At 41.1% G+C, this 72,089-nt stretch overlaps 1 protein-coding gene across 3 annotated transcripts; it reads right to left on the bottom strand.

Annotated features, from left to right (window-relative positions):
* Window positions 1-31,973: 31,973 nt before the first annotated feature.
* Window positions 31,974-68,649, bottom strand: col6a3 (collagen, type VI, alpha 3). 3 transcript variants are annotated; one of them, XM_042001370.1, is made up of 48 exons: window positions 68,061-68,649; window positions 67,192-67,779; window positions 66,372-66,971; window positions 65,504-66,091; window positions 64,684-65,283; window positions 63,815-64,402; window positions 62,995-63,594; window positions 62,127-62,714; window positions 61,326-61,898; window positions 59,994-60,602; window positions 58,477-59,097; window positions 57,729-58,325; window positions 55,477-56,088; window positions 55,030-55,364; window positions 54,706-54,787; window positions 54,464-54,609; window positions 54,288-54,380; window positions 54,148-54,201; window positions 53,957-54,028; window positions 53,789-53,815; window positions 53,593-53,637; window positions 53,374-53,427; window positions 52,764-52,826; window positions 52,323-52,388; window positions 52,181-52,234; window positions 52,060-52,095; window positions 51,907-51,969; window positions 51,569-51,631; window positions 51,429-51,491; window positions 51,021-51,083; window positions 50,577-50,627; window positions 50,177-50,212; window positions 50,010-50,072; window positions 49,694-49,756; window positions 48,435-48,467; window positions 46,992-47,028; window positions 46,851-46,862; window positions 46,244-46,737; window positions 46,018-46,120; window positions 43,925-44,626; window positions 43,735-43,837; window positions 43,579-43,634; window positions 43,237-43,491; window positions 39,354-39,428; window positions 38,271-38,456; window positions 37,307-37,363; window positions 35,004-35,189; window positions 31,974-32,833 (listed from the first exon to the last, which is right to left on the bottom strand). In XM_042001370.1, the coding sequence occupies exons 1-48, from the start codon at window positions 68,581-68,583 to the stop codon at window positions 32,793-32,795; spliced, it is 11,619 nt and encodes a 3,872-aa protein (XP_041857304.1). In that variant the 5' UTR covers window positions 68,584-68,649; the 3' UTR covers window positions 31,974-32,792. The 3 variants fall into 3 exon arrangements, with proteins under 3 accessions (XP_041857304.1, XP_041857305.1, XP_041857306.1); XM_042001371.1 differs by lacking the exon at window positions 38,271-38,456 and having other exon boundaries at window positions 43,237-43,497; XM_042001372.1 differs by lacking the exons at window positions 67,192-67,779; window positions 68,061-68,649 and having other exon boundaries at window positions 43,237-43,497; window positions 66,372-67,097.
* Between the last annotated feature and the right edge of the window lie 3,440 nt (window positions 68,650-72,089).

Raw genomic sequence — 72,089 nt, 5'->3', positions numbered from 1 at the left:
TAGCATGAGGACAGTTACCCTTGTCTGACCATTTGTAGGGAAATTTCTGAATGGACTCATTGAGAAAGTCAAGAGTGAAATACTTTTTTGAAATCAACATTTTTAGGCACTGTGCCAGCTCAACTGGTAATATGCCTTCAAGGATATCGTGTGCAATGTCTGGGGGATAGCCAGAGCAAACGTTGAAATGTGAAAGATGAGCAGAGAAAACACATGGCCTTTTAACACCATAACAAGGTTTTCCATTGCTCTGTGCTGACCTTACATGCAACTCATGCATTTCTTTGCATCTTAGAGCAAATGCACCTGAACTTACATCCATCTGCTGAATTTCAGACTTCTGAGCCACACAAAACCGGCAAATATATTCACTTGTAAAACTTTCAATAAATCCTGCAATTCCATGCGCTCCCAGATTGTCAGCTATTACACACTGTATTGTGCCCTTGACAAAATCCCCAAGCTGTGCAACAAAAACACCTTGATTTTCCAAAGCCACAAGATCCTTCAACAAGGGCTCTAGGACCTTTTCATATCCATAGCTCTTCACATCTTCAGATCTGCAGAGCAGAGCCAAATAAATAGAAGACAATGTAGAATGGCAACCTGGTGGTAAATTGCAGAGATTCCAGTAAACCGCACAGATTTTGTGCTTTTTACGAGATGTGCCAAGGGGATTGCAAATCTCGAAATCATCAACATACAAATTCAACAACACTCGCAACTCGCTCCCTGACAGAAAACTGTTTTTTTTAAAAAAAGAACCATCTCGGTAAGACTTGTATACTGCCTCTTCTCCACTACCCTCTGATTTAAGATGATTATCTAAAGCTTTGTTAAGAATGTTGTAATTTGTGAAGAGCTGTTGCAGAAACTTTAATATTGGAACATATTGCAGGGTCCTTTTGTTTTTTTCATCCAATATGTATTACACAGGTTCCACAAATTTGAAATTTTCTTTGTAGAATTTCCTGCGCTTGAATGATGTTGCCAAAGAAGAGTCTTTACCAATTAACTTATACACTGGATTAGATGTACATATAGTAGATGCAAGGTCATTAATAATTGACTGGTCTACTTGCAGGTTGTAGCTACTCAGTGTCTCATGTATAACATTTGTTGTACTACACAAAGATGCTGTGCTCAACAAGTACTGAAGGTCTTCTAGAAATTCATTAACTGCAGCACTTGGAACATGAAAAATATTTTCAAGTTTTAATAACACAGCTGCAAGTTTTTTTTCTATTATGTGTGGCTCATCCTGTGAGACATTTAAATCAAGGTGGTCTGTCTGGCTATTATCACAAATTTCCTCACTGTTTGACACACCTAGATCATCAGTTCCAGCAGAAATATTTCCTTGAACAACATCATCCTTAAAATCAACCAAGGAATAACAACTATGCTTCCGACTTTTGTGCGACTTGAAAGTACTGTATATATTGGTTTTGAATTCACAGCCCTTAAACATACAGGTTACCGTCTCATTGTTTTTCAAATGATGGAATATGTGGACAAAATAATCACGTTCCGTACCAAGTTCACCACACCCGCACAGATGACAGATAAAAGTAGCAAATATGTCAGAGTGTTGATCAGTTTCCCTATGATTCCTTGATAGGTGAATTAGAAGTGCATTCCAAGTCTTAACTGTGCATGGACAATCTGGATATATGCACTTGATATGATGGCCATGCCCCCAATGACTATGTTTTAGTCTGTAATGTTTAAGAATTTCTGATCGCCTCAACACTTCAGCACCACAGTCTTTACACTGCCACATGAACTTGACAAACAACAAAGAAAGGAAGAACAAAGAAAGGAAGAAGAAAACATTGGATTTTAGAGGGGATGTTTTTAGAGTTACTTTGGGTACAACATTGTCCATTTTTTCATTTATTCTGCCTTAATGTTATGACAAATGCAATCTGTTAAGTTTTAATTACATTGGTATTTGACAAAACATTTGTACAACAGGTCTACGAATGCATGCTTCATGTTAATAACTATGCCAGAAAAATGACCAGAAAATTATTTAAAATATTGTTACATAAATGTTGCATACTTACCAAATATGTCCCAAGTCTTCATCGTATCAAGTTTAGATTAAAAACTGTTAAAAAGCACAAAAACAAATAACTTACATTTAAATTACATTTTTTATAATTATTTATCATCAACAACATTAACAAGTACAATATTAATAATGAAATCCACACCATCACCAGAGGAAAATGTTTAACAAAAAAAAAAAAACTTAATAAGTAATCTATCAAAGTGGGTATCAGACACTTGCTACTGGTGGCATCACAGCTTACTGCTCAATAAACTGAGTGTGCTTCAGCATCCAATATGTCAAATGTGTCTTCTGCTGCAATGAACTTCTGTGGTTATTTCTGCGTGGAGTTAAGTTAAGAACATGTCTCTGGGGTGGAGTCACGTGACCGTTGCGTGGGATGTAGGACGCTTCCTTCGCAGCTCTGCAGCGTCCCCCCAATTTTAACTTTATTTGCATGCCAAGGATAATTTTTTCATTTTTTTTTTTTAACTTTAACGTGGGCTTCACTGTGTTCACCTCACTTTTTCACAACATAATGGCGACGAGCTCAAGAAAAGCAGCTGGCAAACAACCAGTTACAGTCCCATCTCCCAACAACGAAGAGCTAGCTAATGTGGTTAAGCTAGCGGTAGCTGAGGCTATTAATGAAGCCATCCCTACACTTGTACAAGATGTGGTGGCACAGCTGACGAGCAAAGCGCAGGAGTTGGTGGAAGCCCAAGTCTCTGTACTCCGGGGCGAGATGGCGACCATGCGAACAGATATCTCGGCGTGTAAGGATCATATGGAGAAAGACGGGAACCGTTTGGTGGAGGTGGACAACCGACTTTCGGCGTCTATTAAAAGGTTTACCTCGCAACATGACCGACTGGAAGAGAAAATTGCGGACATGGAGGACAGGTCTCGTAGGGACAACATACGAGTGCATGGGATCCCTGAAACTGCGGAGACATCGCATCTCCTAAACTACATGTGTGATGCTATCTCACAATGGTTTCCAGATTTGGGCTCTGTGGAAATAATGAGAGCACACCGCTTAGGCGCTCCCAAACGAGACGCAAATGGCAGACCCATCCCTCGCGTTGTCATCATGAAGCTTCTGCGTTTCACTGACAGGGATAAGATAATCAAAGCCGCCCGGCGGGCTGCCGTGGATATTGAGGGCAAAACCATCCGCTTCACTCCCGACTATAGCCCGTTTACTTTTAAACGTAGACTGGCCTTCTCCACCGCAATGGACGCGCTGCAGAAACTGAACTTTCGCACCTTCCTGCTCTACCCAGCGAAACTGAAAGCGGTTCGTGGTGAAGCAATCCACCTGTTCGACAACCCACAGGAGGTGAGAGATTTCATGGACACGTTAAAAGAATGATTTGCCATTAATCCTTGTGTTAAGAAGCTGATTTGACTTGCATAATTAATGTGGATCCAGTATAGTTGGACCACTGGCTCATATTATGTTTTTCTGTTCATGTTGAGGTTTATATTTTACGATTGCTCACTGCGGATGTAACGTTGTGGACTGGGACATGGTCTGGTATAATTACACGCAGTTCTGTATTACGGTGTATTCCACAATTAGTTTGGCATCTCATAACTGTATTTGAGGATGGGGGGGGGGGCTGTACGCTGTGAGGGTGGGACATGCTGCTCGGGGAGCACGAGACCTGATGTGTGGAGGGAATTTAGACTTCCCTGGGAGGAGTTTCTCAATGCTTGTTGTTTTATTTTTTCTGTTCATGTGTGGGATTATTTGGTTCTACCCTCTCCCGTTCTTTGGAGAGTGGTGTATGGCGACTGGGGTTCACTGGGTAGGGACGGATCTCTCTCTGTACTCTAATTACTTACTGTTGTCACTCAGCTGCACTAAATTACATATTATGTCTCCTTACCTAAGTCCAGAGGCATACAGATTATCTACTGTCAGCCAGAATGTGTAGTATACGTGTTATTAAAAACTGTTAAAAAGCACAAAAACAAATAACTTACATTTAAATTACATTTTTTATAATTATTTATCATCAACAACATTAACAAGTACAATATTAATAATGAAATCCACACCATCACCAGAGGAAAATGTTTAACAAAAAAAAAAAAACTTAATAAGTAATCTATCTTGGGGGATCTTGGGAAGATGGCGGCGCGCATGGATGCAGCGGCTTACGGCTCCCCATTCCAGTGCTCTTTTCTCTTTCTTTTTCTGTCGTTTTTCTGTCTTTTGTGCACGACTGGCCGTGCGAACATCCCGTACACCCGTCAGATGCTTTTGGATATCGGATACCAACACCAGATATCTATTTCGAGTGACTTCCACCACACGCACAACATCCCAGACGACATAGCGAGACCACCGGACTCTCCGTGGATTGTTATCGGGTCTGGAAGGCGGCGCAGACGGAGGAGGGAGAGGAAGCAGAAGCGGGGCTGCAGGTCCGGCGTTATGCTACGGCTAAGAAAACAACCTCACAAGCCACCTCTTCCGAGCCTGTACCTGTCCAACGCCAGATCCCTGGTACATAAAACGGACGACCTGGAATTACTACTCGCTGGAAACCGCTACGTCCGGGACTGTTGTGTACTGATCATCACTGAAACCTGGCTTCACCCGGACATACCCGATGCTAGCGTGCAGCTCGCAGGCCGAACTCTGCTACGCTGGGACAGGACTGAGGACTCCGGTAAGAGCAGAGGAGGGGGGCTCTGTATCTATGTGCACGATAACTGGTGTAACAACGGGACAATCATAGACCAACACTGTTGTCCGGACATAGAGTACATGTCTGTTAGATGTCGGCCTTTTTTTCTGCCGAGAGAGCTGTCTGTTGTTATCGTCACAGCGGCGTATGTGCCACCCGACGCCAGTGTAAACACGGCGCTCTCTCTCCTGCTGAACGCCATAAACGAACAACAGCGGGCTCATCCCAACGGTGTTCACATTATTGCAGGGGACTTTAATAAGGCCAACTTAAAGACTGTACTCCCGAAGTTCTACCAGCATGTTAAGTGTGCTACAAGGGGGGAGAACACCCTGGATCATGTCTACACTAACATCAAGCATGCATACAGGGCCGTACCCCTCCCCCACCTCGGACAGTCAGACCATCTTTCCCTCCTGCTTCCCCCAGCCTACACCCCCCTCAGACGTAGGAACAGGCCCACCACAAAAACTGTAACAACCTGGCCTGAAGATGCCCTCGCCAAACTCCAAGACTGTTTCCAACAGACAGACTGGGACATCTTTGAACAACAGGAGCTGGAGACACTCACAGGAACGGTACTGGACTATATTCAGTTCTGTATCGGGAATGTGACTGTGGACAAAACCATCAGGGCTTTCCCTAACCAGAAACCCTGGATGACCAGCCAGGTCCGCGCACTCCTCAGAGCCCGGGACGCTGCCTTCAGGTCAGGGGACAGAGCACTGTATAGTGCTGCTCGTGCTGACCTGAAAAGAGGCATAAAAAGAGCCAAGGCGGACCACAGGATGCGCATAGAGTCCCACCTGTCCAGCAACAACACTCGGGAGGTGTGGCGGGGCATACAGGACATCACTAACTTCAGAGGTTGTGATGTGTCGACAGCAGATCAGAGCGCAACACTGGCAGAGGAGCTAAACTGCTTCTTTGCCCGGTTCGACTCTCAGCAGCATGCATCTGCTCCAACCATGCCCCCACCCCCACCCACACCGACACCCCCATCTGGCTCCCGCACCACCCCACTCACCATCCAGGAGCACGATGTCAGACGGGTGCTCCTGGCGGTGAACACCAAGAAGGCTACTGGCCCAGACGGAGTACCTGGCAAGGTGCTCAGAGCGTGCGCCCACCAGCTCGCCCCCACCCTTACCAGGATCTTCAACCTCTCCCTGGCTCAGGCAGTCATCCCACACTGCCTCAAATCCTCCACAATTGTCCCGGTGCCGAAGAAATCTCCCATCACCAGCCTGAACGATTACCGACCGGTGGCCCTCACGCCGGTAATCATGAAGTGCTTTGAGAGACTTGTTCTTCAGCACATCAAGGACCATCTCCCCCCAGACTTCGACTCCCACCAGTTCGCATACCGCGCGAACAGATCCACTGAGGACGCCATAGCTGTAGCTCTTCACTCTGCGCTGAACCACCTGGAGCAGCAGCAGAGCTACGTCCGGATGCTCTTTGTGGATTACAGTTCTGCGTTCAACACAATAATCCCGGACAGATTATGCACAAAACTGGACACTGTTGGCCTCCCCCCTCTCACATGTGCCTGGATAAAGGACTTCCTAACAGACCGACCCCAGACTGTGAGACTAGGTCCCCACCTCTCCTCCACCAGCACGCTGAGCATCGGCTCCCCACAGGGCTGTGTGCTGAGCCCCCTCCTGTACTGCCTCTACACCCATGACTGCAGGCCGGCCCACAATGACAACCTCATCGTCAAGTTCGCTGACGACACTACAGTGGTCGGACTCATCTCCGGGGGTGATGAGGCTGCCTACAGGGAGGAGATCCTGAAGCTGGCTGCTTGGTGTTCTGAGAACAACCTCGCTCTCAACACCAAGAAAACCAGGGAGATCATCATCGACTTCAGGAGGTTCAGCACAGACCCAGCCCCCCTCTACATAAATGGCGAGTGTGTGGAGAGGGTCCACACCATCAGGTTTCTTGGCGTCATCATCTCGGCCGACATCTCCTGGTCAGAGAACATCACGTCAATCACCAAGAAGGCTCAGCAGCGGCTACACTTCCTGAGAGTCCTCAGGAGGCACAAACTGAACTCCAACCTGCTGCTGACCTTCTACCGCTCATCCATTGAGAGCCTGCTGACATACTGCATCACAGTGTGGTACGGCAGCTGCACTGTAGCAGACAAGGAGAGGCTACAGAGAGTGGTAAAGACAGCACAGAAGATCATTGGCTGCCCTCTCCCCTCCCTGACGGACATTTACACCTCCCGCTGCCTCAGCAGAGCCAGAAACATCATAAATGACAGCTCCCACCCTGGCTCTGATCTGTTTGCCCTGCTGCCCTCTGGGAGGCGCTACAGGTGCATCAGGACTAAAACAAACAGACTCAAAAACAGTTTCTTTCCAAAAGCAATAACTGCCCTGAACTCCTGTAGGACTTCAAATCTGAAATACGCTGGACACTAACAACATATGTGCAATACATTCTGTCACATGACATGTACAACATATCATGATCCGTGCAATAATACTTTGAACGTGCAATATATTTTATTTTTTCTGACATAGACATCATACTTATATCTGCAAATAACTAGAGTGTGCACATCTGTTTTATTTCTGTAAATATTTTATACCTTAGATCTTTTATTTATTATTTATTTCTATACTGCTCTCTCTGCACTGACACTGGGGATGGCTTAATCTCGTTGTACATGTGTATAATGACAATAAAAGGCATTCTATTCTATTCTATCAAAGTGGGTATCAGACACTTGCTACTGGTGGCATCACAGCTTACTGCTCAATAAACTGAGTGTGCTTCAGCATCCAATATGTCAAATGTGTCTTCTGCTGCAATGAACTTCTGTGGTTATTTCTGCGTGGAGTTAAGTTAAGAACATGTCTCTGGGGTGGAGTCACGTGACCGTCGCGTGGGATGTAGGACGCTTCCTTCGCAGCTCTGCAGCGTCCCCCCAATTTTAACTTTATTTGCATGCCAAGGATAATTTTTTCATTTTTTTTTTTTAACTTTAACGTGGGCTTCACTGTGTTCACCTCACTTTTTCACAACATAATGGCGACGAGCTCAAGAAAAGCAGCTGGCAAACAACCAGTTACAGTCCCATCTCCCAACAACGAAGAGCTAGCTAATGTGGTTAAGCTAGCGGTAGCTGAGGCTATTAATGAAGCCATCCCTACACTTGTACAAGATGTGGTGGCACAGCTGACGAGCAAAGCGCAGGAGTTGGTGGAAGCCCAAGTCTCTGTACTCCGGGGCGAGATGGCGACCATGCGAACAGATATCTCGGCGTGTAAGGATCATATGGAGAAAGACGGGAACCGTTTGGTGGAGGTGGACAACCGACTTTCGGCGTCTATTAAAAGGTTTACCTCGCAACATGACCGACTGGAAGAGAAAATTGCGGACATGGAGGACAGGTCTCGTAGGGACAACATACGAGTGCATGGGATCCCTGAAACTGCGGAGACATCGCATCTCCTAAACTACATGTCTGATGCTATCTCACAATGGTTTCCAGATTTGGGCTCTGTGGAAATAATGAGAGCACACCGCTTAGGCGCTCCCAAACGAGACGCAAATGGCAGACCCATCCCTCGCGTTGTCATCATGAAGCTTCTGCGTTTCACTGACAGGGATAAGATAATCAAAGCCGCCCGGCGGGCTGCCGTGGATATTGAGGGCAAAACCATCCGCTTCACTCCCGACTATAGCCCGTTTACTTTTAAACGTAGACTGGCCTTCTCCACCGCAATGGACGCGCTGCAGAAACTGAACTTTCGCACCTTCCTGCTCTACCCAGCGAAACTGAAAGCGGTTCGTGGTGAAGCAATCCACCTGTTCGACAACCCACAGGAGGTGAGAGATTTCATGGACACGTTAAAAGAATGATTTGCCATTAATCCTTGTGTTAAGAAGCTGATTTGACTTGCATAATTAATGTGGATCCAGTATAGTTGGACCACTGGCTCATATTATGTTTTTCTGTTCATGTTGAGGTTTATATTTTACGATTGCTCACTGCGGATGTAACGTTGTGGACTGGGACATGGTCTGGTATAATTACACGCAGTTCTGTATTACGGTGTATTCCACAATTAGTTTGGCATCTCATAACTGTATTTGAGGATGGGGGGGGGGCTGTACGCTGTGAGGGTGGGACATGCTGCTCGGGGAGCACGAGACCTGATGTGTGGAGGGAATTTAGACTTCCCTGGGAGGAGTTTCTCAATGCTTGTTGTTTTATTTTTTCTGTTCATGTGTGGGATTATTTGGTTCTACCCTCTCCCGTTCTTTGGAGAGTGGTGTATGGCGACTGGGGTTCACTGGGTAGGGACGGATCTCTCTCTGTACTCTAATTACTTACTGTTGTCACTCAGCTGCACTAAATTACATATTATGTCTCCTTACCTAAGTCCAGAGGCATACAGATTATCTACTGTCAGCCAGAATGTGTAGTATACGTGTTATTAGCTGGAATGTTAATGGGCTGAACGGTCAATTTAAACGCACAGCTTGTTTAGACTTTTTACACAGACAGCGTGTAGATGTCGCTTTCATTCAGGAATCTCACTTAAGACCAGTAGATGTTAACCGCTTTGCAAACAAGCATTACTGTGTGGCTGCATCTGCATCGCTGGACACAAAAACCAGGAGCTCATTAGTGGTCATGAAACGCAACCTCTCCATCACTGTTTTGGAAAAGTTTGGTAGCGTTGATGGCAGGATCTCCTATATTAAGACTAATATTGCTGGGCGCAATTTTGCTTTTATTTCTGTTTATGCACCGTCTCAGTATGAATCAGAGTTTTTTCCCAAACTAACTGCAACACTATTACAACTACAGGATTTTTCTCTGATCCTTGGTGCAGATATGAATTGCTTTGCAAATATGTCCCTGGATAAATCGGTGCAACGTCTTACACACAACCAATCACGTGCATCCACAGATTTCCGGAATTTTTTATCTGCGCTGGGTTTAGTAGACTTATACCGTGCTGTCAATCCCACATCTAAACAGTTTACTTTTTATTCTGCAAGACATCGGAATTACTCTAGAATCGATTATATACTGGCTTCACCTACATCTTTCTCGGAGATACATGATGCTTTAGTCATACCCTGCTCTCTATCTGACCATAGCGTTGTTATAGCACGCTTTACACTTCAGGGCACGCCTTCCAGAGCGCCACGGTGGCGGTTCAATACCTCTCTTTTGAAGAACGAAGTCTTCATGAATTCTCTGAGAGAGAAGCTATACATTTTTATAAACCTTAATGTAGGGTCTGTGGATGTTCCCAGATTTGTGTGGGATGCGATTAAGGGCTGTATCAGAGACTCCTCTATCTCTTATTCTTCTTATTTAAATAAAAGCAGACTTAAAAAAATCACTGAATTGGAGACGGTCCTCGCCCAACTGGAAGCCCAGCAACAAGTGTCACGCTCTGAGGTGCGACAACAAAAAATAGCCACAACGAGGACTGATTTGAATTCCCTTTTAAGACGGAGGGCGGAGTTTTTGGTGCATAGAACCAGAAGAACATATTATTTCAATGGGGCCAGGCCTAGCCACCTTTTATCCTTGCGATTGAAGACTAATGAGAAGTATTCAAATATTGTGGCCATAAAGACTCCAACTGGTACTCTGACCAATGCTCATGAAATTAACTCTGAATTTAAGACTTTCTATTCCACTTTGTATACATCTGAAATTCCACCTGTCCCTGACATGTATACCTGTTTCTTTCAAGGGCTAGATCTACCCACCTTATCTAATGATTTAGCTGAGTCACTCAATTCCCCTATTTCCTTAGAGGAGCTAAGGGTGGCTCTTGTTAATATGAAGAAAGGAAAGTCTCCAGGCCTGGACGGGATCCCCCCAGAACTATATCTCGCCTTCTGGGATGTATTAGGAAAACCACTCCTGGAAATGATAAATACGGCAATTGAGAAGGGTGCATTCAACGCGGATGTCAATACAGCCATAATCTCAGTACTCCCTAAACCTAATAAAGACCTGTCTCTATGTGGTAATTATAGACCCCTCTCTCTCTTGAATAGTGATGTTAAATTATATGCTAAAGTACTTGCAACCCGGCTGGAAGTAAATCTCACTTACTTGATTCATAATGATCAGACTGGGTTTATTAAGACTCGTCAAGCATCAGATAACATGCGCCGTCTATTACATGTCATTCATGCAGCTAGCAGTATTGACCCCCCTTGCTCAGTTCTTTCTTTGGATGCCGAAAAAGCCTTTGACCGGCTGGAATGGGCTTATCTTTGGTCTACTTTGGATAAATTCAATTTAGGTAAACAATTTATTAATATGGTCAAAGTCTTATATGCAGGTCCATCTGCAATGGTCTACACTAGCAATGTCTGCTCAGCCCGATTTCCAATATGCAGAGGCACCCGCCAAGGATGTCCTCTTTCTCCTCTCCTATTTGCACTCTCCCTTGAACCTCTTGCACAAAAAGTCAGACAACATCCCTTGGTGCATCCTATCACGTTCTGTAATACAGAACACCGAATTTCCTTATATGCTGACGATATCCTTCTTTATTTAGCTAACCCTGGCTCCTCAGTACCACACCTGCTGGCCACATTTGATTCATTCGGCTCAATATCTGGATATAAAATTAACTGGTCAAAATCTTCATTAATGCACTTAAACTCAGTTGTCTCGCAAGTTCCTCTGCCCACACACATACCTGTCGTTAAGACTTTTAAGTATCTCGGCGTCGATATTTTTCCTTCTACACCTTCAATTGCTATTAGAAATTTTAAAGGTATTTATGACCGGATAGAGGCAGATTTTGAACGTTGGTCAAAACTGCTTCTCTCCTTCCAAGCCTGTGTATCAATAGTTAAAATGGATGTACTTCCCCGTATCAATTTTTATTCATCAATGATTCCTCTTGCCCCCCCTTTAGGATACTGGGAAAAACTTCACTCATTAACTTCTAGATTCATTTGGCAAGGGAAAAGACCACGTTTGAGACTTGCAACTTTGCAACGTGATAGATCACAGGGAGGCCTGGCCCTACCAAATTATAAGGTGTACTTTTGGTCCTATGTGCTACGTCCCCTTGCTATCTGGTTCAACCCTGACGCTTCAGTCGCTTGGAGGCCGATAGAGGAGAATCTCTCGCAGCCTCATAGATTGCAAGACCTGGTATATTCTAACATTCCCTTAAAGAATGCTAAGTTGCGCCTCGGCCCTCTTATCACACACCTTCTTACAACTTTTCATACGGTGTTGAAATACATGCATGTAGCTCTCAAATGGCACAATCATTCACTGATATTTAACAACTTCTTACTCCTAACTGGCAACCTACCTTTCTCATTCCCAAGTTGGAAGAGTAAAGGAATTAACATTCTGGAAGACTTGTATGATCGTGATGGCCTGCGATCCTTTAATGATTTAAAAATTAATTATGGCTTACCTGGTTCTTCATATTTTTTCTATTTACAATTAAGATCAGCCATGAAGGCCTATGGTGTGCCATGGGGATCTGCACTTCCTATGCATCCGCTTCACAAAGTGCTGGCCCCACCTGGATCCTTACAAGGGATTGTGTCTAAGTTATATAAGATTATTTCCATACCTCAAAATACTTTACCGTTAGAAGCCATATGGCAAAAGGACCTAACGGATGCGAATGCTGAAGTGATTTGCTGGGACACGGTGTGGACAAATCTATTCAATACTTCTAAGAATCCCAACCATCACCTAATACATTATAAATTTGTTCATAGAATGTACCTCACCCCTAGAAAGCGTCACTTGATGAAGATCATTGACTCTCCTAATTGCGATCTTTGCTCTCTCAATGTCCAAGGAACATTTAAACATGTATTTTGGGACTGCCCTGAGGTGGGTAGATTTTGGACTCATTTTTTGAACTCGTATTGATGGAGTGGTCAGTAGCTCGATTACATGGGGCAAGCCTTAAGACACTTAAAATGTGGGAGGAGGCCTATAATTTAGTTAAGGAGATGGTGCAGCGTGTCAAACATTAACCCTTTCTCTACTTTAGGGGTACGAGTATGAGATCCAAGGTGAGGTGGGGTGGGGTGGGGGGGAGGCGTTGTCGCCAATGGGGAGGGGTGGGGGAGTTAGTTTTTTTTCTTTTGTTTTTTTTTTCTCCACTATGTGTGTTATTCTGTTTGTTGGCAGACATTTCAACTTTTGCAAAGTTACGCCTTGTTGTTACACACATATTAAGTATGGGGGAAATTTAAAGTATGACCGTGTTACATGTAAAGTGTTTTCATTTGTGTGTTATACTAATATGCAATAAAAAGTTGATCAAAAAAAAAAAAAAAAAGAACATGTCTCTGGGGTAGCTCTAATGAAGTAAATTTATATTAGATGTTCAGCATGTCACTGCTGGAGCGCCCATGCTAAACGGAAGCCTGATTTATACTTCTCCGTTATTATAATATTAGAAAGCGCCATATGCTGTACGGCGGAAGACGTGGAAACAGTATCGCAAGCCATCTATATCACATTTCGTCAGTACTTGAACGGCGTCCAAAACGGCTTGCGATTAAAAAACAGCGTTTTAGATGGCGCCGTCAGCTTGCGACATGAAGGAGCCTCTGCTGGCGCTCACATGCTGCAGCCGCTGTATAGCAGTTATCCCCGGTCCTGCGCAACGGTTGTACTGACTCAGCAGCAGTTTCACATGACGTGTTTTTGAAGGTACCAGTCAATACTTGCGGCTGATAAGTCTTTTTAACTAGCGTGTACCTATGTCTTGTAGCCATGATGGATTTGAAGTCACCCACCTTTAAATTAAACTAAGCTAGCTAACATCAGAGCACACATCAAATAACCGGAACTCCCCATTACATTGAAACGTGAGCTGCTAAACGTGTTTGGAAGGGTATATATGACAGTGCTGATCGAAAAACATGACAAACAAACGATAAGCAAATATCTTCTTACCAAAATCCAGAGTGCATTCCAAATGCTGCAAGTCCAAGTCCCAGGAGAAAGAAAAAGTACCGCGCACAAATGCAAAATGGCGGCTGTGGTTCTGAGCATGCGCAAACAGGAAGGTTTTGTTGACCATATATTTTTCTTGTTGCTTTTAATTAAGTAAAACTGGCTTGTTTAAATCACGGACAGTATAGTCTGGATTTAATTAAATATTATTAGAAGACTTGATTAACACATTATATTTTAAGAATTTAACTTGATTAAATAATGTAACATATACTAGGAGTTAAAATCTGTTTTTTCAGTGCATCACTATTGTTAATGACAAGTACTAAACACTTCTCTTTAGAAAGTCATTTTTTATAGTGGAATACTTCAAAAACTTAAAGGTACAGTGTGTAGCTTATTTGGCTTTTTATTAGCAAAAATCAAGTGTAAATACGTATTTTACCAAAGATTAATCACAATCACATCCAAATGAAAGCATTCTCGTAGCTTAGAATGAGTTGTTTAAAACATAGCCAAGAAAAGAAAAACAAATAATAAACGGGAGAAAACAATTTAGAAAACAAGAGTGTATATCGGTGGAACATTTACCAGAAAGTGGCAACTTATGATGCAGAGATTGCAGGCTTTCTGATGGATAGGTAAGTTAATTCAGTCTAACAGTAAAGTTTATTTGGTGTTATGTTAAAAATATACATATATGTATATATGTATATACATATATGTATATATGTATATATATATATATATATATATATATATATATATATATATATACACACACACACAATGTAAAAGTTAAAGAACCTAATACAGCTGCCAACATGTGAGGTCACAATTATTAAATTCAATTAGAGATTTTACTGCCATGAAACTCTGGTTCATAGTCAACATTTTCTCTGGCCTTAAAAATTGACTCTGTTTGAAATAATTTTGGACCATAATTTGTGACCATATATGAATAAAAATAAGTTAAACAAATTGGTAGTTGAGTTTATTTAAAGTTGAATAACATAATGAAACAAATTTGTGTGATTTTGTTGTGCTTTTTTTTTTTTTTTTTTTTTTTTTTTTTACCAGTTGGGGTCAAATTTCACCTCAGAGAGTGCTACAGAAAATGTCTTAAATAGCCATAATGCAACTGAGTGATCACCATTTGTCTTTGTACTGAGTCCAGCCAGGAAGTGTCATGTCAGTATCAAAATACCATGAAATTATTTGGAAAAACCACCATATTTTTGACCAACGTTCTTTGGATTCACATTTCACCCCAAGACCACATGAGCTTTAAAACTTCTGTACATTTCTGCACCCTCATTCTTGTCCAGGTGAATCTCTAAAACTTCGAACTGTTCTTCTGTGTTTGCTGACTTGACATCATAACTTGTTCCAGCACATGAGTTGGCAACGTGAATTGTATCCTTAATTTCAACAAGGAGTTGAAGAACTTGCATCTGGAATTTTAGCCAAGAAAGAATTATTTCTATTATGCAGTCTGTATGTTTTACACAGTGGTTAATCTGTTTTCCTTGAGGATACCCTTTGTTGAACTACCAAAAAGCTATGGACCCCATTTGCTGAAACTATGTGCTCAATAAAAATGCACAACAAAAATTAAATCTTACCAAGATTATATGTGTAGCCTGTCTATGACATCTCAGCTCCATACATAGATGGTCTGATATGTCTCTTGCATGTAAGTCTTATGACTGGTCGAGACTTGAACTTAGGAATGTCTTTGTCTAGGTTCTATTTAAGGAAGATGACAGAGTAGTTCCATGGGATTTTCACAACTGGCTTAGGAGTCCTCACAGATTCTGCAGATCTGTTTTTGATGCTTTACTTTTTGTAATAAACCTTTTTATTATTTGTCAAGTTGGTGTCCAAACCATCTTTTCCACACTATCTGCCTCACGTTAATACACATAAGGACACTGGAAGACTCCTGATTAAATCTCAGCACAAAGAGAATAACATTACTTTTTTCAGACATCGGGAAGTCTTCCTTCCTTAACTTGTGTGCATGGTTCGACATCGCCCTGGCTGTATTTGGGGGATCCCTTTCAGCTCCCATTGACTTATCAGGAGTGTGCCTGAGACTTCGGTCAATGGTCAGTCTTGGGGTGTCACTAATGGAAAAAATGGATTAATGACAGTCATGTACAAACATACACACAAGAAGGATAGAAGTATGTTAGATGAGTTCCAGTATTTCTTTCCCATGCTAAAAAGGCATTTTTGGGCCTTTTCTGCAAAAGTGACTTGTGTGTATTTATGTATGTATGTATGCAGTGATGTTGTTAGGTATGCGTCCTGCGTCCCTGGTGCATCAAAATCTAAAAGGACGCTGTAAACTCACTATCGATGTGGCCCAGGGGGCCCCCCCATTTTTCCCATGAAAAAGCAACAAATTATGAACAACTTGGGTTTAAAATCACAGTAACTACGAATAGAAACTTAGTTGTTAGTTATTTAGTTAGTTAGTTAGTTAGTTAGTTATGTATACCTTTTCTTATTCTTTTCTTTGTTTGAGTCTCATTTTTTGTATTTGCAGGATACAGGATGCAGCATTGTTTCATTGTTTTGGTAGTTGCGGAATCTTTACCAGACTGTGCATTTGTCATTTCGAGAACAGTTGGAAGAACAAAATCATCTGTAATAGTCAACAATCATTAAAAACGTACTTTCAAAACTGTAGTAACTAATAGGCACAATACTGACATAGCCACAGTGGTGACTGAAATGCTACAATAATATGTTCATAACGTGCATAACTTTTGTTTTTTATTTTCTTGGCTTATTTTCAGGATATGACTTCTTTGTATTGTGTTGGTAGTTGCGCCGAGTTTGTTATGAGTTTGCAACAAACAAAGGTAGTGCTTTTACTTGTTCCCTTCCCCCTCACTAACTACAACAGTGCCTTTATTTAATTACGAGATCACAAATTTATCACACTCTTTCGTCATGGGCGTAATTGCACGCAGCTTATTCAGTGCTGAGCTGTGCCAAAGACCTGGGCAAATCTTTCATTTTGACCAGTTGAACAGTTCAGCAGAAAAGTTCCATAAACAGCTGAGTCTTAAGCTTGCTCTTAAAGTTACATACGGACGTTGTGGTGGGAGCACTAGGCGTTTTTCGCTGGCAGAGCGAGTGGAGAGGGAGTGTAGCTCTGGATTAAGGAGTGAAGGTAGACAGGAGCCGTTTGGGTTATTGTTTTGTAAGCCAGGAGCAGAGTTTTGCATTTGATGCGTGCTGCAACTGGAAGCCACTGAAGAGCGATTAGAAGCGACGTGACATGAGCTATTTTGGGCTGGTTGAAGACCAGACATGCTGCTGCGTTCTGGATCATCTGCAGAGGTTTAACTGAGCATGCAGGCAGGCCAGCCAGTAAGGAGTTGCAGTAGTCAATGCGTGACATGACCAGAGCTTGAACCAAGAACTGTGCCGTGTGTTCTGTCAGGTAGGGTCTGAACCTCCTGATGTTGTAGAGAGCAAATCGGCAAGACCGGGCAACTGAGACAACATGCTCCTTAAAGGTCAGTTGGTTGTCTACCATCAGATCAGAACAGATCAGAAATACTTTATTAATCCCTTGCAGGGAAATTCATGTAACACCAAGATTCCTGGTAGAAGACATAGCCACAACTGTAGCCACAACTTACTCTAAAAATACAATGCTACAATGATGAAGGCCTTGGAGTCATGAAGACATTGCCTTCAATGTATTGGTTCCTGTAAATTAACACATATCTTCACAAGGAATACATTTTCTAGACTTCTCCGTAGCGTCGTCAACTAAAATTAATAATATGCATTCAGTAAAACAGTCATCTTTCAAACAATTAGGCCTACACATGTTGACCGCCTTAGCTGGAACAAACAAAAAAGGTTAGAACACCCTCTGAGAGGTATAACAATAAATATGAAAAACAAAAGAATGTTATTTATTCCATACCTGTACTCTTTAACAAAACATCTGGAGGATCTTCTTTTTGCCCGTCTTCACTGACAGGTGGTTCATCTGACAAAAATAGAAAAAGTCAACAAATTTTGATGGACAATTGCAAATGTTTCAGTATTTCAATGATCAAAGTTGTAAAAGTTCACTAGATACCCATCTGGTAGTCAGGATAATATTATTTTGGCCTCCTCTCTGTTGGTAACTCCTCTTCTGAGCCACTTAGTTCTGCAGTTCTTGTAAAATCATACTTCTCAGATTCCTTCTTGTCATTTGAAGTATATACAGCAATGGTAAAATGCATACAAATGAGTAAGTCTTAATATACATCAGCAACTGCGTAAAAATGCAAGTTTGGCTATTACTTGTTTCATGTTTTTTAGATAAGAGGACTTCATTTTGCAATCTAACGGTCAACAGTAAACTGAGGCTATTGAATGCAGGTCTGAGTTTTAAAAAATTCTATACTTAAACTTGGAGATCGATTTTTGTATGTTTCCTTTGCTGGTGACGGTAAACCTACTCTCGCACAACTTACCGATGCTCAGTGAGATCTATTGTGAGTGGGCTTTGAGAACAATCATGGCGGGGCAAGACAATACAACGAAACCATTGAAAGTAGCAACTTCAAATTTACAGGCAGATGTGTGGAAGGGCTGGGCGATTAATCAAATTTTAATCTCAATTACGATCTGGGTTTTCAGCGATCATAAAAATGAAATGATACGATTATTTGCTCATTCTCAGTTTACCCGTGCTGTTTTCAGTTGCAAACTGAGCGCCACTACCATTGCAGCGCTCTGCTGCAGACTCCTCCCACAGCTCTGACTGCTTTGGTTTTATTCAACGCGAGTTGCCAACATCTCTCAAGTTATACTACAGAGTTGCTCCCAGAGACACAGAGAGATAAAAAACGTTATAAACAAACATAACTTTTTTTTTTATCTCACCAAAGACCAGTGCTCAGTTAACACATTGAGCAAACTGGCATTAAGAAACTCATCAACACTTTGGACAAACAGTATCACTGCCATCTCATCACCAGGGTCTCTCCCTGCCCTGTATAATGAATGTTGTGAGGGTGTTGTAAAGGACGTGGCTACAGTCCAATGTGTCGCCACCACTACGGACCTGTGGTTAAGCTGCACCATGAAGGTAAACTATTGTGGAAATACCACCAACCTCAGAAATCATTTAACAAAGCATCACCCCTTGGTACAGCCAAAAGCAAGTGTCCAAAAGCAAACCCAACTGGAAAAGGAGTTTGCAAGCAAAATGCCTTCAAACCCATGCTCGTGCTGTGGAGTTAATATATTGCACTTAAGGTGTAGAGTTTTCTCACCTAACTTTTATATAACCATTTTTGTTAACTGAAATATTTGTGTAACACTGTATTGTATTAAACATGTAATGTATTGGTTATTTTCACAAATAAAAGTTACAGTTATGTGTCACTGCTTCTGGACATTTTTCAATATAAACTTGAATATTTTTAAAATGTATATACACAACTGAAAGTTTGTGTCACGGTGTATAGCTGGCGGTGAAATTTTCCAGCCGTCCCTGAAGGCATTCTCCCTCCAGCACAGCCTTGATTGCTGATGCGCTCCACCTGCGCTATGCACCTTAAATACCAGCCTGTGGCAACTCTTCCCTGCCAGATCGTCTCGGTTTATCCCTGCACGCTTCCAGCCCTGATCTCCTGTCTGCCAACCTGTTCTCTGATCTTCGACCCGTTCTTGGACCTGGATATCCTGACTCTGCCTGCCCCCTGTCTGGTAACTCTGTCTGTCGTTTGATTCTGCTGATACTCTGACCCTTGGCTTGTCTCCTGGATTTGAATTTGGATTACGGAACCTGTCTCTCCCCCGTCAGGAAAATCTGGAGGATTACCCGGATCTTTCTGGAGGATTTATTCAGTCTGGATATTCAGCTCTTGTAACTATCAGAACCAACTAACTGTTTTTGGTCTAGCAGTTTCCACAGCCCCGGCGGAGCCCCATTGCTGCCATCACGGTTCCTGAAAACCACCCAGCCGGCTTCCATCCCCTGTGCTGGTACGTGAGCAAACTATCTTGCACATTCCAGTCTGATCACGATGGATTCTCATCTTGGTTCTCCTACCCTCACAGGCTAGCTGACTATGAGACCAGACTCGACTCCCCTGGAGATATTCTCTTCATTACAATAAAAACCGTTTTACCCAATCCTCGGTTCCGACTCTTATTGTGATCCAGTTTGCTGATCCGTGACAGTTTGACTTATTGTTTTATTAAAAAAAGGTATATGAGAATGTCTTTGATATATAAAAAAAGTTTTGTTACACAAATATCTGTAATTAAATGAAGATAGAATAGAATTTAGTTGAATCAGGAAATGTATGTGTTGATAGTTTAAAATTTGCCTTACGATCATATATGACAAGTCTTTACCTTTCATAATACATACCTGATTGAATTTTTATTTTTATTTAAGAGAATTTGGTCCATGAGTCTTCCAGTTCTTTGAAGGCTTCAAATGCTTCCGCAGCTCCTTGTGGAGGCCACAGCACACCACCATTCCTAACACAACATGATGGTATCACGTCCTCCATTTCCACACCACTCTGGTCCACATTGTTCTGGTCTATAGGAACAAATAACGAGAGACAAAACTTTAAACAATGCCATCCAACAGTTAAAGGGAAATCCCATCATTACATTACAACTAAAAACCTCTAACATTAAATGATTTACAGCTATTAGTGGACTGACTCTCATCTTCTGGAACTTATCCTAGGCTGGTCACCTTCTTTCAATGCCATGAAGCAATGCCATAAATACATAGCCACTTTTTTTATGGTAGACAAACTGCCTTGTCCTACAGTTTTTTTGCTTGAATTTGCAATGAGATTGATTTAAACTGGACAGATAAAAAATTTATGTAAACTTACCAAGTGTAAAACTTTGTGTTAACATAATAAAATGAATGATTGAATCTTATTATCTATAATTATTTAATAATAATTTACAAGCTACATTTTAGCAGAGTTCACACAAACTGTACAGGTAACGTTATCGTATGACTGAAAACAATTTTCATGACAGTCTGTGGCAGGAGGCCAAATTACAGATTAAATTTAATGTCTGATCAATTTTATCTCCTAAGCTGTCTGTGTGACCATGTTTTCATCCAGATGCCCAATGCTGGTCTGACACATTTTTTTATAAGTCTGGACAAAGTGTAACGTTAATTAACTTACCTACCTAATTAACTTAATTTTAATAAACATTGGTGGTGTATTCTCAACAAGAGATTAATGAATACCCCCCCCCCCCCCCAAAAAAAAACACTAATGAGTGTTAGCATGTGCTAGTAAGCTTACATATGTTTTGAGTAAGCTCAAAACACTCTTCCAACTAATGTTAGTTACCACTGATAATAAGCCTGTTTGCGTGTGCTGTTGTAGGCTGTATGCCCAAAACTGAGCGTTACCAAAGCACAACATCACAGGTTTATTATAAACTATAACTTAAAAAAACATGCCCGTGATGCGGGACCGGGCTGCTCTGCGGTGGGGGTGGCTCTGAGTCTGTCCCCGTCGAGGGCTGTGGGGGCCAGCGGTTGGAGTCGCCTCGTGGCGGGGGGTGAGGCCACTGGTGGTGCCTGGGTTGGTGGGCGTCGGTCCTGAGCCGGGTGGCCGGGCTATTCTGGGGCGGGCTGGGCGGGGGTTCTGGGCTCTGGTGCCTGGGGGTGGTCCTCCTCCCTCCGGGGTGGTGGGCTCCATATGTGCCTGGGGTCTGGGCCTGCCTGGATGTGCTGCCATGGTGTGGGTTGGTGCATGCCCTGGTGTCTGGTTGACACCCTGGGACCCAGGGTATGGCCCGGGGGCAGGGGGGGTGTAGGGGTTTGAAGGAGGGCTGAGTGGGATTCGGGGGATTATAGGGGGAGGTGCTGGGGTGTGAGACAGGGATGCTTGTATGTTGTGTGTGTGTCTATACTTTGGATGTTTGTGTGAATGGGGGGGTATGTTTGTGTGCGTGTGTATGCATGTGTTAGGATGAGTGGGGGTGTGTCTGGGGAGTGAGAGTGGGAGGGTTGGATGCTGTGCGAGTGTTTATATTTTTTGGGTGGGGCTGAGAGGGCATATGTGAGTTAGGATGAGTGGGAGTGTGCAAGGAAATAGGTGTGTGCATGTGTTTCTGTGTGTGGTTGGGGCGGGGTTAAGTGCACTTGTGGGGGGGGGCTTGGGCGGGCCTGGGGGTGGTGGGCCGTGGGTCTGCCGCTGTCCCCATCCTCTCATTCCCCGTTAGGGGTGTGGGAGGGTGGGAACTTTCTGGGGTGGGTGGCGGCTCACTGGCTGCAGTCTCTGAATGGCCCGGTCGTGGGGGGCGGCCTCTCCTGGCCTGTCTTGCCCTGGGGGGCCTCCTGGGGAGCAGGGGTGCCTAATGCCACTAAAGGCTCATCATCCAGAGGGAAGTTTGCTTCCCTCTGGACGTACATCCCCGGACCCCTCTTACTTCCCGCTCTCTCTGTCTCACACACACACACACGTAGGGAGTTGGGAGGCGTGGGGCCATGAGGGGTGGAACGGAGGAGACCATTCAGTGGTCTCCTTGGATGCACCCCGTGGCTGCTCGCCTCTCAGTCTCAGGGCCACCTCGTGGCTCATTGCAGTCACTGCCCCTCAATTTTAATTGCACACAACACACACTACATAAACAGTCAGGAGCGGGGAGGGAGAGGGTATTGGGGACCTCTTACGCCCCTGCTCCTCCTGTGGGTGGCTGGGGGCGGGCAGGGGAGGGGGTTGCCCCGGGGCCGGGTCCCGGGATGGCTGCGCTGGTGGGCTGCTGGCTCTATGGGGGTTGGGGCCCGCTGTCCGCTGGTCCGCCTGGGGTGTCCCCCACGGGGCATGGTGGGAGGGTTGTGTGTGGCGTGATTGTGTGGTGGTGAGCGATTGTGGGTGCGGCACGGGGGAGGGTGTGAGTGTGGGGTTATATGGGATGCAGGTTGAAGTAGATGGGGAGTGGGGGGAGGGGGCCGATAGCACCCTGGTTCCCGGGGTGTGCGGCTGGAACATCGGGGTGTGTGCTGGCCTACGCCGGGTGGCTGTCTGGGGGGGCCTGGTCCTCCTGGGCATGTTGCGGGCCCTCTGCCTTTGGGGGGTGGGGCGGCCGCCTCTGGGCTCCTGGGGCCCTGGGCCCTTCGCTTGGGCTGCCCTGGGTGGGCCGGTCCCTGGCGGGGCCGGCGGCTGCTGATCTTGGCCCACTGGGGCCTGTGCCCCGGGACCGTGGGGGGCTCTTGCTGGGGCTCTCCTCTGCTGCCCTTCGGGTGGGGCTGGAGTTGTCTTTGTGGTGGGGTGGCATGGGTTGGTGCTCCGGGTCTGCTGCTGAGGGCCCGGCCCAGGCCCTGGTCTGCCTCTGGCCTCCGTGGAGGCGAGGTCGCATTTGCATGATCTCACTCACCACTCTTCATCACTGATCACTCCTTGTTTCTCATGCTCTGCATGCTGACACAGTCACTGAGTTGTCTAGTGGGTTTTTAATATTAAGCGATAATTATTAAGAAAAAAAAAAGAGAGAAAAAAAAAAAAAATTTGTATTTTTCCTGTGAGTTAGTATCTGGTCGCTGTTATGTCTTTTTGATTTGATTTGGTTATTATTTAAAATCTCTTAATGACTGGCAGCCCTGTTTTTTTTTTTTTTTTTTTTTTTTGTTTGTTTTTTTTCTGTGTGTGTGTGTTTCTGCTTTTGTAAAAGTTGTAGGAAATTTTCTGGTGTGTTCATGTACAGGTGTAACAGTTTGTTGTCTGGTGATGGTGTGGATTGAAGGGTCGTTTTCCTTCTGTCTGTGATCTTTTTGTCTCCTTTCTTCTTTCCCTTTTGCTCTTTTTTTTTGCTATTTTCCATCTTTTTCTGTCCCCTCCGGTCAGGTCCAGCAAGATTACATAGATTCCGTGATTCAAAGTAAATAAATAAATAAATTAATCACATTATCAAGAGGAGCCTTACCCATAGGCCTCCCCTTGGCAGAGCAAATTTGTTCAGCACGATACAGCAGCCAGATTATCTTTTTTTTTTTTTTTTTTTTTTTTTTTTTTTTTTTTTTTAAACCTGTCTTGTCCAGCATCGTTGCAAACAGAATGATTGTCTGGCTGCCGTCTGGTGCTGGGCAATTTTACTCTATCAAGCAGGGATTTATACTACATGTATAAAGTCCCTCTTGATGACATGAAAAACTTTATTAAATCAGACTCTTAATGCTGGACTCGACCGGAGGGGACAGAGAGAGAGAGAGAGAGAAAAGGAAGTAGAAAGAAGTGGGAGGGGAGAGAGAGGGACAGAAAGGGTGTGGGGAGTGCGGGTGGGGACTTGAAACATCATACAGAAGACCATGTAATCCATACTACTTACAACATATATAGCTAAGATCATCCTAGCCAGTAGGTCATTACACAACTAGTTGATAATAGTAACAATAATAATAATAAGAGTAAGAGTAATAATAATAATAAGAACAGAAATAATAAAAAAAAAGAAAAAAAAAAAAATATGATAATAGATATAAGTGAAACTGCTGTATTCAAGAACACGCGCAGATAAACCTGTGTGGATGTGTTGGAGAACTCGGCCACACGGCGACGCAAAGACTGTGTGGAGACGTTCAGGAAGGAGTGACCATGCAGAGTGATCATGCAGATGCCACCTCACTTGAACAGAGGCCAGAGTCAGGCCAGCGGTCCCGAGACCCAGGCCACCAGCCCCCCCGCAGGCAACAGATCCCGACCGGTCCACAGAGACGACCACTCGCCCGCCCAGGAAGGCAGCAGCAGGAGACCCCAGCAGGAGCCGCCCCGCGGACACAGGGCACCGGCCCCGGCGGGCCGAGGCCAGCAGTCCCCGACCCCCCCGGGCACCGGCCGCCCGGGACAGACGGGGCAGAGGGCCCGGGCCCAGGAGCGCAGGGACACCCCCCCACCCCGAGGGCCAGCACGCCACCCGGGGGGACCCGGCCCGCCCAGACGGCCACCACCAGAGGCCAGCCCCACACCCCAGCGCCCAGCCGCACACCCCGAGAACCAGTCCTGCCCCCCCCCCAGACCAACACACACACACACAAACACACACACTCTCCTTCCACTCCTCCATTCATCCTCCCACGCATACACCATTCAACCCTCGCATACTCTGTACTCCCACACACACACACCATCCTTCCACACACACACCATCCTTCCTCCCACACACTCACCATCCTTCCACCATACACTCTCCCACACCTACCCCATCCTCCCACACACACATCATCCCTCCACCACTCATCCTCCCACACATACACCATCCTCCCTCTCATACACCATTCATCCACCTTCACACCTCCCACACACACACACACACACCATCCTTCCACTACCCATCCTCCCACACATACATCTTTCTCCTACACATACACCGTCCTCCCTCTCCTACACCAAACATCCACCTTCACGTACCCCATCCTCCCACACACACACACCACCCCTCCATCACCCACTCTCCCAAACATACACCACTCCCCCACACACACACCATCCTCCCTCCCATACACCATCCATCCTCCCGCACACACACCATCCTTCCACCATCCATCCTCCCACACACTCCCCCATCCCTGCACCATACATTCTCCCACACATACCCCATCCTCCCACACATACATCATCCCTCCACCATTCATCCTCCCACACACACACCACCCCCCCTCCCACACACCACGCATCCACCTCCTCACACCCCACCCTCCCACACACCATCCCTCCACCACCCATCCCCCCACACCCACACCACGATACAGCAACCAGATTATCATTTTGCTTGCTATGATGCTGGACAGGACAAGTTAAAAAAAAAAAAAAAAACTTAAAAAAACATTGCTTACCGTTTTACTGTGACCAGTTCGAATCCAACCAGTTCAAACTGGTCTGTCTGACTGCTTAGCCTGATGATGACATCACAGACCCACTGCACGTGTGCAATCGAGAGTCATCGTCATTTAGATCTAGTAGGTGACAGACAACTGGCATCACAGAGATGACAGGAAGAAATGCTGAAAGCTTTCAAATCGAAGCACTAGATGTAAGTGTGTGCCTAGATATTCCGCCCCTCATTGAGTGCAATAAGATAATGAACAACAACTCTGAAATTCCAACTCCAGCGGCTGCTCTTGCACATGTTCACCTGCAACACATTGCTCCTCACATCCCCAAACTGGATCCTGATGCCCGGTTTATGATCCTGCTGTGAAGAGACATGATATCCGTGCATAAAGTGAGAGAGCAAGTCCATGGGCCTCATGAGACACCCTTCGTTCAGCATCCAGATGGGTGATAATAGGTGAAGTGTGTCTTGACAATGCTCACAAACCCACTGTGAATGTCTTCAGAACCCACATCCTCCAAAATGGATGTTCACCACTCCTCACTCCATGCCATAACAACAAAAAAAAGAAAGAAAAACAAAAAAAACTTAGTTACAGCAGGGAGCACAGGCATGTTTGGAGACACACCTCCAAGCTTATGACAGCTGAGGAACAGCAGTGCTATGTCCTTTGAAGATGAACTATTTTTGAAAATTATGGAAAAGAAGGTCCATGAGGATGACGAGAATAACTGGATTGCGCCTTTACCATTCAAGTCTCCTCGTCCTCTGCTCCCGAACAGCAGAGAGCTAGCTCTGTCTCAACTTGACTCTCTTAAGACGCACCCTGAGCAAGAACGTCGAAATGAAACAGCAGTTCACCTCCTTTATGGAAAAGCTGTTTGAGAACAAACATGTAGGGAAAGCACCACCCATCCATGAGAAACAGGAATGATGGTACCTACCCATTTTCGGGGTGTACCATCCTCAGAAGCCAGGGCAGATCCAAGTCGTATTTGACTGAAACGCCCAACAGTATGGTGTCTCCCTCAAGTGTTGCTCACAGGCCCCGACCTAAAAAAATTCTCTGTTGGGGATGCTAGTTCAGTTTAGGAAGGACCTCATTGCAGTCACCGCTCAACAAGTGGTTTATGGGTTCTTGGTGCAACACGACGACAGGGACTACTTGAGGTTTCTGTGGCACAAAGACAATGACCTCTCAAAGGAGATAGCATGCGGGTACATATCTCTGGCAACAGCCCATCCCTAGTGGTTGCCAACTATGGTCTTCAACAAGCTGCTCAGAAAGATACTGTTATACAATGGACAAAGCTGATTTACTTATAACACAAGCACTTCGATAACCTAGTGTAGTTGTTCACAAGGTTTCAGTTTTACTTGTTTCGGGATACTTTGAATGCATCAGCATCCCATAATAGTTGTGTTTTTTTTACAGTCTTTATCCCATAATACTAATTCCCTTCGCTACGGGGCATCACTACATTCTGCTCAACCAATCGACGTCTCTCTCCTCTGATTGAGCACCGCCCTCATTAGTCAACAGGTAGCAGCCATGGAAGGACAGTGACTTCTCCCGTCATTAGTCCCATTCTGGTCATTTGGACACTCAGATTTTCATTTCCGAAGTGTTTATGCGTCCATGAGACTGTAAGGTTGCCTCCTTTATTGCACAGTCCATTCCTAAAGTATTGTGTATTGTTAAGTTTCTGTTAAAGCTAATCTGTTTTGGTACTTGGTTAAACTGTTCATTTTATGGGTTTTTCGACGTAATATTCTTTATTACCCCCATATCTATCACTCTGAATGTGTAATTCATGTTAATTGCTTCAGAAAAGATCATTTATTGTCGTGTGAACCTTGCTAGCGATGCATTCACTGATCGCTCGTAATCCAAAATTTCCCTCAGTTACATCCAATGGTGCGTTCAGAGACCATTGGAGTTTTCATTATTTGGCGCGAATTGACTCAAGGTGGTGTATTTCTATTATATTGCACTGTTTAAGTTCATGGGCAGTGTTCTCAATAATTGTTTGCAGTGTCTTGGTATCATTTCAATTTGTATTTAAATAGATGGTACATGCTTATTTATTTGATTGCTTATTATCTTTATTTCTGTTTTATAGAAACCATAAACATAAACATAATCCTCATCATAACCCTCATTGATCATCGAGAATCAATAATTAAGAGTGGCATGAGTGTAACTGACGTCTACTATTATTTGTTCTGGCCGGACAACCTGGGGAGATTGAGGATATAAATCAGCTTCCTATACAGTTCTTTAGAGGTCACAAGTTTGGTTCATATATCAACACCTCCTTCACAGTAGTCTAGACATGTTCTGAAGAATGAAATAAAGGAAATGAAAGAATACAAAATTAAATTTCCTTCACAATAGTTTTTGCATTTTACAGAAAAAGTTGCACAGCATCTACATATACAATATTTTGACATCTTGGTTTTATACCTACGTATGTTATTATGGGGTAGTCAGTGCCATCTGGTTGGGATGGTTAGGATGCCTCCTGAACATCTCTCTGTTGAGGTGTTGTAAGGAACGTCCAAACTGATATTTACTGTTAACTGACATTCCCTTGGGTAAATGTCATGTCTAGCGTCAGTAAATGCAACATGTAATGTACTTCTATATGTTGTTCTAAATCATCTCTACCATGTTCTAGATCATAATTCATAATTTATATATCATCTCAGATCTCAGTGGTGATAAAACCAGCAGATATGATGACTAAAGTCAAACAGCGAGTTAAACAGTGATAAAAGTCCTACAGCAGCATCACCCAAAGTAAACAACTGTTGATAAAATAGATTATTGGCTATTTGTTTTACAAATTTTGTTGTAATAATCAGTTCAATATTTCTTAGAATCTAGACCTAAAAAAGGTCTAGATCTAGAGAGCCACTAGAGCAGACATGTGGAGTAAAATGCAGGATAATTAAAAAAAAACAAAACAAAACAAACAAAAACAAACAAACAAACAAACAAAAAAAAACAGGAAAAGTGCGGGTGTGGAGCCTTCTTACTGAGAAAAAAACCTCTCATTCTCCACTGGGGCGACATCCATGAATTGCTCCATTAATGTTCATTTCATCTATTCCATCTTGTCTCTCCACATCCTGCCATCATAACAGAGAAATGGACCATCTTTATCTTTAAAGGCTGAATAATTAGGATTTTTTTCCTTAAAAATAATTTAAATGTTCTCATTTGTTGTGAGGGATAAAAGGACGCTTCCCTATAAACAATCTGTCTTCTACATCAACAATGTCTTTGTCAAGTTTATCTCCTTCAAAATAAGAGTTCCGTGCCGGAATAACTTGGGTGCTCTGTGTTGCTCTTTCCAACTTCCTGGTTCCTTAACCAATCATATGCGACTCCCCACGGTTGCCTAACAACAACAAGGCAGCGTTTGGTATTTTATGTCGGCAAAAGAGCAGCAGCGTGCAGGTATGGAAGCTAGTAAAAGAAGCGGACCAGAAATAGTTTCAGAAAAACCTGAAAAGCCTCGGCATCCTGCTACAAAAGCAAACAACCAAAAATGGAATAAAACGAGGATCAATAATTGAGAATCTTTTGAAATGTGGAGAAGTCTGAGTTGGCAAAGTTTCTTCTTGACAGGTGAGCACCAGAATTTTGCTTAAATTAACCGAAAAGTTTATCTTGATTTACAAAGATTTTAGTCTAATTTATTTCTCTGCACTCATTAAATTAATGTGTGTGACTGTATGGATGTATTAGTGGAGTAAATTGGTGGCCTGTTAGTTTACAACAACAAATGTAATGACGTTTGGACCAAGTGAATACTGTGTTTGTCTTCATAAACTTGTTATATTACAGTTAAATTAATTTATTAAGTGAGACTAAGGGAAAACTGCCGCTGCGTGGCATTTGTTGTAGTGTTTGTTTACAGTCTATTTTATGCTAACGTAAATTAGCGCGTGAAATTAGCGTTAGCATTGCAAAGCATAGCAACTTACTATGTGTGAATCATCTTCGCTCCTCATCATGATGTTTGCTGGCGCTATGTTCTCCATCCTTCAGACTGTATAAAAGAATCGTCCTCTCACATACCGGCAACCTACACGAAACTCTCCGAGGGGGAGAACGCTCTCCGTGTTTTTCTCTTTCGACTGGGGTTCATGTTTGGCCTATCCATGTGTGAAAATGCTCTCTCCTGCTTCCTGCTTTGAGTTTGATGAATCCTTTAATGGAAGAAGTTTAAAATATATATTTAAAAGGAGGTTAAAAAAGATGTAAGATATGCAGTCTCAACCCAAGCGGAACAAAACCAGAAAAAACAGACCATGATAGTGTGCAGCACCGGGAGGCAAACGAAGAGTCATTTCTGGAGTAAGGAGATAACTTGCATGCTCCAAGAAATAAAATCGCTGTTGTCTTGTCAGGGCTCATGACATCCCTCATCAGATCAATAATTTCATAAATGCTCTTCAGAGATTCTGATATTCTCTCTCAGTTGTGTGTTATTGACTTTGTATTGACTTTAATAAACAGCTGATCGAAATGGGGACAAAATACAAAAATGTACACATGCGGCATTTAAAGACATGGACACCACCACATGCACAACACCGCTCTTCCACAGACAAAGTTTCTCGTTAAATATGAAATAACTGGGTCAATTGTTCATTGCACATAAAAACACAGACCTGCAGTAATCCCCGCCCCGAGGCAGACAAAGCTTCCTGTTTGGTATTAACTGACCGTTCTTGCAGCCTCGGGAACAAGAACAAACTTCTCGTTTCCTTTTGTTTATTAACTCCCACATCTGGACACTAACAGTGAGACAGTTGGCGCCGCCTTATTCAATGAAAACCAGACGTTTGAAAATAACAGGAAGTGACATCACCTCCCACATACGTCCTCCGAAATAAATCTGTTAATATAGACACGGATGTTTAGAATATCATATTTCAGAAGGGCATGTAAACACATCAGATCTGAATATTAGAATTATCTGATTATTCTCAGATATTTGATTTTGATAATCATGTAAATGGGCTCACTTTTGTGAAGCTCTTTGTTTCCATTTTAAATGGTGCCATGTGTGAGGAAAATACTCTTTGTAGGATGAGCAGCAAAGTTGACTCTGTGGGTTCCATCCATGCAAAATTTATTAAAACTTATCTGTCATTGCCAAACAACTGATTCTGCTGTTCACTGCCATGACTGCACTTCACTGTCAGGCCCATTTATGCTGGTGTCAGAGGAACATTATGAGTGATGAGTCCAGTACAGCACTTGGTCAAAGTGTGGAGAACATTATGTTATATGTTACATACATAACATGCTGACTGCTGCATTGATAGGGTAACAGTTTCTGGTGGAGGCAGGGTGATGGTGTGGGGGCAGCATCTCCTTCAATGGAAAAACTAGGCTTGTCATCACTGAAGGAAATCTCAATGCAGAGAGATGTGGAGATGAGATTCTGCAACCAGTGATGATCCCATATCTCCACAGTCTGGGACTGAGCTCCATTCTCTAAGATGACAATGCTGGCCCCCACAGAGCAGGTTCATCAGACACTACCTCCAGAGGATGGATGACCTGCCTGCAGTCCTGAACTCAGCCTCATCGAAGACTTGTGGAATTAGCTTGGCCTGCTGTGGTACCACAGTGACCAACACAACCACATGGGCTGACTGGAGTTAGATGCTGGTTGAAGGATGGATGTCATCCCACAGCAGTGTGTGCCAACTGGTGACCAGAATGAAAAGGAGGCACCAAGCTGTTGTGGCTGTACATGGTCCTTATTTGTTAAATGAGGAAATTATTAAGTTGTGAATATATTATTAAGTTGTGTTTCTTCAGACTTCCGTCATCTGATCCAGTAAATAACACCCAACAATATTCAATAGTCGAAGTTTGGTAACGACATGGGTACAACCCACCTACTCAACTCTGCTGATCATCCCACAAATGCATTTTCTTTATATATGTGGCTCCGTTTAAAAGGGAAATAAACTGGTTTCCCAACAATATAAGATTAATGGCCAAGAAGCATTATTACAACTAAGAAATAATCAATTTAGATCAAACAGTTTCCTTGCTTCTTTTTGTTCCCAAATTTTTTTCAAATCCCCCATCTTTCCCAAATTTAGCCAGTTACAATTCCCAATCGAGGCCTAAATGAACAAAGACCATCTTATTTGGCCCTTGGTGGTTTGGGCAATAATATGTCTGCTCAAATGGTTCTCTTTCTTCTTTAACCTGGAAATGAAGTGCCTTTGCCTGTAGACCATATTACCACAGATCCGTGAAGTCAGTTCCTCCAGATTCCAGGATGTCATAAACATGCTTTCACTTCTGAGTCTCTATCTTTTCTGGTAATGAACATATGATTCAAAACAAGAAAGAAAGAAACCGATTTCTTGTGTTTATTAGAAAGTTTAATTTGGTTTTATTTCCCCCAAACCCAGATGAAACATAATCTTCAGTAAACTCAAATGAAAGAAAAAAAAAAATAAAAATACAAATCCGCTTGACAAGTACATTCCATTTCTTAATAGCTGGTTCGTTGCAATGGATCCAGAAGTGCACTTAACATTACATTAATGTGTGAATCTGAATAGCTTGTCACTGTCGTCCAAATACACACACTGCCATACAAAACTTGTTTAGACATTACTGTGGATTCTGTAACGGTGCAAAAGTGAAGTAATGATTCCACAGGGATCAAACGAGTTTGACAACAATTTAATCGAATGCTGCCAATGTGAATGCGGAATGTATGAAAATAAAATAAAAAACACTACATGAAACACAATTTCTGCATTGAGTAATGCCAGTCCTGAATGTACTGATTTACTGATAATCTCCACCCAAGACATTCATATATGTTTATTGTTTAGCTAAAAAACTGCCTTTTGAAAAATATAAACCTTGTATGACATCCTGTCTAAGAACTTGACTTTACAAAATGCTGCATTTATTAACAGCTCCATCTGTAGAACAAATATACGATGTAGCACCAATAGATTCAAACAATTCATACAGCCAATAGTGTTGCGTTCTTCCTTCATGTGAAAAGACTATTTCAAGAAATTGGGGGGTAAAGTTCATGTTTGTGGAATCCAGTGCAACCACCATTGCTTTGGTAATGCGTCCTTACAGCATGGCCATATTGGATTGTTCTTCTAAGAATCCTTCAAACAGAGGTAAAAGCTGGCCATGTCCATCCTTTGTGTCCTATGTTCTTATTGTGGTGATGATTCCTGGGTTGACTGGTGCTGGTGATGAATGGAGAAGAAAAACAGTTTAGTCCGTTTTTATATTATGATTTTATCTTCTTTGTCTTAAAAAATAATATCAGTGATGTCAAGCTGAACCTGATTCAGGTAAATAATAAATGATGAATTTAATATAATAAAGAATTGTGTGTATGACAATGGAGTGTGATGTTGAATAAAGTTCATCCCAAATTTGTGGCAATTCTTTTTTTCTATTTAGTTATCTGGTATATTTTGGTTTACTAAACTTGGTCCACTCCCATGGATAGCAAAGTTTGTTTGGAGCCGTGTAAATGCAGATCTCCATTCAGGTGCGGACCAAAGAAGCAGACTCTGCAAGTGAACTCTGGTTTGGTTTGCTTACAGTGTTAAAACACATGTACCATCCAGCAAACCAAAAAGAGGAAGCGACGTAGGACGCATCATTGCTGGATATCTGGCTGCCTCTCCTGCTGCTTATACTGGACAAATTCTGGTGATAACCACACAAGTTTTTGTCACCACAGTTAAAACGGAAACCACGAAACTGCATAAATTTATTCTTGCATTGTTTACTTGTTATGAATGAACTGGTAGAATTTTCAGTCTTTGCCCCTTGTGAGTAACTGTCCAGGCGGTTTGTCCCTCTTGAGTAAAGTGGTATGACAACAAAATAAACCACAGGAAGGTGAACATTTTATTGGAGATTCCCTGCTCTATTAAACTAAGTCCTCCAGAATCCATTGGTGTGAATGCACCCTAAATCAGACTTTACAAAGACCTCTCTGAACTTTAATTTGTCCATAATCTGTGCTCTCATGAAATTTGCATCATACATTATTGTAAAACTTCCTTCCAGGTTAGACTTAAGAATCATCCACCTATCCATTGTCTATACCTGTTTACTCCAATGCAGAGTTGCAAAGGAGCTGAAGTATATCCCAGCAACTTTTCTGTGAGAGGCAGGGTCACCTGCCTGCATAGGTTGCAATTCCATCATAAGACCAATGCACAGAGAACCGTCAAATTAAAATCACCAATTGACCTAACAAGCATTTTTACAGACTGTGGGAGGAAGCTGGAGTACGCTGACACAACCCTTGAACACACAAGAATAACATACAAACTCCACAGCCAAGGTACAAACTAGGTACCTTATTTCTGTAAGGTGACATTGCTAAACCACACCACAATGCATCCCAACCACAGATTTGGTTTTATGACAAGATTTTGTTGGTAGCTACTATAATCTGTGCAAAATTATGAGTAGGTCATTTAACTCTGTCTCTGAATTCTTCCTAGGAGTGAGTGTGAGTGGTTGTTAGCATCTCCATGTTGGCTCTGCGATGGAGTGGCAACCTGTGCAAACAGACGACCCTTTCTCTATTACAGGAGAGTCCAAAGTCAGTCCTCAAGCACTGGAGTCCTCCAGGTTATCAATGTTTAACTGCTTCAATACACCTGACTACATAAAACCAATCCAATGAATTTCTGCACAATGACTCATAGATTTGAGTCAATTGTGTTGGAGTGGGGAAACGTTGAAAACCTGCAGGATTGTCGCCCTCTGGGAACGGAGCTCGAAACCCCTGGACTAGTGCTGGGATAGGTTTCAGCTGCCCCTCCACCCTGCACTAGAATAAGTAGGTATATCCTGGCTATGGCTACTAGATAGACTGAGGCAGGACTGAATTGAAGTTTCCTGTCATTAGTAAAAGGTAAAATGTTTATGATATAAATACATTATTCCTGGAATGTAGTCCAAACTATGTAAACACCTAAATTATAATTAGACAACCTATTACCAATTAGAACCAGGTAGATTCTCTAGTATGTTTCTATTCATCAGTACTGCATTGGCTACTGTGGGCCTTATCTATGGGCCCTTAAAACTTTTTATGGTATAAATTTGAGGAACTATGGAATAATCAAAGCAGCAGTGATGTATTTTGTTTGATGCTTTTGTTTACTTTCAAAGAAACTTTTTGGCTGCAAAAAGTTGAAGAGAGAATGAATTAAAAAGTAGAAGCTCCTTTTTGTCAACAGCTTTCACTGAAACAGAATGACTCTTACTTTAGAGAAGAAACTGGGTCTTAACTGGCAGGGTTGATTGAATTATGCCCCTTTATTTAGCAACAGAAACAACGAACTATGGACACTAGGAAATTATTATTAATACTAAGAAATGTACCTGGTTTCCCACAAGCCTTCAGACACTCCTCTTCTGTGTCGAATCTATTCTTGTTTCCTCCACAGCCTCCGTACCAAAAGCGTGCACAACTCTTGCTGGAGGCATCATAGTGCCATTTGAGGACGAATTTGGCACAAGTACCTTCCTCTTTGGGAAGCTGGCAAATGTCCACATCCAAAGACGGCACTGGAAAGAAAATGACAACGAGGAACTACAGTTAAGAGGATAAAAACACTTGCAGAAGGAACATTAAAGAGTCTTCTACCAGAGGCCCAATCAGTATTGAGCATTGTTACATGGCATACAATATGACAACTATAAATGAGCACATGATTTGTTTTTGCTTATTTTGTGGAACCATTTTGGAGATATGTGTAAATTTGTCTAGTGTGTGTTCTCAAAACCCACATCCATCCAACCATTTTCTGCCACTTATCTGGGATCAGATTGCAGGGGCAGCTGTCTAAGCAGGGAAGCTCAGACTTCTCTCTTCCCAGCCACATTCACCAGCTCGTCCGGGGGGATCCCGAGGTGTTCCCAGGCCAGCCGAGAGATGTAGTCCCTCCAGCATGTCCTGGGTTTTTCCCTGGGGTCTCCTCCTGGTGGGACGTGACTGGAACACCTCACCAGGGAGGCGTCCAGGAGACATCCTAACCAGATGCCTGAGTCCTATCCAATCCAATCCAATCCAATCCAATCCAGAGGAGCAGCAACTCTACTCTGAGCCCCTCCCGGATCACTGAGCTTCTCACCCTATCTCAAAGGGAGAGCCCAGCCACCCTGCAGAGAAAACTTATTTTGGTCACTGCCCACAGCTCATGACCATAAGTGAGGATAGGAACATAGATTGACTGGTAAATCAAGAGGTTTGCCTTTTGGCTCAGCTCCTTCTTTAATATAGAATAGAAATACTTTATTAATGCCTTCGGAGAGCCCTCGGGGAAATTACCACGACAGACCGATGCAGAGTCCACATCACTGCAGACGCCACACCGATCCACCTGTCAGTCTCCCGATCCATCCTTCCCTCACTCGTGAACAAGACCCCGAGATACTTGAACTCCACCACTTGGGGTAGTACCTCATTCCCAACCTGGAGAAAACACTGAGGACCATGGTCCAGTTGTGAACAGACTGAACAGCTCGCACTCTATGCCAAGCTCTGGTACCACTTGTATAGGGACCAAACAGCTCATACAAGGGGGTCAAGCAAAACAGCCCTACAGGATCCAGAGCCTTAAGGAACTCCAGGCAGACTTCATCCACCTCTAGGGCCCTGCCTCCTCAGAGCTTTCTAACCACCTCAGTGACCTTAGCCCCAGAAATAGAAGAGCCCATGTCAAGGTCCACCGACTCTGCTTCCTCATCGGAAGACATGTCGGTGGGATTGAGGAGGTCTTAGAAGTATTCTCTCAACCAACCCACAACATCTCGTGTCGAGGTCCCCCATCCCCACTGTACACAGGGCTGATAAAGCACTGCTTCCCCTTCCTGAGCCGATGGTGGACCAGAATCTCCTCAAAGCCATCTGGAAGTCATTCTCCGTGGTCTCTCCAAAATCCTCCATGACAGAGTTTTTGCCTCAGTGAGCGCAGAAGCCGCGTTCTGCTTAGCGTGCAGTGGGTCAGCCTGCAGTGCCACCGAAGTCCCACAGGCCAAGAAGACATTCAGCTTGATGGCATCCCTGGTGTCCACCAACGAGTTCAGGGATTTCTGCTGCAACAGGCACCGGCGACTTATGGCCTCAGCTCCAGTTGGCCGCCTCAACAATAGAGGCACGAAACACAGCCTACTTAGACTTAATGTCCCCTGCCTCACCTGGGACATAGTTGAAGCTCTCATAACCATGATATATAACAATTTTTAGTCTGAGTATACTTTGTAATACTTCAAGTGTCTTATGCAACTTTGGTCAAACTCTGAAAAGGTAAACTGAATTTACTCAAGATGGGGACTGCTGCCAAATGGGTGAAAAAAGCTTTCCAGTGATTTTTCTTAGATATTATGACTTTGCCTACCAATAAGTCAACTATATGATCTGGAGAGTAACAGAGTAGATTGGTACATTTGCTTTAGAGTAAAAGAGAATAACTGTAGCGTTTAAAAATTTGGTAACAAGTCTCGTGATTTCATTTCCAGGCATAATGAATAAGGTTTAAATCAGTGTGGACAAACACTATTCATTTTTCCCTATCTCATTTGTTAATATTCGCACAGGGCAAAGTGTGTGTCACTCACATTAAGTAAACAATGACTCAAAAAAGATATTCAGAAAGCAATGGGAAATAATTTGCAGGTCTTACCTGTAGCTGGAACATCCACCTGTTCAAACTGCTGCTCCTCTGGCTGTTGCTCCGGTACTGTGGAAAACATGAATGGGATTTAATCAAAAAACAGGTTTTACCTCTTGTTCATAAGCAAGGTTTTAGCAGTGTGTGTTGCCCATAACGCTGCTGCAAGGCCAATAACAAAATCAAGTTTTCCCCATGACACCCCTTCACTAATCCAGCTGCACTAGTTGTGCACTTCACTGACTGTGAAGCAAACATGGCTGAAAACCAAAGATGACAGAGCCGTTGCAGCAGTGGCTCCTTTCTTCTGGAACTTTATTCCTCTTAGCCTGAGATATGTGGAAAAAGCAGCTAAAAACGCATCTTTTTACTTTCTTTTGTTTAGTTTTATTTGTTTTTATGTTTCATGTGTTGTTTTGTTTTATTGTAAAGGATTTTATGATTTGTATCTTGACAGATGCTACATGAACAAAAATATATTTTAGTTCACTTTGCTTGTAAAGTAAGTATATGTGTGTATTTTTTAAAATGTAAACTTTTTCCCAAGTCACTTTAACTTTGACCCACTGCAATAAAAGTAGAATTATCCCATTTTCACTGCAGAATAGACAAATATGTTGAAATTGTAACTGGAATTAGTTGGAAAGAAGACAATATATTGTTGTGAAAAAGCAATATCACATGTCCCTAATTATTATCCTAATTAATAGGATGAAAAACGATGATCACTGTTACTTGAGCATTAACCTGCCTTGTTTTAACTCAAGAGGTCATATCCAGTGTCATTGTCTGCAGTCAGATGTAAAAACTTAGATTAGAAAAACCTTTTCTTTGAAAAGTATTTATAATACCAAATGATAGGAACAGCAGTTAGCTATAACATGCCCATGGTCTAAGTCAGCTTTTGTGTGATCTAATAGAGCTTTAGGTTTTGTATGCAGCTGCAAACCTACTGTAGCTCCTGGCAACAACTTACCTGACCTCATGCAGTTTTTCAAGCAGAGAGACTCAGTGTCGAATCTATTACCATTGCCTCCACAACCTCCGTACCAGAACTGTGCACAGAAGCCATTCTTTCGGTCAAAGAACCACTTAGCTTGATAGTTTTTGCACGGCATTCCAGGATCATGGTCAAGCAAGCATGGGTCTGCATGTTCAATAACTAGAACATGCAAAAAAGCAAAAACAACAGCAGTGAAGAAGGACAGATGGGGACAGAGGATGAGTTTATGTTAAGAATAAATTTACAAAATGAGAGATACAGCAGATTATGTCATGTTAAAAAGTTGAAGGTTAAAATGTTATCTATTAGCACGAAAGAGGTGTTCAAGTGATTATTGCTACAGAAGTTTAGCAAATTTACCAGTATTACGGCCCCTATCAACAGCTAATTCTGCATCTATCTTGCATCCTACATGTACTGAGATCTCGCCAGACAGTAAAAGACCGTCTCATCTTGACTCTTGTCTTATCTCTTGTTCTGTTCCTTTCTCTTTCTTTTCCTCTCCTGCCGATAATGTCTTCTTGTGTTTATTTGGTGAACCGGCCACTGTGTGCATTCAAAACAACCTGTGTGTTCACATGCTTGCTAGCATGTAATGCCATGTGTAAAGCAAAACTCTGCTGTTTTTGACACACGCTGTCCTGTATGAAAAAGTTGTATAGTGCAGCTTCTCTGTATCAGGGTACCTCTGTGCAGTGACAGCTCTAGAAATGCACATAATAGATGTCACTGTACCATCAAACCAGCACAATCCGGAGTCTGAAACATGGAGTTTTACGTTCAGAAAGTTATCTAATGCGTCTTTAAATGTCAAATGAGCCCTTCTGCAAAGGAAAAAAGAAATGGTACCAACATGGCCGTTTATTTTATAAAACATATAAGCATATATGCTTGTTTAAAGACAACAGCTTGTTCCTTCCCATTATTACTCCACTGTTTTGTTCTGTGACTGCTTGGAGATGTCAGGAATCAGCAGTCTAAAAAAAGTCACACTAAAAAGTCAAAAACATTTAATTTCATCGAATACAGGCAAACATATCCGTACGAGGCACTCACCAGTCTCAGGTTTGTCCAGTGGTGCGGTATTTACAGTACTGGTGCTTTGGCTGGCTGCTTTGTGGTCTGCTGCTTCTGTGAAGTTATAGAAAAAAAGTAGTCATGGAGCAGCCACAATAATGGATGGAGTCAAGTTCTGAGTTCCCCGCACAGCTGTGAGAATTTAGTATCAAGTTTCAGTTTTTATTTATTTAATTACTAAAAGACTAAAACAAAACTAAAAGGATTTACAGACATCTCTAAAAAGAAGAGAGAAAAGAATTATATTTATTTCTTTATATAAAATGTAATTAAATATAAATTTAAACATTTAAATAATGCAGATTAAGCTAAATCTAAAAATCAAACAAAAAAGTCTACTGACTGTTTTTTAAATAATTAAGGAGTCAAAGAAATAAGTAAAATTGATTTTTTTTTTTTTTTTTTTTTTATTGCATGGTAAGTGTAAACCCAAATTATACTGTTTGGCCAAAGGAAAAAAAAGAATTAGTAAAAGTAGATTAAAAGTGGATTAAGAACTGTCCAGTGCATTATCAAATTATGGAAGGGTAAAGTTGAACCATCATCTTCTAGGATGACATGAGAAATCAAATAGATAAAATTGAACAGTAGAACTCTCTAGTGGATCTTTAATAGTGGAAATGGGCTGTATGGGTGGTGTGGTGGTTAGCACACAGCCTCACAGCAAGAAGGTCGCTGGTTTGAGCCTCGGCTGGGAAGATCATTGAACCTAATTGGTGACACTAAATTCTTCCTAGGAGTGGGAGTTTGTATGTGAATGGTTGTTTGTCTCATTCTGTGTGGCTTTGCGATGAACTGGTGACCTGTCCAGGTGTACCTGCCTCTCACCTGATAAAATACTGGGATAGGCTCCTACTTACCCGTAATGGACAAAGCGGTACAGATAATGAATGAACGGGCTGTATGGGCTTAAGAAAACCACTGATTAATGAGGTTAATCAATTAGACACTTCCGGGGGTAAGGGAAGGCGGTGATCTGGTGATGAGAACAGTTGTTCCAGAGTGATTTGAGCATCAGGGTGAGCAGAATACCAGAAGAACTGCATCTGTCATACTGAGCACCTATCACTTAAGCCTGTGGGGATGGCATTATGATCTGGGGTTTCATGTTAGCTGCAACCTTGCCTGGGGTCGGGAGGACCTCCTGCTCCAGAAATACAGTTGCGCTTTTACAATCATCCAGAAGATGGCAGGTAAGTAATGCTAATGCTCAAAGTAATGTTTTTTCTGGTAAGACGGCAGATTCAAACAAGGTACGCTCAAACATTCATTCATTCAGTTGCATTTTTGCCAGTCTAATCAAAATATTCTTGGAAGCAGGAAAATAGTGTCTTTTAAAGTACACCCTGGAGCACAGCGGAGAGGATTTGGCTGTATCGCAACCTGAACATCATTCTGTGGCTCTACTGTGCTTTAATCTTTCTGTATTCTCACTTTATCGTGTCAATGCAGAAAACTGCTGTAAAAGATAATTTAGTAAACAGTAAATTCAATGACCATCTCCACTACACTGCTCTCAACACAGATGTGTTTTTAAATAATTTGTTTCCTTTGGCAGTGTCACTCTTTTTACTTTTCACTTTTCTTCTTTCTGACCCTTTCACGGTTACTGGGAAACACACATGTCATTTTATTAAAATGAGTCGTGGTTCACACACACACTCGAATATCAGGCCCAGCTTGCTGACACACATCAGCACTTTGTATGATTCATACAAATGCACTTATGAAGGAACAACACAAGCAGGAAGCCAGAAAAGTAGTAATGAGAGGGAAAATAATTTCCTTCTCTTCCCATAAGAAAGAAAGCGTCTCCAGAATTCCAGATGTAAAACTCAGAATTAAATCCCTAGAGGACGCATACCATGTCTCCCCAGAAGACCCACACTAAACCATATAAGGAAAGCCAAACTTAAACTTAACAAAACAACAACAACAACAACAACAATAATAATAACAATAATAATAATAATAATAATAATAATAATAATAATAATAATAATAATAATAATAATAAAATCTTGGTGCAAAGACTTTTTCTTGGAGAACTTTGAACATGGCAACAAATCTGGAAGGTTCGTGGCTAATCAGTTAAAAACGAACAAGGAGAAAACAATCGTCTCCTCTGTCAGAGATCCAGAAGGAAATATCATCCATGACCCTGACAAGATAAATAACATTTTCAAAAAATTATAAAAAACATGATATAAAAATCGCAACTAAACACAATAGATGAGAATATTCCAAAATTAAAACATGAAAATAAAACAGCCTTGGATTCACCTCTTTCAGTCAGTGAACTCCATGAAGCTCTCCAGCATACGCCCAACAATAAAGCTCCAGGTCCAGATGGTTACCCAGCAGAATTTTACAAAAAATTCTGGACAATGCTGGCACCCACTTTCTACAATATGATATTAGAAATAAAGGAAAAACAAAAAAATACCTCCAAATATGAACCTAGCTAATTTTACTCTACCAATAAAACCAGGAAAAGACCCGACACTTCCATCCAGTTACCTTCCAATTTAATTAATAAATGTAGATCTTAAATTAATCAGCAAAGCTCTGGCCAGAAGGATAGAAAAAATAATACATCCTGACCAAACAGGATTTATTAAAGGTAGACATTCCTCTACTAACATGTGCAGATTATTTAACATAAGAGATTATTCTACTCTACATAATCTGGAATCCAGAGTCATTTTTTAAATGCAGAAAAAGCATTTGACCAAGTAAACTGGGAATTTTTATTTTTTTTAACATTAAACAAATTTGGGTTTGGGCCATCTTTCATAGATTGGATAAAAATATTATATAACAACCCAAATGCATGTGTGAAGACCAATGATCAAACTTCTCTAAGCTTCTGTTTGCAGAGAGGCGACTCCCAAACCTTCTATTTTATTTAAACCTTAACAGCTGCCATAAGACAAAATGAAGAAATTAAAGGAATCCATGCTAAAAAAAAACCAAAACTACAGAACATAAAATAAGTCTTTATGCTGATGACATATTTTTCCTCCAGAACTCACCAACATCTCTCCCCCAGACAATCACACTCATTAACACATTCTCCTCAGTTTCTGACTACTCTATTAACTGGTCTAAGACTATAGTTATGCCCATTAACTGTGACTAACAAAACACACCCAATACTACAATACAGTTTGGAAACATTAGATATTTAGGCATAAACATTTCTCCCTGATTATCAGAACTAACAAAGCTAAATTATTTCCAGCTTCATTATAACAATAGAGGATGATCTCTGATTGTGGAAGCAATTACCCAAATCACTCATGGGGAGGGTTGACTGGTCAATTGGTGCCATGGGGTCTGGGCCTGCCTGGGCGTGCTGCCACAGGGTGGGTTGGTGCATGCTCTGGTGTCTGGTTGAGGCCCCAGGAGCCAGGGTATGACCCGGGGGCAGGGGGGGGGGATGGGGGAGGGGGGGGGGGGGGGGGGGGGGGGGGTGCAGGGGTTTGAAGAGGGGCTGAGTGGGGTTCAGGGGATTGTACAGGGAAGTGCTGGGGTGTGTTTAGGGGTGAAACTGAGGGGTGTGTCGGTGTGTGTGTGTGTGTGCATGCATGCCAGGATGAGTGGGAGGGGGCGAGGACACAGTTAATTAGATAGTGCATTATTTTTCAAAAGTCTTAAAGAGAACATTTCTAAATTAAACTTAAGAGTTTTAGATTTTGAACAAATTCTCAAAGCGTGTTTTTTACTTTTTTTTATTACATGTCACAGAAAGTTAACTATAATGGAAAATTGCATAAGTAAAACCCATAAATTGTACAAAATAATGTGTAAAAAAGAGATTCAGTGTAGAATTTCTATCTAGGTGTATTTTTGGACTCACTGGTGGTGACGATTCCTTTGCGGGTGGAGACAATTTGACCTTCTGCTGTGTAGGCCGTGACTACAGCATGGTATGTTTGAGAGCAGTCCAAGTTGTCCACATAAAGCTCTGTGCCTGATACATTGGTCTTAAGCACCAGGACATGGTCGTGCAAACGTGTAACTACAACCTCAAAGTAAACAAAGAGCTTTGGCTCTAAGCTGCTCCATCGCAACTTCAAGCTGCTGGAGGTGACATTAGAGACATGCAGCTCCTCTGTGTCTAGGGGATAAGACATAAAGGTGTCAAAGGCAGTAAACATTTTCTGGAGAAGAAATGAAAGTACAACTTATTACATCTTACCATCGTGCTTTCTTTGAAGAATGTCTTGGTGACTTTCATGATGTTTCTGATGTTTCCTGTAAATGTACAAATACATTGTAAATGAATCTATGCATGTTACTGACAAATCAACAGTGGGCAATGAAATAATGCAGATTTTTTTCCATGCAAACTTACTCAGGTTGCTTTGATGATGTGAATGGGTGTTTTACTGGTTGGTCACTCTGGAACCATGTGCAGTTTTTGGATAGCTCAGGGGACATGTATTGAGCATTTTCAACTAAAAATCACAGGATGTGGTTAGACTGGTACAATAAATGGCATTATTAAGCATTACTGATAACTTGCTCTGATATGTTAAACTTACTGCTGATGTACTTTGGCAGCAGCTGGCCAAAGGTCTGAATGCGTTTGTCATAGAAGTTAGAAATGCTTTCCAGCCGCTTGAAGAAGACGTCTGAAGGTTCGCTTGCCATGCGGGCCAGGACATGAGCATCCCTAGCTGTAATTGTTTGACCAACACCCATGATGACCAAGAAGTAGCCTTTACATTTTATTTCAGTGGCAATGCGCACCAGCTGCTCCTCTTCCTGCTCCACATTTCCTGTCACAAACAGTATGAGTACCTTCCTGTCACGTGGGTATGGAGCTTTCTCAAACACTTGCTCCACTGTAGATTCAATAGCCGCTGAGAGCGCGCGACCACCCTCTAACTGCTGTGTCTTCTTCAGCAAGAATTTAACAATATCCTGAGCTGTTTGGTGTTCTGTCAAGCCAATGTCCACATGAATGGGAGAGCCAGTTTTGTTGTTGATAAACTCGTAAGGAGCTTGTTGGATGACAGAGACTCTGGCGTGGTGAATGGATGAAGTGGGATTCGAAGATATGTGAAGCTGCTCCACCATGTGAGCTATGTATTGCTTGATCTCAACAAAGAAGGATGGGTAAGTAGATTCAGAGCTGTCTATTATAAAAGCCATGTCGATGTCCACATCAGACTGGAAAGACCTCCTGTCTCGGCTAATTAATTGGGGTAAATAGTCACACATTTGGTCTGGAGAGCAGACATCTAAAAAAGAAAAGAACATAATTAAACACAAATTTTATTGCAACAGTACTGTGCAAAAATCATAGGCCACCCATTGTTTCTTTATATTTCACCTTCGAAGAACCAGCCTTTATTTGTAACCTTTTATAATGTTTCTGAACAATAGTTTTTTTAGGCTTTCAAATTTTTTCTTTTAAAAACTATGTTTTATTCACACATTGCCAGTTCTGTTCTTGTACCTGAGCATTATTCCATATCCATACCATACCTATGAGTTAGTCAAGCAATAAATAAATAAATAAATAAACAAGGAACCTAACTTATTGTTGTGTTCATATGACAAGAAAATGTAGCAAAGGTCCAATCTTAAGTTGCTTCTTTAAGCACTTATTAGCAGCCTGCCACAAATAAACTTAATTTGTTTACACTTTATGTTGTGTTTATGAAAAATGCCAGTGATGGCATATAACATAGTATTTCAGCACCAATTCCCAAAAGACTACTAACTGAAAACGTGGCATGGTGTGCAGAGTATCTACAAAAAGTTTGAGGAAACTGGACAAGTGGAGGACAAAAGAGAAAATTTCAGACCTAAAAGACTACAGCAAATTAACAGTAATCAAAAAGGCATCCTTCAGAAACTCAGCAAAGACTTGGCATAAGATGTGACAGATACATCTTGACTTTCAGTTGATCCATTTAGTGTTATTTGAAGCCTTATCAGAGATGTTCTGCATGCAAGGGTCAAGAAGTCATTCTTCGGGAAGGGAGAAAGGAAAAAGGAAGAAGGAACTGGATTAGGAATAGAGCCTGGAACTCAACATTATTGATGCAGTGTGGGATGATCTGGACAGAGAACGGAACAAAAGGCAGAAACATTGATGAAGATCTTTGGAGAGTCCTGCTTTGGATGCCAGAAGAACTTAAAGAAATGACAGAAATCTTGTCTAAGAGGATTTATACTGTTTTTGGGGAATTTTTTGGTCACCAATTTCTACTTCAAACATATTTGAATTTTAAAAACATGATTTATAAAATGTGTTTCCATTCATGTTTGCACATGGTTTGATAAATTAGTGCATCTACCTCATTTTCCATGGAATATATAAAGAAATAAGTACTGTCTTAAGACTTTTGCATTGAATTTTACTTTAAGGCAATCTGTATTCAGCAAATAAAGCACTGGAATTAATATACTGCATTAATCTGTTTTGTTTTTTAGCCCATTTCTGTAACAATGAATGCATTAACCTTTTGCTGTTAGACAAATAAATATAAGAACTCAATTTTCTTTTTTGTCATTATTCTTAAGGGTATCTCAAAAATAGAAATTATAACAATAAATTAAAAATATAACAATGAAGCTATTAATCCCTTACAGTTATTTAGGCACACACACAGACAGTTCTCACCTAAGCAGACATGGCAGCTCATGATCTTTTGAAGGACCGAATTGTACTGTGTACTTCCAGGGGCTGGAAGAACAATCACCTGGGCCAATGCTGTGTTGTTGACCTAATATACAGAGAGAAAAAAAAATCAATAAAATGTATAATTTTGTTGTTGTTTTCCACAGAGAACACAACTATTTATAACAAACTGTAAAATATTTAAGATATTTGTTGAATTTCCTTCTACCTTCACTGCTCTGTTGAGTGCTGTGTCTGCACGGTTGACCAGGAACAGAGTGGCGATTCCAGCATCGTGGAGGCGGATAGCTGCATTTGTAATTGCTTGTGTCTGACCAACTACATCACCCACGAAAAAGATGGCTACCTTCCTCATAAGGAAACCACTGCGCACCCTCTTAAAGGTGTTCTGGGCCACAAAGCTCATGGCTGTTTCCAGGCTACGCGGCTTTCTTGTCTGTGGAATTTGCAGTCCCTCAAGGCGCTCCACTAGAGCTCGTTTCTTCATTGCATCAGCAAATCTGACCTCGGTGATTACTTCATTGTTGTACAGGGTCAGAGCAACGCGAGCTCCTCTTGGACAGTTGCTCTCAGTAATGGTGATGTTTTTGACTAGCCGCACAACTGTGTTAAGCATGTTGTTGAAGACTGAACGATCAAGTCCCTGAGAAGCATCCAGGGCAAAGGCCAGCTCAGTGGGGTAGAGTGGGCATTCCTGCTTACCTAATAGTGTGCACACAGAGATACTGTTTAGTGCATTGTTGTGGGCATAGTACACAAGTACAGTACAGTATTCAAAGTATATCTTCCAATGACAATAACATTTTTGTACTTACCAAAGCAGCATGCTGATCGAAAAAAAGAAGAGAAAATCCCACAAATCATGGTAAGATATTTTTTAACCTCAAAAGACATAAAAATCCTTCATTTTAATGTAATTAAAAGGCATTGTTGAAAATTAAAAAACGACTGCTTACGACAGTTATCTCGGATCTTTTTGACGAGGTCACATTGCTGAAATGAGAAAGGGGCGTGAATGAGAATGACAGAACAAAACATACAGCATACCAGTGTTGCCCATAAACACAGTAAGATAAGCATGTTTGTGTTCATAAGCAGCTATAGACATTCATATTGCCAATAAAATATGAATTTAACAAGATTACTTTTAACTGACAAATGGGAATTCATCTCATTTCCCTCTTGCAGCTTTGAACAGATCTTGTCAACGCTAACTCGACAGCACTCGACAGACATAAGTTATGTATATTAAACAAATGCAACTACAGTAAAACAGTTACAGTAGAACAATTAATGTAGAACTGCAGAAACATTAATATAACAGATACACTGCAGAAACTAACTAAAACTGGTGTGTAAATACTAAACTGGGCTCAGAAGACAGTTATAAAGCAGTTAGTCGACTTTGCGCATATTCAGCCCTGTAATGTAGGTAAAACTTTTTTTTTGGCGTGAAAGCAGATGGCTGCATGTTCACCAGCTCTGCCTACCTCTGCCTTATACGCCACCACAAAGTTTGATTTCATCAGCTGTTGTGGTCCTACACCTGTATTTGTCATGCTGATCTGTTTTCTTAGTTGTGTGACATTTATCTTTGCTGGTTGTGTTGTAGTTCCATTTGTTTTGTTCTAAATGTTAAAGTTATCTTGAGACAGTGTGTTTTTACAATATAATTATGAGAAAGATTTTTTTCTTATTTCACTGGCCATCTGATTGATAAAATGCTTTCATTACTATGAGAAAATGTTGAGTTTCAACTGGTAGAACAAAAAGCATAAATTCAAGCTGCAGAAAGAAAAGTGGGCTTAATACCTACATGCATACTGACAGGTGGAAAAGGTGGAAATTGTGCAATTTAATTAGCAATATTATAAATTCAGATTTATTTTAGCTCATAATTTTAGCCTAATATGAGAATGACATTACCAACATGTCGTCCAAAGTTAAATTAGTTGAAATAAAACATACAAAAATATCCTTGGGTCTCAAATAATCTGTTCTAAATTTGTTGATCAAATATAGTAGGCTACGAACAAAAAACATAGTTTTATTTCCAATATTATTTCTCTAAATTAAATTTTTATCCTGATGGTTGGTAATTAAAATGCACGAGTCTGCTCAGATGGCCATGGAGTCCTTGTAGATGAAACTTCAAACTTCCCTTCTACATACTAAGCAGCATAATTCAAGGGAGTTAAAAGAGCAAAAACTGAACAATAACTAATACAGTTTGAGACTTTGTTCAGAATTTAAAATGCTGAATTATGAAATGGTTCAATCTAAATGTATGTGAGCATAACTTTGAACTAGTTCTTGTAGTGTGACTGTAGCTAGAGAAAAGAAAAGAAAAAAAATTGATTGCTTGGTACAATGCAGAAGAGTGAACAGGTGGTACACACATTAACACCAGGTCCTCTTGGTCCTTTCATACCCTGTGGGAGAAAAGAACAGTTACATTAACAGAGCGTTGGGTAAATTCACAAAAAAAACCCCACTTTTTTCCACCTGTTCACAGTAACTAGTTATACTTTCTGTGTTTGTGGTTTTACGTTTTAGCTTTCGGATTACCTCAAACTTTTGCTTTGTTGCTCATTTCCCTCGTCAGTATTCAGACCTCCAGCTGAGTTTTATGGTTTCCTTATCATTTTCTTGCTCAGTTACTTGCAGTTTTTTATGTGTGGATGTTTTTCAGATCACAGCTGAGTGTGAAATGGTGAGGATGCATATCAGGTCCTATAAATCTGAAGCTATGGTTCTCGACCAAGAGAGGGCGGAGTGTTCCTCCTGGCTCAGAGGACGGTCTCTGTGTTTAAATATCTGAGTCTTGTTCATGAGTGATGGCAAATTGCGATGAGGGATTTATGCATGGATTGGAGCCTCATCAGCATTTCTACACTGTATGTAGTTGTAAAGAGAGACCTAAAGGGTGAAGCGCTCGTTTTACTGATCTGTTTTCATTCTAACCCTCACCTATGTCTGAAGTTTGAATATTTTAAATGCTGAAATGCCTTGCTTTAACATTGTTCTTTTAAATGCTACTTCAAATGAAAGTTATACTTGCTGTGCTGTTTTTAAACTGTCTTTGAAAAGTATTTCCTTCTTTATGTCATTATGTAAAAATGACAAAAAGAGCATTTTGAATGTTGAAAGCTTCAAGCCATCAGGAGGAGCTTAGACTGAAGGAATAAAAAAAATCAGCTGAAGTAGTTGGGATGGCAACTTATCACCTTCTTTTAGAGATTTTTCAATGACAACCAGCTGAGAATAAAACCCAGGATTGATTGGAGGAATTATTTATCCTGTCTGGCCTGAAAATGTCTAAGGGTGTTGCTTTTTTTCTTTTTTAAAAGATGAGCAAGATTTTTTTTGCTGCCTTTTATGTTGAGTTTACTGAATATTTGTGCTTAATTTCTGTATTTTGTGTTTATTATATTAAGTCAAAATCTTAAGTAATCTAAATAATTTAGGACTATTACATTTTGAAACATACATCATATGTCCTACATTTCAACTCTATTAGAAGATTAAAGGAAAAAAAGAACTGTTGCCAGGTCAATATACATGGTTAATTCTATACATATGTTTGTCATTTGTGGCACCACATCATTGATCAAGGATTTACAGAACATAGCTAAGTTTAGAGTTTTAGGATGCTTACATATGGCCCAGGATATCCAACCTCTCCCTTTTGTCCAGCTGTGCCAAAACCCCCTGAGACACCCTGGGAAAAAAAAATTAAAAGCAAGTGAAAAACATTCAATTTCTAAAGTAAACAAAAGATAACTTAAAATTAATTACTGTTGAAGGCTATGAATGCTAGGCTTCTGAAGACAAACCAGTACAGTAAACATATGTACCTTTATGTTCTGGGAAAATACAGGATTTCACAGGGTGAATGTGCACAAGTCCACAATTTACATTGACTAAATTTAAATGTGGACTTAAACAATACATAAACAATACTGAAACCTTACCCTCTGTCCACGGTTTCCTCTGGGACCAGGCCCACCCCGGGAACCAGGATCTCCAGCTGCTCCCTGAACCCATGGAAGTAAAGTGAATAAATGCATCAGAAAGGCTTAGCATACTTAGATTTTCAACCTTTGTCAAAATTTCACCATTATTGTATGTTTTCCATTACCTTGAGTCCAGGGAATCCTGGGAAACCTGGATCACCCTTTAAGACAAATTTAGAGTAAGCATTGATTGGATTAATGTTTTTTTAAGACAATAGTAAGTATCTGCATATGCTTATAAATGATTAATGAGTCACAGAAAGACGTTTGTCTTTTTGTGTAAATGAGTTGAAAGGATTCTGTGTTTTTTTCTTGACTTTTTAAATCCTTTTTTCTTATACATACATGCTCTAAAAACAGCAAATATGAGTGGCAATGTGAACTTCACTGCCTTGCCAATTGTGGAATTATTTTATTAATACATCTATCACAAAATTTGCCAGAACCATCACATTTAGATTTACTCAGCACAAAGTGAACGTCTTGACATCATTAAGGCAAAATTTCAGTTCAAGGATGACTCACCTTTCTTCCTTTTGGGCCTTCAAAACCCATCCCATCTCTGCCATCTTCACCCTGTGTGGGAAACCAGACAAAAAAAAAAAAAGGTTAAAAGCTGAAGAGTTGCAGAGGGAAAATAAGAGCAGCTTCCTTTCCCACGCCGCAACTGTAATGTTACTGTTGTTCTATGTTATAAAGTCATGTGGTGCAGTTTGGGATTTAACAACTACTCGAAATTAAAAACAGGACAGATGTGAAATGCTGACATGAGTAATGACAGTGACGGACGGAAAATACTTCTTAGACTAGACTGATCTTAGCCGATCCCAGGTTCTGTTCCCACTTATGGCACCACACCAGTTTGACAGAAACATGCAAGCTTAACTTTTGTGTCTAAATTATGTTTATTTTCCATCTGTTTTACACTGAGTAATGTCATAAGGACAAAATATGTGGTTTTGTTCTTACAGGCTCTCCTCGGGGGCCAAGGGGCCCAATGATACCCTTTTGTCCTGGGTCCCCAGGCTCTCCCTACAAAGACAAGACAAAAAAAAAAAAAAAAGAAAAAAGAAAAGAAAAACAATCAAACAAAGAGCCCATCAGAAGCAGACACAGAAAATGAAGTAGTCAAATGGAAAGTCAAGGTTTTAGATTTTTTTTCTGGACTGTATTTTAAAACCATTGGATCAGGTTCTGCACTTTTAATCAAACTCATCTCCTTTTTTGCAAGAAAGACCTGAATGTTTTTTTTTTTTTATTTTCAGACACATTTTTTTCCAAATGTGTATCCAGTAAAGTGAGAGAGCTTGTCTCAGGGTAGTGTGTTTGAAAATTAAACAAGGCTGTTATGTAAGACTAGCCCGTCCTTTTCAGTACCTTGCGACCAAGAGGTCCTCTTCTACCTTTTTCACCAATGGGACCTGGGATACCTCCAGGACCCTATACAAAATCATGAGATTATTATTAAGTTTAGATCATTATTGTTACAGAATAACTGGCCTATTAACTTTACTCACTCTTGGTCCAGGGCTTCCGCCCTCTCCTCGAGGTCCTGGTGTCCCCTGGGGTCCAGAGTTACCCTGAAAAAACACACAGCAGGTGTCATTGACATGCAGTATTATTTACACACAGTTGCTTGATGATGAGAGAGATGGGGTTGTTGGGGTTGTGGAAAGGTATGGTGTTTCAGTCCAGTCAAAACATTTTCCTTATGGACAATGTAGAAACTTCAGTTAAGAAAACTGCTATTTGAGTCCTACGAAATAGTTTGATTTGAGATTTGAGACTTGATTTGATAAGATTGGTTTTTGTAGATATAATTAGATATAATCTTGTGAAAAATGTATGAACTTACTCTGGATCCTGCAATACCAGGTTCTCCCTGCAAACCAACAGCTCCTGGACTTCCAGCACTTCCCTTTAACAAAGCAATAAGCAGTTACTGCTGATGTGAGAAAAAATTTAACAAGTATTAAACAATATGTGATTTTCTAAAATCTGGACTAACAGGTTGTCCAGGTGAGCCTCTTCTGCCAGCAGCTCCCTAATGAAGAAGAGAAAGAAATTCTGGTTAACAACATAGTGAAATGTATGTATTTGAAAGAGATTCCAAACAAAACATAGTTTACCCTTCTTCCTGGTTCACCAGGGCCTCCCTTCCTTCCATCTTCACCAGGCTGTCCCTGTGATTTTAAAACAGATATTACAGTAAATAAATCTAAACAAAAACAGAAACATCCTGCGTGCAGAGATGGTTCCAGTTGACATTACCGCTGGCCCAGCATCACCAGGGTCTCCTTTCGGCCCTCCAAGGTTGTTATCTCTTCCACTTGTACCCTATTAAACAAAAATCACACCTTTAGTATCTGTTATATTAATTTATCATCATTCTTCTGCATTGTACCAAGCGATTAATTTTATTTGTTTTATTATTTGGATTATACAGTATATATATATATATATATATATATATATATATATATATATTTATATGAATCCTTTGTTTAACCACTGGCTGCTGTTCAGTGGTTGAGATCAAGGCCATGAAAACATTGGTCAATAAAAATAAATATTTTTTCATTTGCTTGCTCTCTGAAATCTGGCCTGAAAATGTCAAGAAATGATTAATGACACAGTTTATACACACAAGAAAATCTACTGTTAGACACACAATTATGCTTGATAAATATGTTGTAATAATACTGTACTGACAGGATCCCCTCTGAGTCCCATTTGTCCTATGTCTCCTGCTTGTCCTTTAGCACCTTTAGGACCCTAAAATGAAAACAGTAAAACATTGATAAGCACTAATTGCAGACAAACACATGGTATTTGGTAATTACAAAACAGATACACATGTACAGAAAAAAAATCTATGGTTTGAACACTGTTAAGTTTATGAGAAAAATTTTCTTGTAATAATTGATGATAAAATAAACTAGAAAATCTCATGTAAAAAATGTGCAAAACAAACTTACAAGATGACTTTAATCTTCGAATCAAGTAAAACACTTTCTGAACCACAAATCACTCCACATTTTATCATGTTCACTGATTTAGCCTTCAAACTTCAAACTTCAAACAAAATTTGAGTTACTGTTCAGAATATTTGGGTGAAAATACGATTAATAATCTAGAATATAAATATTCATAATGCAAGGCTTATGTATATATTATGTTTGTTGCAGTTCTTCAACTTAATTTTCTTTTACAGTGTGTACATGTTTGCATATTTGAAAAATAAAACCTTTCTTTATTCACTAATTATGTTTTTTTTTTTTTAATCTTTTTTTTTTTAATCGGTAAAATAAGAAAAGCTTACTCTTCTGCCAGGGTTTCCTCTTCCACCTGGGGGCCCAGCAACTCCACTTTTACCCTGCAAACATGTTGAAGATACCAGTTAAACTTTGCAGCAAGTATAACTTATATGGTTTGCCATACGGATCTACATGCCAGTGAGCAAAATATATCAAGCCCTGGTACTTATTTTTGGTTCTGATTTTAGATAAAACTTAAAAACAAATAAATAAATAATGCTTACCTCCTCTCCATTGATGCCATCAAGCCCAATTTCTCCAGATTCACCCTGCAATGAGGCAAAGGTTTATTATTTAGCTATTTTCTTTAAAAATGTCAGATCATATGGTTACTTTCATATTTTATGAAATATTCATTAACTCATATTGTCCCATCCAAATAAGAATAAATAAAAAAAAACTAAAATAAAATACAGTTACCTTTTCTCCTGAGTACCCACGAGAGCCCTGAATAGAAAGCAGAATATAATATTGTAAAACATTTTATTGCCCTAATAATAATAATCTTAATAATAATAATAATAATAATAATAATAATAATAATAATAATAACCAATCCTATGAATTCCCAGTAACAAGCTGTTTTACCTTGACCCCTCTCTGTCCTGGACATCCCTGGAAACCCTGAGTTCCATTTACACCAGGAGGACCTCTTTCTCCCTAGAATTACAGAAAACTTATATATATAGTTTTATATACAAAACATGAAATCTGAACAAAAACAAAATGTGGGGAACAAACAATAAAAATAAAAATTTGCACAAGAGGTTCAGACTTACAGGTCCGCCCTCATCACCAGGATGTCCCTGGCTCCCTGGTAATCCTGGACTACCCTAAGAAACAAAAGAAGAACATATTAGCTCGAAATCATGGCTGAGTAAGGAATTAACTTCTTTTTTTTTCATTATAAAAGACCAACCTTAGACCCTGGCTGTCCCACTGCTCCTCTGTCTCCTCTGTTACCTGTACATTTACAAGGCACTCCACAGCATTCCCTTTCTGCAATATTGTCCTATGATAGAAAAGTAAGCATGTGAAAAAAAATGTTTAGTGAAAGTGAATAAAAACTTTCAGATGTGAATTTTCAACACTTACCAGTTCTTCCATGAGTTCATAGTCCAAGTCCATGATATTGAGTCTTAAGGGTCGGGTGTACCTGAATCCACGACCAAATTCTAACAACGAAGCTTCCTCAAACTTTTGTACTCTCTCCAGTCCAACCAGAATAAAGGTGTTCACTCCTGTTTAGGCAATAGGTTCAGAAATTACTATTCACTTCTGAGGCTGCTATTGCTAGATTTAGAAAAATTTTTAAAGGTAATCTTTGAGCCTTTTACCTGACCGACGAAGCTCCTCAACACGCCTTTTCATTTCAGCATATGAGACCATATCAAGACCGTCAGTCAGATGAATTATAACCTTTGGTGTGAACAGAGAAAATACAGATCAGCCTATGAGTTCCTTCACTGGTAAACCTTAAGTAGGGATAACCCAACCTTATCTGACCCTTCTACTCCTTTCTTTAAAAGATTAAAATGATGACATGAAGAAGCCTCACTGCTAATAACTCAAAAACATTATACCAAATTTACATGGTTTAATTTTTGTACAGAGACATGACAAGATTGTGACATTTCTAGTTTAAATTGTTAGTAACCAACCTTGACAATGTTGTCTTGTCTGGCTTTGAACCTATTGATGTAAGCTGAGATTGTCTGGCCATTAAGGAAAAAGGGACCGCTATTCCGCAGGCCTCTGAAGGACTCAAACAGCCTATCAGGATTGTCCGTGAAGTCTAGCTGGACTGGCTCTGAGGCAGAATCCAAAGCCAGCATTCCCACTTCCACAGTGGGAGTCTGTCCACCTGAGCAACTGATATGTGCCATTTTGGAAATCCTCTGCAAAATGGCACCCATCTTGCTCTGGAGGTTAGTTTGAGCACTGAAGATGTTCTGGGCAGACACATCAAAGCCTACTAACACCTCAACCTTGCAGGCTGTAAAAAAGCACAATTTTAGTTTAGTTTGTGGAGAACAATAGATAATTAAAACATACACAACTTCATTTAAATGCCAGTGAACAAAACAGCAAAATGCTATTTCTCTCACCTCTAGTCATATCTTGCACTCCTACACACAACTTTCCTTTTATTTCGTCGTCCAACGTCTCCAGGATTTGCTCATTGAGTTCCGAAAGTTCCTGAAAGTTGCTTGCCCGAGCCATGGTGGAAGACTCACTTGCTAAGTTCTCCAACTCGTCCTGAATGTCGCCCACTCCCACAGCAAAGATTCTTACACCTTTGTTTTTCAAACCAAGGGCAGCTGTTTTACTGTCGTCAGATGAACGTCCTCCAGTAACAACAATAAGGATCTGAGGAGTGCCATCATCCATTCTACTGCCTTTCCCCTTAGTGAAGTGGACATCTTGAACATGGCGAATGGCTGCACCAGTGTTTATTTCCCGTCCACCTTTGTATTCTACTTGGCCAATTGCATTCAAAATGTCATCCCTGTTCTTGTGTGTGTTGAGGTAAAAGGCATCACTCACATCTACAGCATAATGAGCTAGACCAATTCGTAGGTTGTCTCTCTCAGAGAAGAACAGGTCAATGAGGTTGATGACGAAATCCTTCACATCATTGAAGTTTTTTCGGCCTAAGTTGATGGAGCTATCCATTAGAAAAACAATATCAGCCTTTTTAGCTGGAGGCAGGCCTTCCGCTAAAAGAAGAGAAAGAGGGATACAATGAAGTGTTCCAAAAGAATAAAACAAAAAACAAAACAAACAAAAATCTAATTGTGCATGTATAATAGGGCTGCAGCCAAATTATTATTAATTATTGTATCACGTAACTAACAATTGATATCTATTTGCCTCATTAAGGAGTAAAACTATTAAAATGAGAAAAAAGAGCTCTAAAAATAAACTGTGCTTTATTCAGCAAATGAAACAACTGTAATAATAACTGTAAGTGTCAGATTAACAGTCTTTAAAGAAAGTTTTGTCCAAAGAAAATTTCAACCTCAAAGCCAAAATCTAATAGAAAAATACAGTAAGACGAAGTAAGTTATTTCTGGGTATCAGTCAGATGTTAGTTAAATCAGCCATTGTTGTCTGTCTTTGTGGAAAGTTTTCTTATATTTAAAAAAAATGAACTAACCTCTTCATATTGCCACATTTATAGTAGGTCATAATCGTAATAAATCATATATTTCGTATATCGTAGTAATTTTAATAATCTTAATAATCATAATTTCATTTTATTTTATTGTTTTCTCTTATTCTTGTATGCTAATGTATTAGTTGTATAAACTGTTCTTTGCTGCTGCCTCTTGGCTAGGTCATTTGGTTATCAGCTGACTTGCCTGGTTAACAAAGGTATAAATAAAAAAAAACAATACCTAAGAACATTAGTTCACATGAACAGATTACAGGCTGGAGCGACTCTGATGAGCAGATGGAGATGAGGAAAATATATAGATCTTATTTTTTGGGGCAGATCTGACAACATTTCAACAGAATTTATGCACCATTCACTAAACACAACCAATGAAATTTGCTTGAAAATAAATAAATATAAAATGCAGAGCAGAAAGTGGCCTTGTGACCGGGATCCAGTGGTTACACTAGGACCAAATAATAAAACATCTGTCTTTTTATTATGCAGTTTCGAGGCGCTACATCAACAATTTCTAAGAATTTGTTTCAGAGGCATATAAACCTTACTGTCATCAGCAAAAATGGAAAGCACATGTGTTTTCTAACAATAGAACCCTAGGAACTACCATATACCCTGGCCTGATAGCAACTGTAGGTTACAGCACACCTGCAACCTTAAATTGGATTAAGATGGCATTGAAAATAGATAGGCAGATGGAAAATGAAAAAGCCACTATACTGCCTAGCTTAAGCCTCAAGCTCAACTATTGTATATTCTTTACTAGTGTCCATGACAACTAAGCATACAGATTTAAACTAAACTAGAAGTGGACGTGTAAACTAGGTACTTGCTGTTGAGATAATGTGGCACTGATGTTGTGCTACAGTGCTACCCAAGAATGGGCAAACAGCACACTAGTTTCAGCTTTTTGGATTGCTCCAAAGTTTTGACTATTTTGTTGTTGTCCCTGATTCTGCTCTTAGCTGTTTTCTCCTTCATTGTGCTATCAAAGCTGCTACAAACACAATGTGGGACGTAGACGTGTAGCACTGTGGCCGACTAGCAGAACATTGTGTGTATTGGGTGTAGCTTTAAAGCAAATCATTTGTACTGAGGACTGTTTGTAATCAGGTTATTCGAGTTACTGGAGGAACTGTTTCAGCTCTAATATGTAATAAGAAGAATGATTGCATGACTTACTAGGAGTCTCATAAGTTGGGAAAATGTCCTTTCGGAATCCGGCTAGTCTGGTAATAAACGCCTCTCGTACTGTTGGCAGACCTGGGAATGTAGGTACCTGAAGAACATCACCTGGGGTGGTGGTGATTTGGGATAGTTGCCTTGTGTCAGCACGACCAGCTCCAATACTGACGCAGTTGACCTTAGCACTCTTAAGCACAGGTCCATAGAGATAGACTTCTTGGCTGGAGCGAGCACCTGTGAGGACTACAAGATGCTGGGAGGCTTCAGTTTCACGAACACCGGCTGATGGTTTTAACTCATTCTGCATGACATATTGAATGCCATCAGCCAGGTCTGATGATCGTCCTCCCATCTGACGAAGTCTTCTGACAGCAGAAATAACAGCTGACTTGGTGTTGTGTGAGTTGAGTGAGAACTCTGTTTTAACTTTGTCTGAATATTGGACAACTGCCACACGCACTTGATCAGGCTGCACATCAAGTTGTTGGATGATGCTGAGAATGAAGTCACGGATGTGAGCAATCCCAGCTGTACCTGTACTATCTGAGCCATCAATAAGGAAAACAATGTCTTTTCTCCCCAGATCCACCTTACCTGCAAAAAAAGTACAAGCACAAAGAGGTACAACTAAAATCATTTACTAGTAGAAAAACTTAGGCATTTTTTCTATTACCATAACAATGGAGAGAAATTTTAAATTTAAAGTAATATGAAGCTTTGAATACCTTCAGATATAATGTCTTACCATATTCCACAGTCGGAGGAACAATACTGGTGGTGCCAGCAGTGGATATTGTTGTGATTGAACTGATAAGCTGTTGCTCCACTCTTGGAAGTTGTTGGAAATTGTCAACTTTATAGACAAGGTCTTGCTTTAGCGAAATCTGTCTCAGTTCTTCTGGATCTGCAGCCGCTGAACCAATTGCAATAGGTGCAACAAAATTCCTTTTAAGTTGGTTAGCTGGTGTGGATACATCATCTGTAGACTTGCCACCAGTAACTACAATGAGTAACTGAGGTACACCATCTTCAATGCGGCTTCCTGCTGACCTCTGGTAGATGTTTCTGGAGACCCACTCTATAGCACGACCTGTGTTTAAACGATTTCCTCCTCTGCTTCTAAGTTTTGACACAGCCTCTTGGACTTCATTTTTGGTGGAGAATTGATTGAGCAGAAATTCGGATTTTGGGTCATCGCTGTACTGTACCACTGACACCCGGACCTTATCCAGTCCTACGTCCATCTTCCCCACAACTCTTCTAATCATTTCGCGGATGGATGGGAACTCACTACGCATTGCTGTTGTGCCATCAACAAGAAATACAACGTCTCTCTTTCCTCCACCTGTGGGTGTTGGTGTGATTACTGAAAGAAAGAAAGAAAGAAAGAAAGAAAGAAAGAAACAAAGAAAGAAAGAAAAAAAGAAAGAAAGAAAGAAAGAAAGAAAGAAAGAATACAAGCAGTTAAAAATCATTATTACTTCTTAGTTTCAAGTAGACATAGACCCCAATATCTATTACAGTTTGCCCATGTGAATGAACGTACACATGGCACACAGTTACCCCTTTACATGAGGATTTCTGGGCTGATGAGGGGCTGATGAGTTACACATACAAACATTGCACCATAAGTTTTAGAATTCCATTGCCTATGTAGGCTTAAGATCTAAACACGTTAATTTACAATTGACGTAATTCACAGCCAAGGATGGCAATAAACACAAATGTACATCATTTTAGCAGCATGGTGAGTAATTGCGCATTGTAAGAATGCAAAGAAAGCTCCTCAAGAGTTTTTGTTCTTCAGCGTTTTATTGATTGATGGTACGTAGTCAGTTCAGACTACCTTTGTTAATTGGCAGTACGTGCAGTGGGAAGGAGAATCTGGAGGAAGCAGGAGAATGGAGAAGACTGGGGATAACTTTGTATAAAGCAGAGTATAAAAAAGAAGAAAGTGTCTTCCTAGACACAATTTTAAATTTTTATTGTAAGTCATGTTCATTCATGTCAGGGATGTCAAACTTTGGTCCTGCAGGTATGAGATGTTTTCCTGGTTCAACATACATGACTCAAATTAATTGTGTCATTGTGCAGAACTTGACAAGTTGTTTGAAAAAAGCCCCCCAGACAGCCACCCGGCATGGGCCAGCACCCACCCTAATATTCCAGCCGCACACCCCGGGAACCACAGTTAATTATGTGTTACAGATGCAATTAGACTATGAAGAATCTCTTGTCAAAAACTGAATATAGTCAAATTACCTTCATAAGTTGGAAACACTGGCATCAACTTTGAGATATCCTCATCTGATAACTCTGTGAGTGTGTTGATTAGGGTCTCTTGAACAGTGTACAGTCCAGGAAGGTCATCTACAGTGAAAGCAAAATTGGGCACGTATGACACTACCCGTAGCTCTGTGGGGTTGACATCCCTGGTGCCAATGCTGAAGGGAAGTATTCTGGATTGTTTGAGGGAAGATGCTGCACTGCTGAAGTCATCGGTAGAAGATCCACTGGACACAACAATCACAAATTGTGGGACACCCTCTTGCTTTCTGCTCCCTCGTGCTGGTGTCAAAACATCCTGTGTGAGAAACCGCAAAGCTTGACCCAGGTTTCGCTGTCTTCCTCCTCGCTGGCTCATTTCCCTGATGCCATTCAAAACACCTTCTTTTGTTGCATGTGTATTTAAGTACATGTCAGGCTGAGCAAAGTCACCATATTGGACAACACCAATGCGAATCTTGTTCTCGCCCACATTGAGACTTTCCACGACCCTGCGAATAAACTCTTGAATGATAGCAAATTCCCGTCCAACGCCACCGGATCCATCGACAAGGAACACAACGTCTTTTCTGAATCCCTGCAATGCTGAAAAAGATAGAGAAAATGACATTATACTCCGCCTTGAAAATAATCAAAATGTGGGATAGTAAGGCAATTGTAGAAGCAACTGCATATCAACATTTGATAACCTTAAAACAGATGCAAACAGGCCCCTTTTTCCAAAGAGAAAAAGTTTCACATGACACTTGATCGTCTCCAACTATTTCCTTCTTGAGAACAATGATGATAGACATCTCTTAATGAATTGGAACACATATGCTGGGGAATTACCACTAGTATTAAAAAAAATCTATATGGGTAAGAATGTTTTAGTGAACACATACCTTGGTTTGATAATTAACTTGAATTAGTTCTTGTAAAAGGAAAAGGACATCAAGGGAGGGCGATGAAAATATACTGATCTTCAAATATAGATTGTATGTGATGTATAAGTTGTGTTACAACTGCTACTTACCGACAAAATGTTAATAGAGGTGGAGCAGATACAATTACAGAAGAAGAGGTTCAGAATGAAAATCATGAAACAATTAAATAATTTCATCTTTGCATGATTAAAACAATTTGTTTAATAATTCGCATTTATAGCTACCAAACATATAAGAAGAAATATTTGCTTGGTGGAGTGCATTTTTGTGAAATTTTTGTTTAAAAAAGTACATTTTTACTATTTTAATATAACATTGTGATTGTTACAAGAAAAGCTAAGGGTTGACATGATATTTGTTTAAACAAAGCTGACATGCATACCCTTAATGGTATAGCTCTCAATGGAGGCCTGCAGTTGCTGTTGGACACTGGGAAGGTCAGTAAATTCAGACACAGAAAGGGCGTAACTGGGTTCGTGGGATATCTTCTGCAGTTCTCGACTGTCAGAGCCTCTGCTTCCAATTGCAAAGGTCAAGACACCCAACTGTTTGAGAGCAGAGGATGGTGCATCAACACTGTCGAAAGATCTTCCACCGCTTAGCAATATCAGAACCTGTGGAACTCCCTCCATGCGCCTGCTTCCAGCCGAAGCAGTGAAGACGTTATCCCTCAGGTACTGGAGAGCTGCTCCAGTGTTGAGGGGTCTCCCGCCTTTGTGCCTCAAGCCTCTGACAGTGTCAAGGATCTTGCCTTTTGTTGTGTATGTGTTGAGATAGAACTGGACGGCTGGATCTCTGCTGTACTGAACCACTGAGACACGGTCTTTGCTGTCATCCACACTGAGTGTCTCAACTATTCTTCGGACAAAGTCTCGCATAGCTGTAAAGCCGGTTCTAGTACTATCGGATCCATCCAGTAAGAACACAACATCCCTTCCAGGTTGCTGTCTCACCACTAGAGAACATAAGATGCGAGAAATGTTTAGGTTCATGGAGCAAATGTTCCCTTGTGGAAGTCAGATTTTAAAAGACAACCTACAGGTTTGTAAGTTACTCTATTTCAGCTGTTAAAACTATTTTGGTCAAAGTGCCACTGGCTGATTTAGACTGAGTAAAATATATTTCATTACACTTTAGATTGGGTATCTGTGATTTCAGAAGATAAAATGTGTCACTTTCTTACCAGTCACTGTTGTTGTCATGGGCTTGGCCCTTACTGTACTTATTGCAGAGGAGAGCTGTTCTTGGACACTGGGGAGATCGGTGAACTCAGACACCGACAGAACATAACTTGGCTCATAAGATAACTTCTGCAGCTCTCTGCTGTCAGCTGTCCTCGTTCCAATGCCAATCACAAAAATACCCTGCTGTCTGAGAGCAGCAGCTGAGGCATCTACATTGTCAAAAGACCTTCCCCCTGTTAGCAGGATCAGCATCTGGGGAACACCTTGCAAGCGCCGACTCCCCGAGGAGTTTGTAAAGACATTGTCTCTGACATATTGTAGGGCTGCCCCGGTGTTGAGGGGTCTTCCTCCTCTGTGTCTGAGCCCTCTCACCGCGTCCACAATATCCTCTCTTGTCTTATATGTGTTCAGATAGAAATGGACCTCTGATTCTCTGCTGTACTGGACCACAGATACACGGTCTTTGTTTTCTCCTACACTGAGTTTCTCCACCACTCTTTCAACAAAATCTCGAATGGCAGGGAAGCCATTCCTTGTGCCATCAGAGCCATCCAAGAGAAATACGACATCCTTTTTGGCCGTGTCAACTGAGAAAAGATGGGAAAACAAAAAAGTAAAAACCTTTACTAAAATCTAGCCTCCATGGCCCTGCCTTGCTTGGACCAATGATTATTCAAGGCAATATAGTCCCCTCTGCCCCCACCCCATAAGCTTGGTTGCTGAGCACTAAGAAAAAACCCTTCCATTTTTCATCACATGCACACGTACGACAAAACACATGTAACATTCAATTTCCCCTTCCTGAGAGTGATTGAAGCAAGTCAGTTTGACCAAATGGCCAGCAAATGGCCATGTTTGACAACATACCAGTTGGAGTTGGTGTTTCTGGGGTGACGTCAATAACTACGGCTTCCACGGAGGCCTGCAGTTGCTGTTGGACACTGGGAAGGTCAGCAAATTCAGACACAGAAAGGGCGTAACTGGGTTCGTGGGATATCTTCTGCAGTTCTCGACTGTCAGAGCCTCTGCTTCCAATTGCAAAGGTCAAGACACCCAACTGTTTGAGAGCAGAGGATGGTGCATCAACGCTGTCGAAAGATCTTCCACCGCTTAGCAATATCAGCACCTGTGGAACTCCCTCCAGGCGCCTGCTTCCGGCAGAAGCAGTGAAGACGTTCTCCCTCAGGTACTGGAGAGCTGCTCCAGTGTTGAGGGGTCTCCCGCCTTTGTGCCTCAAGCCTCTGACAGTGTCAAGGATCTCGCCTTTTGTTGTGTATGTGTTGAGATAGAACTGGACGGCTGGATCTCTGCTGTACTGAACCACTGAGACACGGTCTTTGCTGTCATCCACACTGAGTGTCTCAACTACTCTTCGGACAAAGTCTCGCATAGCTGTGAAGCCGGTGCTAGTACTATCGGATCCATCCAGTAAGAACACAACATCCCTTCCAAGTTGCTGTCTCACCACTAGAGAACATAAGATGCGAGAAATGTTTAGGTTCATGGAGCAAATGTTCCCTTATGGAAGTCAGATTTTAAAAGACAACCTACAGGTTTGTAAGTTTCAGCTGTCAAAACTATTTTGGTCATAGAGCCACTGGCTGATTTAGACTGAGTAAAATATATTTCATTACACTTTAGATTGGGTATCTGTGATTTCAGAAGATAAAATGTGTCACTTTCTTACCAGTCACTGTTGTTGTCATGGGCTTGGCCCTTACTGTACTTATTGCAGAGGAGAGCTGTTCTTGGACACTGGGGAGATCGGTGAACTCAGACACCGACAGAACATAACTTGGCTCATAAGATAACTTCTGCAGCTCTCTGCTGTCAGCTGTCCTCGTTCCAATGCCAATCACAAAAATACCCTGCTGTCTGAGAGCAGCAGCTGAGGCATCTACATTGTCAAAAGACCTTCCCCCTGTTAGCAGGATCAGCATCTGGGGAACACCTTGCAAGCGCCGACTCCCCGAGGAGTTTGTAAAGACATTGTCTCTGACATATTGTAGGGCTGCCCCGGTGTTGAGGGGTCTTCCTCCTCTGTGTCTGAGCCCTCTCACCGCGTCCACAATATCCTCTCTTGTCTTATATGTGTTCAGATAGAAATGGACCTCTGATTCTCTGCTGTACTGGACCACAGATACACGGTCTTTGTTTTCTCCTACACTGAGTTTCTCCACCACTCTTTCAACAAAATCTCGAATGGCAGGGAAGCCATTCCTTGTGCCATCAGAGCCATCCAAGAGAAATACGACATCCTTTTTGGCCGTGTCAACTGAGAAAAGATGGGAAAACAAAAAAGTAAAAACCTTTACTAAAATCTAGCCTCCATGGCCCTGCCTTGCTTGGACCAATGATTATTCAAGGCAATATAGTCCCCTCTGCCCCCACCCCATAAGCTTGGTTGTTGAGCACTAAGAAAAAACCCTTCCATTTCTCATCACATGCACACGTACGACAAAACACATGTAACATTCCAATTTCCCCTTCCTGAGAGTGATTGAAGCAAGTCAGTTTGACCCAATGGCCAGCAAAGGGCCATGTTTGACAACATACCAGTTGAAGTTGGTGTATCTGGGGTGACGTCAATAACTACGGCTTCCACGGAGGCCTGCAGTTGCTGTTGGACACTGGGAAGGTCAGCAAATTCAGACACAGAAAGGGCGTAACTGGGTTCGTGGGATATCTTCTGCAGTTCTCGACTGTCAGAGCCTCTGCTTCCAATTGCAAAGGTCAAGACACCCAACTGTTTGAGAGCAGAGGATGGTGCATCAACGCTGTCGAAAGATCTTCCACCGCTTAGCAATATCAGCACCTGTGGAACTCCCTCCAGGCGCCTGCTTCCGGCAGAAGCAGTGAAGACGTTCTCCCTCAGGTACTGGAGAGCTGCTCCAGTGTTGAGGGGTCTCCCGCCTTTGTGCCTCAAGCCTCTGACAGTGTCAAGGATCTCACGTTTTGTTGTGTATGTGTTGAGATAGAACTGGACGGCTGGATCTCTGCTGTACTGAACCACTGAGACACGGTCTTTGCTGTCATCCACACTGAGTGTCTCAACTACTCTTCGGACAAAGTCTCGCATAGCTGTGAAGCCGGTGCTAGTACTATCGGATCCATCCAGTAAGAACACAACATCCCTTCCAAGTTGCTGTCTCACCACTAGAGAACATAAGATGCGAGACATGTTTAGGTTCATGGAGCAAATGTTCTCTTATGGAAGTCAGATTTTAAAAGACAACCTACAGGTTTGTAAGTTTCAGCTGTCAAAACTATTTTGGTCATAGAGCCACTGGCTGATTTAGACTGAGTAAAATATATTTCATTACACTGTAGATTGGGTACCTGTGATTTCAGAAGATAAAATGTGTCACTTTCTTACCAGTCACTGTTGTTGTCATGGGCTTGGCCCTTACTGTACTTATTGCAGAGGAGAGCTGTTCTTGGACACTGGGGAGATCGGTGAACTCAGACACCGACAGAGCATCACTTGGCTCATAAGATAACTTCTGCAGCTCTCTGCTGTCAGCTGTCCTCGTTCCAATGCCAATCACAAAAATACCCTGCTGTCTGAGAGCAGCAGCTGAGGCATCTACATTGTCAAAAGACCTTCCCCCTGTTAGCAGGATCAGCATCTGGGGAACACCTTGCAAGCGCCGACTCCCCGAGGAGTTTGTAAAGACATTGTCTCTGACATATTGTAGGGCTGCCCCGGTGTTGAGGGGTCTTCCTCCTCTGTGTCTGAGCCCTCTCACCGCGTCCACAATATCCTCTCTTGTCTTATATGTGTTCAGATAGAAATGGACCTCTGATTCTCTGCTGTACTGGACCACAGATACACGGTCTTTGTTTTCTCCTACACTGAGTTTCTCCACCACTCTTTCAACAAAATCTCGAATGGCAGGGAAGCCATTCCTTGTGCCATCAGAGCCATCCAAGAGAAATACGACATCCTTTTTGGCCGTGTCAACTGAGAAAAGATGGGAAAACAAAAAAGTAAAAACCTTTACTAAAATCTAGCCTCCATGGCCCTGCCTTGCTTGGACCAATGATTATTCAAGGCAATATAGTCCCCTCTGCCCCCACCCCATAAGCTTGGTTGCTGAGCACTAAGAAAAAACCCTTCCATTTCTCATCACATGCACACGTATGACAAAACACATGTAACATTCAATTTCCCCTTCCTGAGAGTGATTGAAGCAAGTCAGTTTGACCAAATGGCCAGCAAATGGCCATGTTTGACAACATACCAGTTGAAGTTGGTGTTTCTGGGGTGACGTCAATAACTACGGCTTCCACGGAGGCCTGCAGTTGCTGTTGGACACTGGGAAGGTCAGCAAATTCAGACACAGAAAGGGCGTAACTGGGTTCGTGGGATATCTTCTGCAGTTCTCGACTGTCAGAGCCTCTGCTTCCAATTGCAAAGGTCAAGACACCCAACTGTTTGAGAGCAGAGGATGGTGCATCAACGCTGTCGAAAGATCTTCCACCGCTTAGCAATATCAGCACCTGTGGAACTCCCTCCAGGCGCCTGCTTCCGGCAGAAGCAGTGAAGACGTTCTCCCTCAGGTACTGGAGAGCTGCTCCAGTGTTGAGGGGTCTCCCGCCTTTGTGCCTCAAGCCTCTGACAGTGTCAAGGATCTCACGTTTTGTTGTGTATGTGTTGAGATAGAACTGGACGGCTGGATCTCTGCTGTACTGAACCACTGAGACACGGTCTTTGCTGTCATCCACACTGAGTGTCTCAACTACTCTTCGGACAAAGTCTCGCATAGCTGTGAAGCCGGTGCTAGTACTATCGGATCCATCCAGTAAGAACACAACATCCCTTCCAAGTTGCTGTCTCACCACTAGAGAACATAAGATGCGAGACATGTTTAGGTTCATGGAGCAAATGTTCCCTTATGGAAGTCAGATTTTAAAAGACAACCTACAGGTTTGTAAGTTTCAGCTGACAAAACTATTTTGGTCATAGAGCCACTGGCTGATTTAGACTGAGTAAAATATATTTCATTACACTTTAGATTGGGTACCTGTGATTTCAGAAGATAAAATGTGTCACTTTCTTACCAGTCACTGTTGTTGTCATGGGCTTGGCCCTTACTGTACTTATTGCAGAGGAGAGCTGTTCTTGGACACTGGGGAGATCGGTGAACTCAGACACCGACAGAGCATCACTTGGCTCATAAGATAACTTCTGCAGCTCTCTGCTGTCAGCTGTCCTCGTTCCAATGCCAATCACAAAAATACCCTGCTGTCTGAGAGCAGCAGCTGAGGCATCTACATTGTCAAAAGACCTTCCCCCTGTTAGCAGGATCAGCATCTGGGGAACACCTTGCAAGCGCCGACTCCCCGAGGAGTTTGTAAAGACATTGTCTCTGACATATTGTAGGGCTGCCCCGGTGTTGAGGGGTCTTCCTCCTCTGTGTCTGAGCCCTCTCACCGCGTCCACAATATCCTCTCTTGTCTTATATGTGTTCAGATAGAAATGGACCTCTGATTCTCTGCTGTACTGGACCACAGATACACGGTCTTTGTTTTCTCCTACACTGAGTTTCTCCACCACTCTTTCAACAAAATCTCGAATGGCAGGGAAGCCATTCCTTGTGCCATCAGAGCCATCCAAGAGAAATACGACATCCTTTTTGGCCGTGTCAACTGAGAAAAGATGGGAAAACAAAAAAGTAAAAACCTTTACTAAAATCTAGCCTCCATGGCCCTGCCTTGCTTGGACCAATGATTATTCAAGGCAATATAGTCCCCTCTGCCCCCACCCCATAAGCTTGGTTGCTGAGCACTAAGAAAAAACCCTTCCATTTCTCATCACATGCACACGTACGACAAAACACCAGTAACATTCCAATTTCCCCTTCCTGAGAGTGATTGAAGCAAGTCAGTTTGACCCAATGGCCAGCAAAGGGCCATGTTTGACAACATACCAGTTGGAGTTGGTGTTTCTGGGGTGACGTCAATAACTACGGCTTCCACGGAGGCCTGCAGTTGCTGTTGGACACTGGGAAGGTCAGCAAATTCAGACACAGAAAGGGCGTAACTGGGTTCGTGGGATATCTTCTGCAGTTCTCGACTGTCAGAGCCTCTGCTTCCAATTGCAAAGGTCAAGACACCCAACTGTTTAAGAGCAGAGGATGGTGCATCAACGCTGTCGAAAGATCTTCCACCGCTTAGCAATATCAGCACCTGTGGAACTCCCTCCAGGCGCCTGCTTCCGGCAGAAGCAGTGAAGACGTTATCCCTCAGGTACTGGAGAGCTGCTCCAGTGTTGAGGGGTCTCCCGCCTTTGTGCCTCAAGCCTCTGACAGTGTCAAGGATCTCACGTTTTGTTGTGTATGTGTTGAGATAGAACTGGACGGCTGGATCTCTGCTGTACTGAACCACTGAGACACGGTCTTTGCTGTCATCCACACTGAGTGTCTCAACTACTCTTCGGACAAAGTCTCGCATAGCTGTGAAGCCGGTGCTAGTACTATCGGATCCATCCAGTAAGAACACAACATCCCTTCCAAGTTGCTGTCTCACCACTAGAGAACATAAGATTTAGAATCAGTAAAGTTCATTAATAAAAGTCACGACCATAAATATCAGAATTCTTTTACAACGGGCATCATTATTGCATGTTTTTTTCTATGAACATAATCATTTTGTTCTACAGTTTTCAATGAATTTAAGTTACCTCAATAATTTTGTTGTTATTAGTTTCCTATATTGTAATATTGTCAAAATTTTTTACTCAGTATTAATCATTGATTTCCATAATCGTAAATCCATAATAGGTACACTGACATTTCTTTGCAGAGTTTGAAATTCCACATATTATAATTCCATATCAATTTTTCTTTTGTTTCTCATAATACAGATAATAACCCATATAACCTGAGTTTATATTTTAGTTAAGTTTACACACACACACACACACACACACACACACACACACACACACATATATATATATATATATATATATATATATATATAGGGTTGTCAAATGAATATAATTTTTACTCAGATTAATCACAGCTTTCAAATTCATTAATCATGATTAATTACAGCTTTAAAATGAATCACAAATATCAAATTAGTTCAAAATAGTCATCATTCGGGTCTATGCCTCAGCGTTTTCCATTTTCACAGAATTGTATCAACAGAAAGAACCAATGCTACAAATATTTAGTTTTAACTGACCCTCTCTTGGATAAACTTCAGATGTCCAATGGTAAGTAAATGCAGCATGTAATGTACTTTTAAATGTTGTTCGAAAACATCTCTACCGTGTTCTAGATAATTCAGAATTTATATATCATCATCTTACCAACCGTCTCCATGGTGATAATTTCTGTAATAAAACCACCAGATGTGACAACTAATGTTAAAAAGCCAACAATGATAAAGAAACTGTGATAAAACTTATAATCTTGATAAAAATAAATTTTTCCTATTATCATTGAAGTGTGTTTGTATATAAATATATATATATATATATATATATATATGTATATATAGTAACAGTTGTTAATTTTGAAAAAAAGAGGTGCACTTGGTGCATCATGATTAGAAAATGTTGCTAATTGAACAAATGCTTTTTGTAACAGTAATATTTTTTTAAATAGGTTGGGAACATACTTGCCCATACAGTATTACAATACGTTAAATATGGATATATTAAAGTATAATATAATGTCAAAATTACTGTATTATTTACATAACTTCTTATTTTTCTCAATATGCCAAGAGATTTGGTGACTTTCTTGCAGACAAAACCAGCTTGATCTCTCCATGAAAGTTTATCATTGACCTGAACACCCAAAAATCAAATGCATGAAACTTTTGCAATTTCCTCATTTTGTAGATAATTTTAACTTCTTCAGATTTAAATTTTTTCTTTCCTGTAAATATAATAAAATTACATTTAGTTACATTTAATGATAACTTATTAGTTTTAAACCAAATAGAATATTTTAAAAGATCCTCATTTAATTTCTTTATGAGTACTCCCTGTGAGAGATTATAAGGGTGGTGTCATCTGCAAAGAACAGTGGAACAGTAGATGTAGTAACTGCAGCAAGATCATTTATATATATCAAAAAATAATAAAGGTCCTAAAACGGATCCTTGAGGGACACCGTATTGAATTTAATTTTTTCTAGATTCATAACTATTCATAAATACATACTGTTTTCTGTTGTTAACGTAACTGAATAACCATTTATAAACAACTCCATGAAAACCATATATATAATTTATTCAACAATATTTTATGATGCACCGTGTCAAAAGCTGACAGATCTATAAACACACCTATTTTGTATTCATTATTGTTTAAAGCTGTGTAAATTCGATCAGTAAGTTCAGAAAGAGCCATATACGCTCAGCTGCGTCTCACTTGCTGCGACGGGAGACCCCCCCCCCCCCCCCGTGTTTCTGACGTTGTGAATGTCTGAGTTATGTTCTCTATGTATTGAGGAGTGTTTTTTGTATCTCAATAATGGGCCCTTAGGCCCAGTGTGGAGATGCTTTTTTTTTATCCTATCCAGCTACATCTTACTCCCCTAATGTTACTTTTCTCCTATATCTAAGACAAAGGATCGCTGTAGAAATGGCTGCTGCCTCACTATGCCTGATCCTGTTTGTGTTATATATTGTTATTGTCTAGTCTTGGATGGGTTGTACTGGAAACACAATTTCCCTGAGGAATTCCAAAGGGATTAATAAAGTATTCTGATTCTGATTCTGATACGTTGAAAGGTTCTTTCTGAATCCAAACTGATAATGATAAATAATATTGTGTCCATTTAAATGTTTAATCATTCTTTGGTAAACTATTTTTTCTAAAATATTAGAAAAACATGGTAAAATAGAAATAGGCAATAATTGTTAAAAGATCTTGAGTCACCAGATTTAAACAATAGAATGACTTTGGCAACTTTTAAGTCAGACGGGATGTTTTCATTGATAATGTAAATATAAATGTTAAAGGCTTACTTAATGAAGTCAGTACTTCTTTAATTAAAGAAGCACCTACTCCATCACGTCCTGGAGCTGAGCTGTTCAACTGTAAAATAATATCACTAACCTCCTTAATGCCATGAGGATCAAAATGACTTAAAGATTGAAAAGAACTCTTTATATAATTTAATGGAACTTTGGTTTTTTTCTATCCTACTGGCTGAAGTGCCACCTTCGTTTGAAAAGAAATTATTAAACTGACAAGCAATTTCATAAGGATCAGACAGAGTAGAGTCAAAATCAATAAATGTTGAAGGAGACTTTGCCAAAACCTTTTTCTTTTGGAGTAGCTGATTGATAATTCTTTGTATTTTCTATACAGTTTATTTTTAGTCACAGATGACTTTTTCAATCCAAGTGTAAACCAAGGTTTATTTTTTTCTTCCCCCTATTCCCAGGACAAGCTATTAAAGGAAAACATTAAGTAAAACACTGATTAAACAATTTCATAAATACATCATAGGCCAAATTTGGATTATACGCATTATAAACTATATCAAAAGATGTTACATCTAACATGTTTTTTTTTATTATTATTTTAACTTGTTGAATTCATTAAAGTTCCTATAAGTTTGTGGTACAGTATTTTTTGTTTTCATATTATTTTTTACAGATACAATCTGAAAAAAACAGTTATGTCTGCAAATATTATTCCAGAATTCATTTCAAACTTAAAAGTATTAAACAATATATTATCAATTAATGTTGTAGATTTGTCTGTCACTCTGGTGGGTTTAGTAACTGTGGGGAAAAACACATCTGCATTTTATTACAGAAATTATCACCATGGAGACGGTTGGTAAGATGATGATGTATATATTCTGAATTATGATCTAGAACATGGTAAAGATGTTTTAGAACAACATATAGAAGTACATTACGTGCTGTATTTACTGACCATTGGACATCTGATGTTTATCCAAGAGAAGTTCAGTTAACACTAAATA

This window comes from Melanotaenia boesemani, chromosome 12 (genome assembly GCF_017639745.1).
Source record: "Melanotaenia boesemani isolate fMelBoe1 chromosome 12, fMelBoe1.pri, whole genome shotgun sequence".
Classification (NCBI taxonomy): Eukaryota; Metazoa; Chordata; class Actinopteri; order Atheriniformes; family Melanotaeniidae; genus Melanotaenia; species Melanotaenia boesemani.
The sequence above is the reverse complement of the archived record's forward strand: the minus strand, read 5'-3'. Positions and strand labels throughout refer to the sequence as shown.

Bases quoted from the DNA above. Each gene is read 5' to 3' on its own strand.
- col6a3 (XM_042001370.1), bottom strand. From the start codon at position 68,583: ATGCGAGACTTTGTCCGAAGAGTAGTTGAGACACTCAGTGTGGATGAC. The intron at 66,972-67,191 runs GTAAGAAAGTGA...TATGTTCTCTAG, and splicing joins CATGACAACAACAGTGACTG to TGGTGAGACAGCAACTTGGA. The intron at 54,610-54,705 runs GTAAAAGGCTCA...TTGCCTAAACAG, and splicing joins TGAGGAGCTTCGTCGGTCAG to GAGTGAACACCTTTATTCTG.